The sequence below is a fragment of the Protopterus annectens genome, chromosome 3.part1 (genome assembly GCF_019279795.1).
Source record: "Protopterus annectens isolate FY-2018-M chromosome 3.part1, PAN1.0, whole genome shotgun sequence".
In the NCBI taxonomy this organism is placed as follows: Eukaryota; Metazoa; Chordata; order Ceratodontiformes; family Protopteridae; genus Protopterus; species Protopterus annectens.
The window spans coordinates 1,420,200,346-1,420,272,434 of NC_056732.1; positions in this window are offsets into that span (position 1 = coordinate 1,420,200,346).

Genomic DNA, 72,089 nt, shown 5'->3' on the forward strand with positions numbered 1-72,089 from the left:
GATGAGAATTGTGCTGTATAATGCAGTTTGATTGTTAACATCACATGCAAAGGCTTGTGTTTCAGTGCCATTTTGAATTTAACAGCTACAGACCTTTCACCCTTGTAATAATCCTTTTTTTTCTGTTTGCAATTTTGATAATACCTCCAAAATCCCCATATCCATAGGCACATGCATTTGGCAGAAATAAAACCAGCATATCTGTTATGAGATGTATGTTTCATCTTCCTCATCTGTTAAGGGTTACATTACAATGATCCATGAAATAAAACAGAGGACTTTATTAAATCATCCTATTTACAGGCTACTGGCTTACTGAGGACAGAGGAATAGTGCAGGAAGAATTAGTCTGACCTGTAATACAGGTAGTCAGGTGCACTACAGCATCTGCATATAGGAGAGGTTGAAACCTCTGGCCAATCTTGATGAGTACATGCATATTAAAAGTGACGCCTGCATCTATCACTATTTAATCACTTTATAAAACATAATCCACAATCATTTTATTGACATAGCAGATGTGGAGACCAGAGCAGACTTTTTTATGAATATAGAAAATGCAGGCTGGCTAGTATTCAGGATGAGAAAAAGTACATAAAATAGTTGTATGTCAACTGTTCAGATATGTGCACTGTTTTGAGTTTGGTACAAGACTGTGGCCTTAAAATAAATGCTATAATTGTAGTATTGTGTCAACTGAAAACATGAGTATCAATGGTTGTGATGCATAAATGATAATCCTCTCAAAACAGATAGTTATGTGGGACCTGAGCACTTTTATCAACAGCGAGCTCTTCTTTGATGACCATGTACCAAAGGTGGTAAAATCTTTGTACCTAGTTCAAGTGATTGCCAAAAGCATAACTTTGAGGTCCAAAAACATTATCATTCCTTTCTACTCATCTCTTATCATACCAGTAGCAGAATTTAATGTTATCTTTGGCATACACATGAATACACATGACAACATGGAAGACCCAAATGATTCCTCACCAAAATATCCAGGGTTTAAGTTCACTGACATCCACTGAATGCCCTAAAGTTCTATCCCTCCCTGCAGTCTTATACAGACTCCTACATGGTAACCTCAGATAGCATTGAAATCCTCCAATGACCATGTCCCGTTTAACCTCCTTCATGTTCACAGAACCTGTAGCACAACAAGCATCAGTACAAGATATCTAAACCACCACCACAGTATAAATAAAACCTGCTGGCAAAACATATACCACTCACAAAGGATTTCCCTTTCGCTTCATGTCAAGCAGAGTACATCCCTAAGCCCATCAGACTCAATCTTGATGACTAGATAGGGAACTGAAAATAGACCCTTGCTGTGGCCTCACAAATCCTTATAGAAAGGGGCAGCTAGCAAAGAGAACCACAGGGCTAGGCTACAAGCAATCTTCACAACAGCCAAGGAACAACTTATGAACCAAATTCATCATGCAGCAACAATTTACTGTTGCAATGGTACTTTATAAGCTGACTGCTCAAAATATTATGATGGGGATCTCTCTGATTATGTTTAAATTAACTTACTGATATACCATCATGGGACTAAGTGACCATGATTATCCATCAATAACGCATGCATCAGCCAGAGAAAACTTATTTTTTGTTCTAGTACTGACTGCTTCCACTGAGATGCAATGTTACTTCAGTGGTCATGCAACTTGAATGAGATGCAGCATTGTAAACTTTCTGCCCGCAGAGTGCAGCATTTAATGGTGTACTACTGAAAAAATGGCATACTTATTATAAGAAACAGCACCTCCTAATATGTCTAATGGAGGGAGAAATCTTATCTAGAACTTTGAAACTGTATTGCAAGCATATTAAAACTAAACAAAAAAATGAATAAAGTTATCCTGATGGTTAAACAGTGCTACTGCAGTATCAGTGGGAAGCCACAAGTCTTGTAAGCTTTTAAGTATTAATAACTTTCAATAACTGTTATGGTTTTACAGCTCAATTGCCTGAAGTCAGACACACAAGTGATGAAAAAAAAGGTTCTTTCAAATAACACTTGCAAGTCCAGCTAGTCCCTTCCTTAGTGTGCAGAGAACATAGCTGTGTCTAGAATTATCAACCTGTAGGCCCTCTTTGCCTACCTGCTACAGTTGCAGAAAACCTAATAACATCTTGTCTGCTAGTACCACCACGCATGGTGGTGGGTCACAAGTTAATGATTCATAACAGTTTTGAAACATAAAGGCATCATCTCTGAAAAATGCAAAACTACAGAAAATGTCTGCTTCTTTTAACATGGAATAAGCTGCACACTGTGTCCAAACTTAGCGAACATGATTGCACATCAGTAACTCATATAGTCAGAAAACATATTATGACATAGGACTAATGCATTGATAGAGCCGACAGCTATCACAGAATCCTAGGTACGTGTCAAGGGAGTCTCATGCTAAATCCAGCTTTGTCCTGACATGCAGCTGATCACCAGGTACAATGACCACTCCAAAGTCTTTATCCTCTTCTCTACAAAAAAAAAATGCATGTAGTGTTAACCAAGTGCAGAGCCTACAGTTATAACATATTGAGGAAAGTTTCTACTATAAGTCATCAAGGCTGAATCCCCTGATGGTCAGAATCTCCAAACTCTAATCCATAACAGAAGAGGGAAATTACTCCCATATAAGATCATCACTGCTGGCACATCTAGCTAACAATGGCATTCTGTGGAGGCACTTTGATCCTCAGTGACTTGAGTCTCAGAAAATTAACTTGTGAAGAAATCAAATTTCATCCATCAGTAAGGTTACTTTGAAGAATACTAGCAGCATTCCATATACTACAGCTAATGAGAAAAACAAACACCTCGTCAATAATTTCAACACTATTTACAGCCAAACAGTTAACCACAACATCTCTTGACAGACAAGGCAACACAAGCCATAAACCACTAACAGACAGGCAGGCAAGTACATTCCAAAAACACCTCTCCCTGCCACATGCTTGCTTGAGGATGTAGTCTTCATGGATCACATTGCTAATACACTTGGACTAGCAATAAATGACATAGTCAGTTTTAACTTTTTCTCCACCTCACCACTATATCATATAGCTCACTATTTAATACTGCAAAGAAATAGCAGCAGTTCTTATGCATATGTAAACATTACCAATTTCTACATTATGCTTATATAAGTATTTCAGAACATTTGACAGGGTGGTGCAGTTTTTGAATTCCATAAAATATTTAAAGCACATCTATATGACTGGAAGTAATATGGTAATGGGGAAAAAGAGGACAGTGGACTTTAATATCCCAGCCTTATATCTTGTCTTTAATTTTGTGATGGATGTACTTGTCTGATGCAGAAAGGTGTGCAAACATTTTTAGGTAACTGCAAGTTGTGTGAGGAAAATGTAATGCTCCTAATCACCTCTTTAATTGTTTTTCATACAGACATCACAGACACATGTTTAATAGTGGTACCTGCTAATGCATTTCATGGATAGGAGGCCAATGCATGCTTAATACATGCTTAAGGCACTATGTCCATACACCACTGAGTCCCTGACCAGTCCTCCTCTCAACCTTGTATGTTTAACACAGCTCAATTTTAGGAACTGCGCTAATGTTGGACAATGAACAAACAATAATGCATGCAGTGGGTGTGTGTTAGTGTCTGTCATGTTCATGAATAATCCATAATGTACATATCAACCCAGTATGTTTTATTTGTTTATTCATTCTACTTTAACCCTTTTTTAGTTTACTATTGGGAGCTTGTTTCTCCTAGTCTCCTCTGTAAATGGACTTTGTCTAGTTGTTCCAACCTGATTAATAAAAATGTAAAATAAATATTTATATAAATACATAGATTGATTAATTTACATCCCCTAAACCATTACCTTATAAATGAGTATCCTTGGGATTCATTAACAATCATGTAGGCTTTGCACAAAGCCTTCATGATTACAGAGTGTTAGTGCAATGAGCAGCAGTGCTCAGTGAATATGCATGCCGCTCATCATGCGTACACATTTCCAACCACCATTTTGTGGCCAGCAGCACTGTTGGTGGCTGTGAAACAGTGCAGGAAAGCATGAGCACACAATGTAAACAAAATGGCTTTCCTGCAGGCAAACCTATGATGTGAGCCTATATGGACAGCTTGTATTAAGTAAGGGTAAGTTGATTACAAGAACTAAGATACAGGGGAAGTGAAATTGGGACAATGTACACAGAATACAATGTTAATAGTGCAGACATAAGTACGAGTGGATGGTAAATGAAGAAACTGTAATCAGTTTATGCATTCAAATGCAGTTATGTCACAAAGAAACATTTTAAACAGAAATAAACTGTTCATATTGATGTAATATAAATAATCCTGATCCCAATTCTTTGCCCATGTACTTAACTAAAATGGAAATGGTAACAATGGATGTGAGAGGAATACAATGGAACATTGCAAGAAGGGCAGTAAATGTGATATTAATATTTATAACATGCCGAGATAACAGTTAGCAAGGACAGTGCATACATTAAGGAATATCCACATACACAGCAGTTATTGAATATGACATGTACATACAGGAATTGTATGTGTGCTAACTGGCTGTAGTGCTGTATTCTCCACTTCATCATTTATAAAAAAGAAGAAATGAGCCATACAGCTGTTGTGTCATGCACATCAGAAAGGGACATGTTTTACACCTGGCAGTTATAGACAGGAGGATATATTACCTTAACACATGTATTAGACAAGCATGTGTTTTATATTCAAGTACATCATAAACAGTAATATAATAGAACTCAAAATACAAAAGTGATAAATGACAACACAGATATGATAACACTGCAGTAGTTCAAGGTCTCTGTTCACAAATGGAGCACATCTACTACATGATTATATTGGGCATGCTCGCAAGAAATTACAGCTAACACTGCCATAACAGCATGTAAGCAACAGCTATAGACAAGAAAGTGTCCTAACAGGCCCAATCACACTTCATGATGATTTTACATAATGATCTCCTGTAAGAAATGTTACCTAAGTCATTATGTCATATAATGCTGTATAGTGTGAGGACCCCAATCAGAGTAATACATAAATGTTTGGAGGAAGACATGCAATACAGTGAATTCTTATATGGAATTCAATGAAATATGCAACATTTGATTCTTGGTAGACTGAAACACATGCCAGAACAGATATCAGAAAGATGTGTATCAACCTGAGATGCCACAGAAATAGTCATACTGTGTGTGTCATAATGTGCATACTTGATCAGCTTAAAACACTTCCCTGTTGTAATTGGCATGGATGTCCTACCATGAGGGTGATGCCTTAATACTGCCACAAACACTTTCCTTGCCTAAGCCACTCGTGTCTGACACAGTTATCTGACAGACAGATGTCTACTAGATTAAAACCTCTGTCTATCATGCTACATACACTGGACAGAGCTATGTATTGACTGCCTCTGCCACACAACATAGGGATGGATCTTATCACAAATTCATGAAATCAATATATGATGTAATAAAAGACATTTGAACAGAATATGTACAGTCTTGTCTTGTCAGAATCATGGCAAGGAAGTAACAATGTTAATGTTCACCCAACTGTGAGGAATGCACCATCAGTGTTTCTTGGCCAAGGAAGGTCTTTGTGTTGTTTTGTACAACACCATTATTCCAGAAATGAACCACACTCTATCTGTGTGGATATGCTATACAAGTCAGTACTTAATGCATGTGCCACAGGAGCACAAACACCACAATGTTCTCAGAAGAACTGTTTCACTGGCAGGAAATTACAAAATGACTTTATATTTTTTTCTCCAAAGTAAAAAAAAAAATAGAATAATATATTCATGCAGTGCTGTTTGTGCAATGTCAGTATATTTAATGAATGAATGGTGCCCTTTGCTGGAAATGAGCAGCAAGCTTGGTAAGTCTACTATATGAATTGCATGCACCAAAGTGGAAGTCTTAACAATGCTATGAGATTCCACATATGTGTAGTTATTACATTATATGACTGTGTTGCAAACAATTACTATGAAATAAAGTGGATGGGGAGGTTTCTTGCACTGTAACTGTACACATTATAACAGCTGTGGATGTCATTCATGCATACAAGCATTAGGATACACAAATCTTTCAGTGAGGCACTGTGGGTTGTGAACAGATAACTATGTGACTACAAAAGCTGAATGACATTGTAAACAATGATTGTGCCACAGTGCTACAATTGTGAGATATTTGAGTGTTCAAAGCCATGACATCATGTTATTGATGTAAGTGATACGTGTGTCTGTAGTTTTTTTAATGGACTGTTGCTATATATCCCTTTCTCACACAACATTGCCTACTGCTAGGAATACACAAACACCTGTGATGTTTATTGTAGTTGTCATTGTGACGGGAGAATGGCAATCAAGCACAATGTGTGGATAATCACAGATTCAAACACATGTCTTACTAAGGCAACAGCATACAGAACATTGTCTAATGTCCTCCTGCCACAGGAAAAGCCTTAACAGTTCTTAAGTGAAAACAGTTGTCATCTCATGTCATCATCACTATCCAATAAAGTATTTCTGTCTGCAAAATAAGCATAAATTATTGTAATAGGAATCCCCAGCTATACATGTACACATCTGATAGGTGGGGTAACAACACTGTAACCTACCTGCACATTCACAGTCTGCTGACACAAGTGAGTCTAAGGAGTAACGGCTGGATCTGAACACACTACCTAAAATCAGGAGATACAGAACCCTGCCTGATTCACAAGTAACACATGAGATGTTGTTTTACAATTGTTACAGTGCACATTTGATGGATGACATCATTATTTTTTTATTACGTTGATGTTCTTCTAAAAAGATATGAAGGTCATTTAAGTGCTCAGCAACACAGCATAGATTTATGCATTAGAAGCGTTCTATACACAATTTGATAAAGAAACATGAACAGTAGTCACCCATTGCTCCACCCTCTGAACTTATACTGTACTCTCTCTAGAAAGCAAAGTATCAACAGCCAAGAACATAGGACAACTCACACTACAACTGTGATGTAGTTAATTTTGTATAGCATGATGTAACCATTGTGTTTCAAAAACAAATTTATAGGTAGCCCACTGGCAGTGGAAATATGTCTCTTAACTGTAAGTTTACATTAGGGGTGTGGTCATGGGCACAATTGCACATCTCAGTACAAACAGAAACATTAGTTAGCCAAGTTTAGGTGTTACTGTGAGGGACATGTACCTGTTTTACAGCATGGGTGTCAATGACAATCGCAACTGTAAAATAGTGGCTTGTCAAGCAAGTATTCATGCCAATTCATTCAAGGATGTTTGCATGCAAATAATAAGCATTTCTTATGTCACAGTTTGTCGCCTTGCTTTAAGCTTGCACAGTGTGCATTGATAATAAAAACAGACACTTCCTGAATATGACAGTGCACTTTGAATAACTCTGATGCATTATGTATAAAACGGTTGCACACCATTGTAACACAGCTGCAAGTGTAACCATTAGAGTACAGACATGCAGTCACAGACTGGATTAATTCAGTCGACCTTACTCTCAAGTCCAGATACCTTGGTTTCAAAATTCAATAAAGACATACATATTTTGCACAACCTTCACAAAGAATTATTCATTGCAAATAATGTTTTGACTCTCTCCTTGAAGTGCAGTGCTGGCATTATTTGTACTGCTGATGGCAAAGTATTAGCACATGCGTAACCATATCTTGAGGTGTTGAACTTACAATGGGAATTATCAGTATTCCATGTTGCTCTGTGCTAACCTACACACAAATAAGCAGTACAAACATACAACCATGTCTGAATGTGATGAAAAACAGAACAGGCATGTGTTTTGGTAATGTTTTAGGTGTCATAACTTACACATTTGACATGTCACTGTCATGACAGTGCAGTTTTTCATTCCTTATATTTATTTATTTAGTTGTTTACACATTTGTCATGACAGCTGTAGTTTTTCAATCCTTATGTATATGATACAGGTGTATTCTGAAACACATGAGGGACCAAGCATTTTATTGCTGATGGAAACATGGCTGAAGTAAGTCAGTTGGAATAAAGGAAGTTTACTTGCTGACAAAGGAGGGTTGGGAAAAGCTGGAAAGTTGGTGATAGAAATACACATGTAGATGTACTAAGACATGAGTTTATGGTTCACTTTTCAATATGGAGGACCAGTGTAGCACCCCCGCTGTGTAGTCCTCCCTGGTGAAATCTGACAAAAAAGCGATCTAATTCGAAGTAAATATCACATACCCTCCCCGAGCAACTAAACTAAAAAACTTCTCCAAAGCAGACTATAACATCTTACAGGATGGTATAAATAGCTTTGCTGCACCTCTTCCCTCAGATGGAATTGATAACTATTCTGAGCTGTACACCAATGCTTTATACAAACACCTGTATAACTGCATTGACTCAGCCATATGTGATAGGACCAAAACAAGCTCCTCAAGGAAGAGCAAACGTGCCTGGTGGGCAACTGCCATTAACTGGAAACATTCCCTCCTCAGCTTAAACAAGCAAATAAGACTTTTTGTGAAGTCCTCCAAAGCAAACTATACATCCAAATTAGCTTCCTCAACAAAGAACAACCACAAGGCATTCTATAGTTACATCCGTAACCTAAAAGGAAAGGCCCAGATTTTTGCAGAACTGGAAGTGAAGGATACCACATGCACTGAGCCTGTGGAAATAACCAACCTGCTGGCTGACAGGTTCTGTGAAAACTTCACTCCCCTGTCCCCACCACACTTTCCCCATGACATCCCTACCACCTGTCCTCTACCTTATATCTCTAAAGAGCAGGTTATAAATGTCCTCTCTAAGGGCAAAACACAGCATCTATGGGCCTGATAACATCCCAGGCTGCATCCTACTTGGGTTCCAACATGAATTAGCAATACAAGCGGGTACTCTTTTTAATCATAATGTAAGCACTGGCATTGCACTAGCTGAATGGAAAACAGTCACTGTTATTCCTTTGCACAAAGGTGGTGCTTCCAATGACCCCGAGAACTATAGACCTATTAGCTGGGATAGCCTTATCTGCAAGGCCATGGAGTGAATCCTCATGGACCTTATCAACAAAGATATAGGTAATCTCCACACACTTAACCCTACTCAGCTGGGATTTGTCAAAGGGAGATCATGCCTGTTAAACCTGGTGGACTTCTTCGAGACAGTCACCAAGGCCCTGGATGAGTAAAATCTGTACATACAGCCTACCTGGAATTAGCCAAGGCACTTGCCACTATCCTCCACTCAGGCATCATTGACAAATGCACCAAACTAGGCATTGATCCTTATATCATTAGTTGTGTAGCTAACTGACTTACTGATAGAACTCATATAGTCAAAATAAGGGAATCCACTTCCAGTAGTAGACCTGTAACCAGTGGAGTTCCACAAGGGATCAGTCCTGGGACCTCTACTGTTTGGAATTTATTTCTCCAAAGTACAAGTGAAATGTAAAGGTCTGTGACTGACAAAGTTTTCTGATGACTGCAAACTGGGAGCAGTCATAGACTCACCAAATAATGTCAACATCCTACAAGAGGGTCTTACACAAAAACATGATTGGTGCCAAAGTCGTGGCCTTAAACTCAATGAAAAAAAATCATTATTATTCCTTTCAGTAAAATTGATGTTTCTGCTAACTACCACATCAATAGCAACATCTTAACTATGCACTCAGTGGTGAGAGACCTTGGCACACAGGTTGATATTAACCTTACCTTTGACCACCAAGTCTCCACAGCTGTATGAAGGGCATTCTATATTACTTATCTCATAAGTAAGGTCATTGTTTCCAGAAAAAAAAAAGTTATAACCTCTCTGTACTCTTCCCTCATCAGGCCAATAATTGAGTACAAAGCCCCTTTTGGTATGTACCTTGCTAAGCATTTGCAGCAATTGGAGAAACCACAAAGGTTCTTCACAAAGAAAATTCAAGGTCTTCACCATCTGTCCTATGGGGATCATCTGAAATCACTGTCACTTTATTCTATTTCATACAGATTACTCAGCGGTGATCTCTGCCTTGCATATAAGGCAATCTCTGACCCTGTTTTATTGGAAATGCTTCATGTCTGAAAGTTAGATGATAAATGGTCACTCGCTTTAAAGACCTTAACCTAGTATGTGACATTAATAAAATCTGCTGTAGGGACAGATTTGTCCTACAGAGGTTACCAGTCCCACTTCATGTCAAACAGAGCACCTCATTGGCCCTCTTCAAATGCAATCTGGACGACTAAATGGGTGACTCAAAATTCATCCCCAAGGTTCCATCTGTGTTCCTCTTGGATAGGGCAATAGGTGCTGATCATGGAAATATGGGTAATAACTTAGCTAGGCTTGTAAGGGCCCTAGGACCATTAGCCTAGCAACTTCCTATGATCCTATTTCTGAACATATTTGTGTTTGTGTTGTGTTACTATTTGCTTTATCATCATAATTATTCAGGCAAGATCTGTACAAGACAGTGTTCACAATATGGAGCAATATATTAGTACATCAGTTGGATAATGGTGTGTTAAGAAAATGTGTAGTTAACAATTACACCCACAGGGATCATAACAAACATTTACAAACACTTTGATATATATCTGGATTTTTCCAAGAAAAATGTATATAGTTGAGAATTATCTGGCCACAGCACACAGGAACTCCCACTACACAAAGTTCAAATATGACAACAGATTGCAGAAAAGGAAAATGGATGAATTACTCTTCATTACCCTCATGACAACTCTATGCTGGACAGTCAACTCTTCCACTTGTTTAACATAAGATTAGCCTGAGTATACAAAGCTAAGGACAATAGCACAAAGGGTACCACAGAAATGTGTCTAAAGGTAAAAACTCACAGGATTTTGGCATAAGCTGTGTACTTCCATTTAGCTTGAGTTGCAGGATTGTGCACAGTGCCAGACATTCTACAAATACAGAGTAAAAAGAATGATGACACAGAAGGAAGAAGATAAATAGACAGGGAGAGGGAGGCAGGGATCAAGTAGACTCTGAAAAAAGCAGGATAATGGTGGCTCAACACAATGTGCAGGCAGCAGCCACAAATAAATTAATGTAATAAAACAGTCAATACCACTGTGCCTAAATTAAAACCTGTGAAAGCATGGAAAAAAATCAATCTATAAATCTGAAAATTGTCTCAAAACACTACAAAAACTCCTACTTCACAAGCTTTAAATCACACAATTGAATGGACGATGAAAAGTTACTGAACCAGAAGGGGTAAAGAGAGAGAGAGAGAGCAAGATCAACACGGAAGTAGCAACATTATTGTTTTTGATACATTTAGGACCATCTTTATGGCGTGTTACTCTTAGGCTTTCCTCATTATTAATCTGTGATGATCTCTAAATAAAGTGCTTGCTATAGTGACCAAGAACAGGTAGGACAGTAAAACGATTAAGACAAACAGGATAAGGTTGGCTTAGTAAGTCTCCCTATTGAGGATGGGATATTTTTGCAAATGCTTTCTTGTTGTACTATTCAAATGTATGCTAATGAAATGGTGTAAATTGAGATAAATACAGGTGTTTACAGTTAAACATGATTGGAAAATAAAATCTCATGAAATAATAATTTGACATACAGCTATAATCAAACCCCTGACACTGTGCAAGAACATCAGTCTGTAGAGAGGAAAATTATCTTAGCACACCGCATAGTAACTTCTGGTTCATTACATCCAACAGCTTAAGAAATGTTAGAGTAACTGTTTCAAAGTATTGCCTTTACTTTGTATTCCCATAAGGCAGCAGATTTAAGCACATCTGTGTGTGGGTAACTGGACTACTGCGGCTAATATTAAATTCTTCAACTTTTGCTATAGGAAGTTAAATGGCATTCATCATCACTCAGCACTGATGTATAATACCAACCTTCACTCAAGTGCTGAGGACAAAATGTGAAGACTTTTTGATGGGCCATTTCGGCCATATGTCTTGTGGGTGACTCTACTTTTACAATATTAAAAATGTGAAAAATGGGTTGCTAGGACAATGGTGAAAATGGGGGTGGCAAGCAGACAGTAGGACACTGATGAAAGAATACAGTTATTTGCAGGAGAGTGGTGGGAAAGCACCATGGTTATCTACTTCTTTACAATAGAAATGAAGAACTGTAAAAAGAACTTCATGATTTTGGGTCACCACCCCAGGAATGGGTGACAACAACAGTATAATGCTGTATACCGAATTGGACCAATTCAAATGTGCCAAGATTACATGTAGGCAAAGTGGAGAGCAATGTATGGAGCAAACCTTCTTATTGTGGGACAGGCATCCATTTTTTTCTTTTTCTTTTGAGTGAAAGGAATTTTGGGGAAGATGTTTAGGAGTGAGAGGGTCAGGTAGATAGGGTAGTTTAGGTAGCAGGCATAGACATACAGAACATAAAAGAGAGGCAGAGATGGAGATGGACAAGAAAGGTTGAGGAATGCCATGATTTGGGATAGGTAGGGGGCCTTGGAGGTGCATACACATCCAGTTTGAGAACAGTGAGAATCTAGTCCTCACCCTCAGAACTGTCATCACTGTCTCCCATGTCAATTGTCTTGGTCAGTGATGGACGTGTCATCATTTGTGCAATATGACGCAGGACCTTTTCAACCCTGCTGACTTGGGCACTGAGGCCCCTCTCCATAATACCTTCAACCAACTCTATCAGCTCCTGATGGGGTGAAAAAACCTCCACCTCCACTACTACTGCTCTCCTAGGGTAAGACTGCACCAACAGTTGGGGTAGAGCTACCTGACATAGGTGGAGCAGGTAGGGATGAAGTTGTAGAGTCAATGCTGCCAGGTTGTGACCAAGATGTAAAGAGTGTCTGTGCTATCTGTGGTGGTGTGTCACAGCCACTTATGGAGGTATGGTGAGCCAAACCCCAATGGTCAGTCTACAACCTTGTGCTGATGGTTCTTTTATTTTCAGTATTGCATTAATGTAGACAGATAGATAGACAGATAGATAGACAGACAGATAGATAGATGATAGATAGATAGATAGATAGATAGATAGATAGATAGATAGATAGATAGATAGATATTAATATATAAATATCTGTGTGTGTGAAGAGAGAGAGATATGATGAGGAAGATACAAAAGAGAGAATTAGATTAATGGCAAGTCAGATTACTTAATTATTTCAATACATATACCAGTATGAGAAATACATAAGTACACCTTGGCCATATCCAGTTATGAATGTAAGGCATGTGTCATAAAATCAGTCAATCACAATAGGATGATATGAATAATAGAATCATGTATTTCAATGTGCCATACCAGATATCAGCTTTCAAAGTTAATACATGTGTTTGCCAAATTTAATACTTAGTGCCATGTAGTATTACAGTTAATATCTTCTAAATGATATTCTGAAAAAAATATAATGTGTGTTTCTGGGTATTGAACCCACACACGATTAAGCTAACATACTAATGCAATCATCAAAAGCTATTGGAGCAGGCATTTATGCTTGTTATCAGAGTTAAGTTAACTTTTCTCAAATAAGATATGCAATGATGGACTAAAAGCATTTCTCTACCTTGCATTCATATGTGATACATATTTACCCTGTGCTTCTCTGAGGTGAGTTAGTTTATCCAGAAGAACCTCTTGTTTTTATGCTATCTCTGCTACAGCTGTGCAGTAGAGGAAAGTAAAACACATAGATACATGATAGTATGATAAAGAACTACATTAGATGGCTAAATAATGTCACAGCATAGACAGATAATGTGTCAGTATTCTTACACAACTGAGAGGTATTTGCAGTCCTCAATTCATCCTCTCATTGACTCAGGAGGTCATGCTTGTGCCTGCGCATGTCACTATAGCTACTATGACATTGTTCCCAATGCATGGCAGGCCAGTTGCACTGGATTCAACCTTGGCCAAGTTATTCCAAGCCTCAGCCTTATACTGAAAACCAGTATAATCCCTCTGCAGTAGCCTCTGGCTGTAGCACTTCACAAGGAGTGCCACAAATATCCTGGACTCCTCAACACCCCAACTTTGTGCTCTAAATGGAGCACTATCCCTACCATTGCCAGCCATGACTGCCACACTCAAGCTAGAAATATTGGTCTGAAGTGGCACCCAAACCCAGTTCATATTTCATGTGTAACAGCTTGTGAGCATAAATGCACAACATTGTTAGCTGCATTTGCACAATTGAAAGCATAGCAATGGTTTGCCAGACACATTGTCACTGAGTACATCAAAAAACACAAAGAGTATGCAATCTGTCAGTGGGATTTGGCCATGTGTGGTGCTCGAACTATTCACACATGTTTTAATGTTAAACACTAAAATGCTGTATGGTGCTTGTTTTAATTGTGATTGTTTGGAGGAAAAAACGGTATGACTTGTGACATACCAGACTGTTGGGACTTATACACCAGTAAGATTGAATGGTATCTCCTGGGAGCAGAACCCATAAAAATGGATAAAATGTTAAACTTTTCTTATTAACTGTCACTGTCGGAGGACAGCTTACTTTTCAATATGGTAGTAGAGATGTACTAATGTAACAAACACTGCAGATATACTACAAAGTGGCCTGTATATCTGTGACTTTTCTTATTCACTGGACTGCATTTCTATGTAAAAGTCGGTATTTCTGTTTGCAAATGCATTTCAGATCCATGCAGTGGCATACCCTGAGTAATATATGGTGGGTTAGGTTACATGCATACTTCACAAGACATACTGCCATAAACACATGCGTATCATATGTGATAACTTACAGGAATTATAACAAAAATACTGTGAACATCATACCTATGCATGTACATTATACATTAAATATCATCATTGTTATATCAAACATAATTTACACACAATTTATTGAGCTTCTATAGCAGTAATGATACATTTGTTGCAATAAGCATAGCTATCATACTCATGCGAATTTACTGTGACATGTCTAATAAAAATGTTGTTACAAATGGAAGTCTGATCATCATCATTCTCTTTCGGCTTTTCCCGTTAGGGGTCGAAGTCTGATCCCCTCAGTAAAAGTATCTGTTAACAGGATTTGTCAGCTGTCCTGTTTCTTTAAGATCTCTTCACATGCACCTTGTGCCACAGAGATAGTTACCTGATAGGTGTATATTTTTCCCTGAGTACTATCCAGAGTGCAGACAGTTGCACACTGATGCCAGGCTTCTTTGCGCTACAGAAGGTGTCAAAATTAAAATTTTCACTTTTTTCTTAGAAAGTGAAACATTTGTTTGCTGTCACCTGGAGCACAATTTCACACAGTGGAGAATAGGCAGGCAAGGCTGACACCAAAGATGTGATTTTGTGCAAGTAAGAAACTCATGTATCTTCCAGAGTAAACAGTGTTCAGGGCCAGTGACAAGAGATCTATAATACTCAACAGTACTGTTTAGTTTGCATGTGTATGAAGTGGTATAGACAACTACATTTTTTCAATGTGTGTGGGTGTGTGTGTGTGTGTGTGTGTGTGTGTGTGTGTGTGTGTGTGTGTGTGTGTGTGTGTGTGTGTGTGTGTGTGTGTGTCTGAATGAACACATCAAGAACTTTGCTAGCACTACATCCTGCCATCTTGGGCAGATGTGAGACATGCATGTTAGACTTCTCAGTTCAGTGTCACTGCCCCCAACCATGAGAACTGCATCTGCCATGAGTTGCATGGGTCTATATTAGATACTCTAATGTTTGAAAGTTCGACTACCATATGGTCAACACCATATGATCGAACTTGCAAAGTTGGAATATTAAATAAAAAAAAAGAAACTACACAAAACACCAACCTAACCCCCCCCACACTCCCCCGCTCTTTAAATATACCAACTGAAGATCCCACTACAGTGCAGAAAAGGGAAATCTTCCCATTCTGTGATGTACAGAGATCTTCATTACAATGGTCGAACATTGAAAAATCTGATCATATGGTTTCAACCATATGAGATTCGGAATTTTGAATGTTTGAACAATCAATATAAACCCGAGTTGCACTGCTACTTCCATGTTCCTGGATAGAAGTTAGAGAGCGACCTTAATGTGAGTACTATCTGCTGGCTGACCTGTCCTCATGACTGTGTCCAGAACCATGACACCATAAGCTATCATGTCTGGGTGTGGACACTGCAATCAATGGATGTAGTGTCACCGTGGGAGTAGGATCTTGCACGACCATGTCAGCTAACACCAGAAGGTGTAGTGGCTGTCTAGCCACATGGATGCCCACCTTCCCCCAATGATGTTCCATCTTAGAAAGTTCCCTCTTCAGTGTGCCATTCATCCTGTCTAAAGAGTTTCCCAAATGGTTCAGGAAGTCACTCATGTCAGAATGCAGAATATTTAGTTGTTGCACTCTCTCTACTGAGGCAAGAGTAGAGTATGTCTGTGCCTCCATGACAGCATTATACATACATCTGGAAGCACCTAATGACATACTAGTTTCAAGAGGAAAATAGACAGCAGGCCTACTGTGAGCAACCCCTATCAACACTCCTGTATGGCACCATGCACTCACAATGGTTACTGTGAGAAGCAACTAGCTATGCATCTGGAGTAACCAAACTAACCTGATAAACTGTGTCACCCTCAAATTGCCCTATATCAGATGTCTCTTTGCCCTGGGTATGTGTCAGCATACTGACTGTGCTTGAAACATGGGCAGAGGATGGGGAAGTCACAACCTCAGTGTCAGACTGACCATTTGCACCTCCAGACTGTGCATCTTCATCACCGCTATCATCATCAGAGACTACTGATACTTGAACATAAGGTGGTAGGAGTTCCACAATGCCACTATCAGGATCACCCATGATAATAAGCAATAAACACAGCAAACAGAAAAAACTGAGAATGAAATTGATCATATAGTATCCTTATAATGAAGGTATGTTAAAATTCTTATCAAATGCTAAAGATACACAAACTTTGCTCACATATAACATAATCTGTCTTATACACAGTATTTACAATACATAAATGTAGGCATACAATGTGCAGGTGGGCTGGCAATTGGCAGTCCATAAGTGCCTGTATGTGAGAAATGGAAAGGAAAGAAGTTTGCTAAGTAACACAATGCAAATAAGACAAGAAAAAATGAGCAGTCCCTTCAGAAGTACAGATTAAAAATGTTCTCATAAAAAAATTATTGAATATTTGGCCACCCCAATACTCAAAGCAAACTCCATTACTTCTGTATAACCATAGTCTGACTTACAGTTATTGCTGTCTCACTCTGTGTGTGTGTGTGTGTGTGTGTGTGTGTGTGTGTGTGTGTGTGTGTGTGTGTGTGTCTATGTGTGTGTATATATATATATATATATATGTATATATATGTATATATATATATATATATGTATATATATATATATATATATATATATATATATATATATATATATATATATATATATATATATATATATATATATAGAGAGAGAGAGAGAGAGAGAGAGAGAGGGAGAGAGAGAGAGAGAGAGAGAGAAAGAGAGAGAGAGAGAGAGAGAGAGAGATCATACATCTTAGATATATGCATATAAAGATACAGTAATGAAACTTGCATTTTGCATACATAGAAGTTCTGCTTGCGACATCATCCCAGTCTGTCATATACGTCTGCACCAACATCAATGATTCTGGTGAAATCCTCTGCTGAGCTATCTGGATCTCTGACAATGTACAGGAACCCCTCAGTTTCATTTAGTGGTGGTTAAGTAGCAGGACCACCACCCATAGCTACCTGTTCCCAGATAATTGCAGCTTCCCTATGGCAGCCAGAGGTTATCATGTCACTTCCCCAGTGTTATATCTGGGAGGAGGTTCTCCAATGCTCACCGACAACATTGATATCATTGACCACCTGCTGCTATATCATCTCTCAGGCAGATTGGTCACCTCTAACTCTCTCCAAAAGAAAAGCTCCATGGTAATATAAGGCCTGTATAGTGGCTTCATTTTCTGCATCACTGCATCCCTACATGGTGGCTTATGGAGTACAGATTTCTTCTTGGGTGCCATATCCCTCCATGAGATGAAACAGAAAACAGACACAAAAATAAATATATAACAAACCAACGTGATGACTGTGAGATTAGTTCTTTGTAACTGCATGCATCCAACATGCACACAAAGAATTTTAATTTGTTAAGTGTTCAGTATTACATTAGGACCCCACCAGCTCCCCCCTAATAAAATAAGTGTATTTAAAACTCAGTTATCAGCACAGATCTTATAATATGCCTGTAATGGAGATGACACAGAATTAACTGTGTAATAAATTGCAGCATGAACAATAACAATTATAAATATAGCATTAGAAAAGTAACACCAAGCTAATATATTTGCCATATCCACTGCTGTGGAGTTCAGTAAAATAGAAATACACAAACAGAACACTTTTTTTCCTGCTAACACAGAAAAAAATGCAAGACCTTCCTGCACACGTACAATACAGTTATCTGCAATAAGTGTGAAAACATGAATACAAACTAAAATAATTTGCCATGTAGCATTCAGTAGCATAATTCTAGAAATTCAGACATGCCTAAGGCAAAAGGAAGGGATAAAAGAAATAAATGTAAGATTCAAAACTGTTTTTCAGTGGTCACCACACTTCAACATTTAATGTTGAACTAAAAGCATTAGTTAAGAAATAGCAACATACCTTGACAATACAGCACTGTAGAAAATATGTAACTCTCCCAAAGTCTTCTTTAACTTGCAGTATTGAACTATGTTTTACAAAGCAGTCTCTCCAGTATGATGCAAGGGCAGTAGCCAACCAGTTACCTTTATATAATGCAGAGTCAGCCCTGTGAGCAAAGTGAGAATATAAATGAGGTGTGAAAGCATTAAAAATCCTGAATACCAAAAGCTGCACTACATCTAGGGAATGTGAACATGGTGTAAGGACCGGCATGATTACATGCATACTGCCTTGCAATGCAAAGTTGAACATTGAGAAGTGTTCCATGTTAATGGTTTTCAGGTGTCTCTGATTAGTCTGACTGCAAGAACAATCAGCTTTCACAGTCTCCCTTGTTTGATATATGTCTACTGAGGGTGTGTCAGGGAGAAGAGACTTACCAAAAAGACTGAAAGTATATTGAGTGATTTAAGAGATCAACAGTCCTAACATTCAAATGCTGGCTTTAATGACCACAGTTACAGGCCATTATTAAGAAATGTTGCTCATATTAAAGGGAGTACTTTAAACATAGGTCAAGATAACATATTGCAGTAAAACAGAGATAGACTTGCAATTGTGAAAGCATAGATAATGAAATGAGGCAATAGTCATGCAGAAAGAAAGGGATACACATGCAGTGTTTACTGTCTTTGTTTAATATCATGTGACTAAATGGCTATGTGAATTGTTTGCAATATCCCAATCACCTAGACATTCACTGTCAAATGTAAAAGGACAACTTTCATAACTTGTTCTTGTTGTACTTTCAATGTGGCTTTAGTCAAACTCACATTATCATTACATCTAAACTCCTTTTCACCTTGCTAATATATGTCATTGTCTTTTGCATCTTTGGTAAATACTGAGACATGATTGCTTTCAATGTCCTTGTTTTATGGTTTAAATCCATACAGGTCCCTGTTGCAACATAACACATTTGGTTAAACATGTACATGTAATACATTTGACCTACAGTATTTTGTTTTAAATTTTTTCTTGTTTTGTTTGTGTGCCATTTGGCATTGCACATAGTTGACTGCCAACATGCAACAGTATTGAAATGCATTTCACTGCACAAGGTGAAAATTGACAAATTTTATTAGGACTGCCATCAATAGTACAATGAAAAATTGTACTTTATTCAGCAGTTTGAACAGTACTGAGTGAATAATTTAAAGTTGCTACACTCCAATATATGTGGCATAATGTTAAGGATATTCTGCTTAGAAAAATAGTACAGGTGATGCAGAGATCAAAACCTGTTCCCAGGTCTTTTGACTGAGGGGGTTTCATAATATATCTTGATGATAATTTTGTTGTATGAACGTGTTGATGTGGGAAGCTCACATAAGATCAAGATTGACTAAAACTGACATACAGTAAGTGATTTAAAATTATGTAGACACAAATTGTGTGTGATATGTGAACAATGAAATCATTTCTGCTGTTTCATGTGCCCTTCTCAATTACCAAGGCATTAGCTAAAGCCCTGATGTTGTGAGACATACATGACTGTACTGTTGTGGCAATGAAATGTGAGACGGGATAATGTATCACTGTAATGCATTACTAGCTGGGTTTATTGCAACATATACATTGCAATTCATTTCATGTGTCTTCAAGTTGTTATTCCCCAAAAGCTTTTTGAATGCTTGAGCTAAATATTTACTTCTGCATTTGCACTCCATTTGGTAGAACATAAGTCACTTTCATGACTTAAGAAAAAAGTGAAAAATTTAGTTAAGGCTGTTATAGGTAGGACAAACCAGCCTACCTGGCCATCTCCCTAGCTGATGGCTTGCTCATAGCTCGCCCTCTGTTGTGTGTGTGCTATTCCTCTCCTGTTGCTGCTACCTGCCCTGCAGACTACCCTACCATTGAAGCTTCTACAAGTATTATTAGAGTGCAGTACCATCGAGAAACACTTTACAGCACCTCCCCTAAGGATTGCTGCATCTTGCCCTCTGTTGTGTGCATGCTATTCCTCTCCTGTTGCTGCTACCTGCCTTGCAGACCATCCTACCATTGAAGCTTCTACAAGTATTATTAGAGCGCAGTACCATCGCAAAACACTTTACAGTACCTCCCCTAAGGATTTCTGCATCTTGCTCTCTGTTGTGTGTGCTATTCCTCTCCTTTTGCTGCTACCTGCTCTGCAGACCACCCTACCATTGAAGTTTCTACAAGTATTATTAGAGTGCAGTACCATCACGAAACACTTTACAGCACCTCCCCTAAGGATTGCTGTATCTCGCCCTCTGTTGTGTGTGTGCTATTCCTCTCCTGTTGCTGCTACCTGCCCTGTGGATAACCCTACCACTGAAGCTTCTGTAAGTATTATTAGAGCGCAGTACCATCGCGAAACACTTTACAGCACCTCCCGTAAGGATTGCTGCATGTATGAATTCTCTTGCTGCTATTTTTTTCTCTAAGTTGAACCATTTTTTGGTGACATAATTGTCCCAGGATAGGGCTCTGCCTCGTGTCTGCCAGCAGCTTGCCACCAACTAGAATTCCATATTTACTCCCGCTTGCCTTCACTCCCTTGCCCGATTTTCTTTTACCTCAAGAAATACATTGAAGTAATTGCTAACTATGGCCACTATGTGGCAGTACTAAACTTACAAATTTTTTTCCCTTAATGAAAATCCTTAGCACACAGAAACAGTTTCAATGCACTTTCTTTTAAGTATTCCATGCAGTGTTAGATTTGCCTTCCAGTGTATTTCACCCTATCTCTGCATCTCACACCTACTAAAACAAACCTTTATGCCTAACATAATATCTGACTTAGTTTTTGTTTCATGCAAATAGTATAACTAGAAATTTATATTTAAACCTCCCTGCCTTTCCCAACCTTGTCCCATCAACTCCTGGTAGCTTTTAGGATCCCCCAAAAGTGAAGTCCTTTCCTGAACTGTTTAAATACACTTGAGATTACAAAGTTCTACTTCTAATATATCCTACAATTTCTCTTCTCTCTGGGATAGCTTACCAGACCCTGGCCTTAATCCCATATGAGCTGACTGATAATTTTTTTCTGGTTTTCCTTCTCCTTTGCTCTACCTGCTCCGTTCGCCCTGTGGGCTCACTCTGCTCCCCTACCCTACCCCCAATTCCCACCCACCCCAGGGGTCCTAACCTTATAGCACAATAACCCAACCTCCTTCTACATCCACCAATAGCCCTCTACATATTATTAAATAATTAACGGTTCCGCTCACACTTTAATACTACAATCCCTTCCTCTGATAACTGCTCCACCCCTTTAACCCCCCCATTTCCTCTCACAACTATCACCTACTTCTAGGACCATACTTTCCCTTGCTATGCATAAACCAGGCATTCTTAAATATCATCACCTACTTTCATCTTTCATATTCCTAAACACTCTTCTTGTTTCATACAATGTCACTCTCTATGAAAACAGAAACTTAACTGAATCTCAGCTAATAGTAAAGCAAACTACTCCTCACTCAGTATACACCCCACAAACACATAGCAATATAACATCTTCATCTTCCTACCTCATACCTCATTTCCATAGAACTACACATATCAAGTTTTTTCCAAAACAAATTCTTCCAAACTTTCCAAATACTTATACAGTCATCATCAGCTTCTACTCCTATATAGCGACATTCACCCTAACCAAGGCCCAAACAACTACCCCCCTAGTATACCTCCACTAGACCAAGCTAATTCTGTAAATCCTACCACCACACCCAGCTATCTCCATATAGCCCACCTAAATATTTGCAGCCTAAACAAATAAATTACCCAACTTCATGCCCTACTAGATCTACATTCCTTTGATATATTATGCCTAACTGAAACCTGGCTTAAATCAGGAACTAAGGATAATAATATAATCCCACCTGGGTATAACATCCTCAGACTTGACCATCCAATCAAAAAGGGTGGTGGTGTAGCAATATTCTACAAAACTGAATTACTGGTTACCCAACTAGATACCAAACCACCCTCACCAAGTAATACTGAAATCTTAATCACCAAGCTAAAGCTTAATACAAACAAATCCATTTACATAATCTGCTGTTATATCCCCCCATGCAATAATATTAATACCCTTGAAAATATACTGAGCTGGCTCTCCACTTCCTTCCCTCAGGAAACTATTCTCCTAAGAGACTTTAATATTGATTGGAATTGCTGCATTTCTCCCAAACCAACCTCTCACATAAACCTTTATGGCTTCAATCAAACCATTACCTCCCCTACTAGAATAAATAAATCCAGCTTCAAACAGAGCGCCCTTGACTGGATTCTAGTCAATAGTAACCCCCTGGCTTATACCACTGGCATACTACCTGATGATATCAACGACAACTTACCCACTTATATTACCAGACAAAAAAACCCTGTCCCCAACCATACAATTTTCAGAACAACCAGGAATAAAACATATTTACACAAAACAAACTTCTAAATAGAGCTCAAAGCTTGCAATTGGTCTCCCTTAAAATCCTTACTCCTTGAGGAGGCAGTTTCCTACTTCAACAATAAATTCCTTCAAATTCTTAACCATCACTTACTTTTTAATTAAACTCTTCTTGAATGTTTTTACTAAAGTATAATCTCTCCAATCTTGTACTGTAAAGAAATTTGAGTTAATGTGCTTACTTATTAATATTTTTTAATTACTAGAATTTAGAATAAACCTTATTTCTGATGTATTTTACTAACTAATTACTTTCTTTATGTAAAAGACTTTGTATTAACTTCAACGTGGAGCTTTTCTCCCCGGGCCTCTGCTGAAAATGGAAATGTATCCAGTTGGACTAGCCCGGTAAACAAATGTAAAATAAAATAAATAAAATAAATAAATCATGCCCCCACTCAGTCAATTAAAACCAGAGCAAAGCCTGCTCCATGGCTAACCAAAGAGACCAAGCAAAAAATGAAACAGAGAAATAGAACATGGACTAAATTGCATATCACTTAAAACATGTTTGACCACCAAACCTTTAAACAGTTTAGAAATGAAACAAAGAAATTAATACTCCTAGACAAGAAAAATTATTACTTGAAATTCCAACACACTCAACACGAAAACCCTCAGAAAGTCTGGTCAGGTATCAACAAATTACTACATCCAGGTAATTCTAAAACACCCACTCCTTCAAACCTCACTCAGTGTACACCCAACCAAATTGCTGACACTTTCAACAAATTTTTCTCTGACACTGTCACATCCCTAGCCAAGACCTTGTCACCTGGTGCCACCCAGCAACCTTACTCCCTGACCAATAAACCCACCACTTTCAAATTGCAACCAGTTTCAACGTATCTCATCCACACCCTACTTATGAAACTTAAACACCCTCAGCTGACCTCCTCCCTGCTGAGTATCTGCAAATTGCAGCTGGAGTACTTGCCCATCCTGTCTCCATTTTAATAAATCGAACCATAACTGAAGGCTTTATCCCATCCCTCTGGAAAGTCTCTTATATCATTCCTCTTCATAAGGGGGGTAACTCTAATGAACTCTCTAACTTCCGTCCCATAGCCCTACTTTCTCCATTAGCTAAAATCATGGAAAGATGCATCCATCGGCAATTGCTCGACCATCTTCTCCAAAACAATCTTCTAGCAGACTGCCAACACGGTTTTAGACCTTATCACAGCACAACTACTGCTTTCTTATCATTCACAGACCATATTAATAAAAATTGTAATAACAACTTGCTGTCCTCAACTCTCTTTTTAGACCTCTCCAAGGCCTTTGATATGGTTAACTATAAACTCTTACTAAACATCCTTAAATCTCTGACATTAGACTCCCAGGCAATTCAGTGGTTTAATTACTACTTAGAAAATAGACAGCAAGCAGTTCTTTGGGATAATCACATATCCTCTCAGCTTCCCATTAAAATTGGAGTCCCACAAGGTTCCATTCTTAGACCAATCCTCTTCTCTATTTACATTAATGATCTAAATATGTCCCTTCCACAAACCACCTGCATTCAATATGCTGATGGCTCAACACTGATATGTTCAGCACCATCCCCAGTTGAGCTTCAGACTAATACCCAAAAAGCATTTACAGCAGCTGAAAACTGGTTCTATCAACATTGTCTCCTACTTAACCCCCAAAAAATCTAAATTATTACTATTCACACCTACAAAGGAATCCTCTACTTTTGCCTTCAATATAACATCTAACAATGGCACAATAATATCCCCTGACCCTACCACCAAACTTCTAGGTGTCACAATAGATCATAATCTTAACTTTGATTCTCATATTAACTTAAACATCAAGTCAGTCAATAGAAAACTTGGATCTCTATATAGGTTTAAACCCTTCCTCACTGCTTCAGCTAGAACTACCATCGCACAAATGCACCTACCCTTTTCTATGCCTCACCTATTTTTACAAACTTATCTAAATCTAATTTCAATAAACTAGCAACTTCATACAACAACTTTGCCAGATTTGCCACAGGAGCCCCTTTTCGTACCCTCCATTGCATAAATCTTAAACAACTTGGTTGGCTGGAATTACAAAATCAACTGCTGCTATAGCAACTTAGCATCACCCACAAAATCTTCTATCACCCGATGAATACTACCATACTCTGCACTCTTATTAGCCCTTATAAAAACCTCTCTTCCCTGTGCTCAGCCACCAAGCTCCTAGCAGCCTCCAATAAATCCCACAACAAAGCTGGGGACTGTTTGTTCTCCAACTCGATTGGTCCTATTTGGAACAAGTTTCCAAGCGAACTTATAGCACTTGCCTCTACACCCATTTTCAAGAAGCATCTAAAAACCTTCCTTAATTCCCAATAGCTCTGCCCTTGCACTAACCCTGACTGAAACTTTTATTGCCTCCTGTCTCACACCTGTTCTTTTGACTTTAACTCCTACTATTTCCGCTGTTCTACAGTGACAAAAATAAACAAATAAATAAATAAATAAATAAAAATAATAATTATCAGTGTTAGTCCCCCTATGTATTTTATTTAACAAATTCTGTCTTGTGTATATCAGTGTTACATATGTTTTCTCTCTCATTTTATCAATATCTTTGGTTAGCAATTTTTCCACCTGATGTATTTTTGTTGGCTGTTCTACTAGCATTGTTTTTTGTACTACTTTTTTTCTTCAATTTTTTATGATTCTGTTTGTGGAGCTTTTCTCCCTGGGCCTCTATTGAAAATGGACATGTATCCAGCTAGACTAGCCCGTTCAACAAATGTAAAATAAAATAAATAAATAAATAAATAAATAAATAAATAAATATTGCATGGACATCAGCACTATGGATAGTACTCAGGGATGAAAATATACATTATAGTTACCATTCTCTGTGGCACAAGCTGTAAATGCAGTGAACTTAGAGGTAAAGGACATGTGATGCATTGTTCAAAATCCACCTAAATGATGCTTTTACAGAGAGCTGTCTGAATACATACTAAATAACATATTGTGATATTCTGTTTTTTTAACTGTTGTCACTCCAGCTAACAGCATGTGATCATTAGTCTGTCCAATTTCACATTATTTATCATTAACTATAAGTGTGATAATGTGTTACAGAAATTACATCTCTGATGCTACAAAGAGATGTAAGAAGAAAGGATTTTTCACTCAAATGCACTTCTTTCTCTGGTCATTGCTACATATACCCATGCATTGGATTTAATTTACTTTCTGTATTTTTCTATCATATATTAATTTTCTAATGTCTTTGTAATTTGCTTTCCACTCAGCAGCATGCAAACACGGTTCACTACCTCACAAAAAAACTGTAAAACTTAATTTGGGATGTCTTAGGTACAGCAAATATGCCCAGCATCATTGTGCACTCCTCCACAACATGGATAGTACTTACTTTATAAAATGCACCTGGCAGATCCTATATTCTATGATACAATGTGTAATTGAAGAGAACTAAGAGAAATGAGGCCATGAGGCATTGTTCAAATCCTGTGTACAGATCACATTGCAATTATTCACAATATGCCTTTTTTCCTTCTTTGTAAGGTTTTGCTCAGGTCTTGGCAGCAAGCAGACAGGGTTCACTACTTATGGAAAAAGTGAAAAATTTTGCTTAGGCTGCCTTAGATAGAGCAAAGGCGCCTAACAATGTTCCACTTTCCTCACCACTCTGGACAATACTGAGAGTGGAAAATCCATCTTTTATATGACTATCTCTGTGGCACAAAGTATAAGTGCAAAGAGCTTAAATAAGGAACATAGCTGATTAAGGGTTCAAATCCAGTGGCGAGATGCTTTTTACAATGGGCGTAAGAATCCCATTTCGCACAGCATTGTGAATAGGATTTTAACGCTAAATAAAACTGATAATGTTAAACCTGTTAGTTAAAAAGCCATTTATCAGTACAGTACTTTAATCTGCACAGGTATAAGCACTTTTGTCCCAAAAGTGCTTAGATAGGAACTTCATCAGATACAAAGTTAAAACAAGAAAAGGAACATTAAGTAGACCACAAAACAGTGACATCACTTCCTCTATCACATTTTAAAAGACACTACATTCTAAAACCAAGTTCTTGTAAGAATTCTGAAAATGAAAGATACTGCAAGCAGAAATAACATCAGTCCAAAAGAAAACATGACAAAAGGACATTAATCTACACACCAACTTATCATAGCACCAAACATGCCACAAAACACTCTAGCATGTGTGAATACAATATTATTTTTTTAAAAAATGAAAAAACTATAAGAAACCTCTGCCGAAATAATCATGTTGCTGAACTACAAATCCATATAATACTGTATATAAATATACAAAATGTATATATACAAAAAAAAAAAAATATATATATATATATATATATATATATATATATATATATATATATATATATATATATATATATATGTGTGTGTGTGTGTGTGTGTGTATATATATATATATATATATATATATATATATATATATATATATATATATATATATATATTTAAATACATATAAAATGCATATAAGATAGTACATAAGAATTCGTACAATACTTAAAAGTGTGTTAAACTGATATACAATAAATTCATAAAATAAAGTAAAAAACTAGCTATCTCTTTAGCGCTTTTAATTTCAACAAGCTACTAATATATGCTCTATCATTTAGGCCTGGCCAATGTAAGGCATCAAAGCCGTAATTGCCTGACTAATTCAACCTTTTCTAATAAGTAAGGCTATGCTGCTTCCCTCCCCATAGGTTTCTGAACCTCCAAAACGATAAATTTAAAACAATGTCCATTATTCCCCTTAATAAGTTTAGCTAATGCATTAACATCACACTCATCCCTTATACTTCTAGTGTGCACAGGACACTGTTTTTAAGGTTGCGTTCTGTCTTCCCAACATAGAAACAGGAGCAGATAGAGCAGATTGCACAGTAAATAACTCATTCAGTAAGACAACAACATCTCCCTGGTATCTTAACTCTGATGTTGTTAATAACATATTCACTCATTTCAAAAATATAAAGGCAAAATTTACAAGCTCCACATCATTTATACATATAACCACTCACAAGTGGGATGTCCGAGTGTTCAAATAAGTTCTTCAAATTAGAACTCTTTGTAAAAATGAAGACTGGTTTTTCACCCAAGGTATTAATAAATTCTTTTTCACCCCTTAACAGTTTTTAGTTTTTAAACAAAATCTCCTTAACCAGCGGAGCATCAGATGAAAAAGTTGTAGAGAAACTACATTGGTAATAAGTCTTACACTGGTAATAAGAACAGAGAGGGTTAGATGCAGAACCTGCAGAATGTTTACCCTCAGTATGCCCTGAGGTCCTAGGTTTGAAATTAAGTGAATTGTTAAAACAATGCTCTGTGGTCTCAACCAATAAGGGAGATTCAGGATAAGCTTCAATGGTCATTTGTCTTCCCAAAATGGGTGAAAATGCCCATCACACCTTTTGTTTATAACCTTATTCATAATGTTATTAATCAACCTGAAGGGGTACCCTCACCTAGAAAAAAATCTCCTTACGTTTTGAATATTCAACAACAAAAGCTTCCCATAAATTTATTAATACCTTGGGCGAAAAATCTGTCTGCATTTTTAGAAAGGGTTCTAATTTGAAGAACTTATTTGAACACTCTGACATCCCACCGATGAGTGGTTATATGTCTAAATGTGGAGATTGTAAATTTTGCCCTTATATTTTTGAAGTGAGTGAATATGTTATTAACAATATCAAAATTAAGATAGCAGGGAGATGTAACTGAATGAGTTATTTACTGTGCAATCTGCTCTATCTGCTCCTGTTTCTATGTCGGGAAGACAGAACGCAAGCTTAAAAACAGTGTCACTGAGCACATTAGAAGTATAAGGGATGAGTGTGATGTTAATGCATTAGCTAAACATATTAAGGGGAATAATGGACATTGTTTTAAATTTATCATTTTGGAGGGAGGTTCAGAAACGTATGGAGAGGGGAGAAGCATGGCCTTACTTATTAGAAAAGGCTGAATTACTCTGGCAATTACGGCTCAATGCCTTACATTGGCCTGGCCTAAATGATAATGCATCTATTAGTAGCTTGTTGAAATTAAAAGCACTAAAGAGATAGCTAGGTTTTTTTTTTTAACTTTATTTTATGAATTTATTGTAATCAGTTTAACACACAAGTATTGTACGCATTCTTATGTACTATCTTATATGCATTTTATATGTATTTAAATGTATATATATATATATATATATATATATATATATATATATATATTTATAAATATTTTTTTTAATATACATTTTGTATATTTATATACAGTATTATCTGGATTTTTAGTTCAATGACATTATTATTTCGGAAGAGATTTTTACAGTTTTTTCATTTAAAAAAATTATATTGTATTCACACATGCTAGAGTGTTTTGTGGCATGTTTGATGCTATGATATGATGGTGTGTAGATTAATGTTCTTTTGTCATGTTTTCTTATGGACTTATGTTATTTCTGCTTGCAGTATCTTTCATTTTTAGAATTCTTACAAGATGTTGGTTTTAGAATGTAATGTATTTTTAAATGTGATAGAGGAAGTGATGTCAGTGTTTCCTGGTCTACTTAATATTTCTTTTCATGTTTTAACTTTGTATCTGATAAAGTTCCTGTTTAAGCACTTTTGGGATGAAAGCGCTTATACCTGTGCATATTAAAGTCTTATATAATGAATCTTTTCTATTTATTATAGATCATTGTTTCACATATAACCTCAAGCCAATGTGAGCCCAGTTTCCTAGACATGACAAAGTTTATATGCAATATAAAATTCACTTGCATATGTATAATGGGCACAGTACTCTTGTTGTAATAATCATGATTCATCACAGCCCGATTGTGTGTTTAGGATACTTATGCCTTGTGAAGTATATATGCAACATAAACCAACTTGTATTAATAAGCACATTCAGATACATCTGTCTGAATCATATTTACTAACAGATATAATAACTTTTAAACATAATTGCATTTCAAGAAATAATTACAACCATACACATATGGGCCTGTCTGAAGTGCATCTCCATTCATTCAGAAATTACTATATGTCTAATTTTCATGGTAGAAAGGTAGTTCCAGTCTGGTAATGCCAGTTAATAAAGTCTCAGTTTTTGCATTCTTTATCAAATGAGTTGGATTTTCAGCTATTATAATATTTTAACATTATGTAACTCCAGCATGACAATATGCCATAATTAATCATCTTTCATCTTCCAAACTGCAACTCTTAAAAGCCATGCCATTAAGCATTCCATTGTTGAACACTGGAACGTGTATTAATGGTTTGAGCATCACAAATGACACAGCTCAATGCCACATTTCATGCTTTTACTGCTATGTATTGTAAGTAGTGCTGATGTGCCTGCCAAGGAGTCAGTTTGCTTTCAATTGTACAAATGCAATTGGCAAGATTGTGCATCTTTGGGCAATACCAATAATGTGAGATCTGAATTGGGATCCAATTCAGACATATTTTGTTAGCTTGACTTTTGTAGACATTGCTAGTGAGGGAGGGAGTGGTGCTAAATTTATAGCACAAAGGTAGTGAGGAATTTAGGATTTTGTGGTACTCCCTGTGAAGTACTACAGCTGTCAGCTGCTGCAAGGTGATTATACTGGGTCTTAGTATAAGGCTGAGGCTTGAAATAGCCTAGCTAAGGCTGTCTTCATTACAACAGGCATGCCCTTCAATGGGGAACAATGTTGTCACCACAATAATGACATAAAGAAGCACAAATAAAGCCACTTAAGCCAATGAGAAGCTGAGGCAGTACTGGGAGTACCTCCCAGTTGTGTAAGTATACTGACCCATAAACTGTGATATGGCATTAATTGTCTAGCCAGCCAATGCAGTTACTCATGCTTTCATATATATTTCTTCTGCTTTTGTACTGTACATCTATAAAGGAAATAGCTGTAAACCATGAGGCACATCAGGACTGATTAGCTCACCTCAGAGGCACAGAGTAATTATAATTCATGTAAAAATTCAAGCCATAATGTTATTTTCATTCCTTCAAGGACTAGCATCTTGAACAGACATCCCTTACCTTTCATCTCAAAAATGCATGCCTTCTCCAATAACTGTTGCTGCTTGCAATAGGCAATTAGAACATCAGCTTTGCTGTGTGTGCATTTAGTACCCAGAAACAGCAAGTCGTTTTTCTTAATAGATAAGTATTTATAAAATATTAACAGCAGTATGTCAGGAAGAAATGCATTATGGCAATTGTAATTATTAAATTAGAATGCATAGTTCTTGTCTATCATAGGGGAATCAAGGCTGTTGTGCCTTATTTCATAGCAGTGAGATTTGTTTATTGTATGATGCATAGCTGTCTTTCCATTATGGATGTGGCAAAGGTGTGCAGTAATCTACCAAAATTGTTTATGTACTGCCAAACCATTTTTATTTATGAAATACAGTGATGTGACATGCCATGTATCTAATAATCTTTTTTTGTCTCCCCAGCCTCTCTCACTTTGTTGTGTAGGTGGTATAATTTATTAACAATCTGTAGCATGTATAACTTACTGCTGAAATATTAATGATCACCAGCACAGAGAGGTACACTGACCACTGTGGCTCAGCCCACCACACCTCCACAGATGGGAACACAAACAACCAATACTTCAGGGTCATAAACTGTCAATGTTGCTTTGACAGCCCCTGTTGTCCCTGCTCCAAGTGAATCAGTAGCTCTGCCATAGCTGTTGATGCATTGGTACCCTCAGGCAGCAGTAGTAGTCTAGGTGGTGATTTTGTCATCTGGCAGAAGCAGGCAGGGCTGGTGAAAGATATAATGGAGAGGGGCCTCAGTGCACATATCAACAGGGGTGCAAAAGTCCTTCATCACATTGCAAAGACAATGATTGATCTATCTGGCACAGACCCAGGGAGCTGCTGCAGGAGACACTGACAACACTTCCGAGGATGAGGACTAGATTCTCATTGTTCTCAAGATGGATATGTCCCCTACCTATTCCCAATCATGCTGTCCCCTGACCTTTTGTCTCCATCCTCATCCATCCCTGTCTTAAAAAAAGAACTGAGTGCCTGTCACACACTCCCAAAAAAAAAAAACTCTCCCCCCATACATAGCTGTCCACATTGCCTACATGTCATCTTCACACAATTGCTTTGGTCCAATTGGTCATGCAACTTTTATTCTATTAATGTCTTCCAGCAGTGGTGTGGTGACTCTGTAAAGTCAGAAAACTGTCTGTGCAACTGTACATTTATGTTGTGAAGAGATATCTATGATACTCTCCCATGAACTTCCTGCAAATTCCTGTATTCTTTCCCTGATATTCCATCCTCTGCTTGCCAACCCTATTTTCCCCACTGTGATATCCACCCTTTTTTCAAATGTTTAATCTGGTTAAAAATTGATTTACACACAACACACATGACCAGAAATTGCCCATGGAAAAAACTTCACTTTATGTCCTCGATATTTGTGAGGGGTTTGACACAGTGCAGTAATGTTGAGTGACAGTAAACCCCATTTAACTTCTTTTTGCAAAAGTTCGCTGTCCCATCATAAGTCTATGCTCAATGTATATATATATATCCAGTGCATCTTTATTCACAACCTTCTTTTCCTTGTAATCTGGTAGCAGCTCATGGACTGCATCAGCAAAAATGGTCATGTAACACCGTGTATTTTCACAAATAGAGTCCACAAGGTCAGGATCCTCTTGAGCCACATCATCCAGATCAATGTGAAGTGCCACCATCTCTCTGTGGGCAATGTGCACCAGCTGACTTCCATATTTGAAGTGTTTATTTCCTAAATCATCCTTAAACTCTTGAAGAAACTTCTTGCATTTTTCTTTTTCAGCAACGTAATATTTAGAAGGCATAGTTCAACAAATGTTCTTTTTTTAGACTCACTGAGAAGCAGATGAGAAAATTATTAAAAACAAAAAAGATCTAGTATAAAACCACCAATAATTGCTGTTTAACTCAACTCAAACTGGAGCGAACTAACACCTAACAACTAAGTTGAGATTTCAGTTTAATCTACAGTGGTCTGGTTGCATTCATGCAAACATGCTTAAATACATTGCACTATGGAAATACAAAGTAAAGGAAGATCAGAGGCAGTACTGTGGAACAGGTAATGTAACATTTCTTAGGCTGCTGGAAGTATTAAAGTAGGAGTTCCTATCTGGTATGCTGTAATAATTACCCTGGTCATAGCATGTTGCTCTTGCATAGCATCATGGGTTTGATTACAGTTGTATGTAAATTTATTTTATTTATTTATTTAGAGTTTGTTAGCCGGGAAAGTCCACTGAACCTAGATGAGCCCTTTTTCAATGGAGGCCCTGGGAGAAAAGCTCCATATACATACATTATTAAAAAATACAGAGAATTAATACAGGATTCAAATAAAGTTATAACAAATGTAAATTGATAGGAGTCAAAAAGTTATATGTACATGCATTATAACAAAGACAGAAGTAGTACAGGACTTGTATAGAGTAAATACAAAAACAAAATTGACAGAAATTAAAGCAAAGTTTGCACAACTTAGATTTCATCTAAGCATTTGATGCATTGGTTACAGCAGCAGTGGATTGATTTGGAATACATTAGTGGTAGAGCAGAACAAGATAAGATGATAAGCATACTGTTGTGCATGGAATGTTAATGCTAGTGTAAGGGAGGGTATAGAGAGGGTAAATAGTAGTGTGAGACATGAGGAAAGAGGAGGCATGGTAAGTATTAAGTGGTAAACAGTTGTAAGAAGGAGAATAGATGAGAAAATATGGGAGGGAGGAGAATAAGTAAAGAGGGGTAGCGGAGGGAGTTAGGAGGGATGAGATCAGGAGCATTACCAAGTAGAAGAGAGATAGGAATGGAGAAATATTTTAAAAGAAGTGAGGTTTTGGGTAGTGTGGACATGGGCAGGGAGGGAGTTCCATTTGCGTGCTAGGGAAAAAGATAATAGAAATTGACCAGCAGTACATGAGGGCTTGTAAACTTTGAGGAGATTATGATTATTGGACCTGAGAGATCAATTGGGGAGATGTAGAATGAGGATGGAGGAGAGGGAGGGGCAGAGAGATGGCTTAAAAATGAATTTATGAGTAGTGCAGAGCTGAATGCAAGAGAGATAATTGGGGAGTTCCAGCCAGTTTAAGGAATGTAAGGTGTTGCAGTAATGGGAGGAGGATTTGGAGTTAGCAGTAAACTTGGCAATCTTATTTTACCAGGATGCTACTTTGGTCTTGAGAGTGGCTTGTAGGTTGGTAAGAAGATATGCGTCATACATGAGAGAAGGAAGGAGGTAGGTGGTAGAGAGGGTAAGTATGGTTGAAGAAGTAAGTTAATGATTATGGTGGTAAAGCATTCCAAGCTTATGGTGAGTTTTCTTGATGTTGGTTTGAAGGTGAGTGTCAAACTTTAGCTGTTCATCGATAATGATGCCTAGGAGCTTAGTATAGGGGACAATTTGGATAGGAGTCCTGTTTTGGCTAACTATAGAGAAGGAATTGTTGTCAAAGTTGGTATTTTTAGATGGGGTAAAGATCGTGAGTTTTGTTTTAGATGCATTTAGAGCCAGGTGATTGTTAAGCATCCATGTCTTAGTGCGGTTGAAGGCAAGCTGAGTATTATGCATGAGTTTGGGGAGAGATTCATTGGAGCAGATGATAGTGGAGTTGTCTGCACATTGGATTAGCTTGGCATTTGGGATACTAAGATGGCGGTCATTAATGAAGATGTTAAATAGTAGAGGTCCCTGGATAAAACCTTGGGGGACACCTGTCTGAGTGTCAATGTAGAGAGAGGTACAGTTATTCCACTTGACAGCCTACTGATAATTTGTGAGGTAGCTGGGAAAATCAATTGATTGAAGAGGAGGGAAGATTTAGTTTAAAGAGCTTGGACAAGAGTAGGCTATGGGAGATGGTATCGAAGGCCTTGGATAGGTCAATGAGGAGGCTAGATACAATATTGCCAGAGTCACGTGCCTGAGTGATGATGGCAAGGAAGGATAGAAGGGCTGCGGTGGTACTGTGTCCAAGTCTAAATCCATGTTGTGTTGGAGTTAGAAGATTATCTAAGAGGTAGGATAAAAGTTGGGGGTGAATGCATTTCTGAAGGATTTTGGAGATAGTGGAGAGAATGGCTATGGGGTGGAAGGTGGAGATGTCAGAGTTGTTACCTCCTTTGTGTAAGGGAATGATAGAGGCCTTTTTCCAAAGGAGAGGTACACTGGACTCTTGAATGGAGCAGTTAATTAGGATGCAGATAAGGAGAGCTATGCCGTCAGCAGCTGATTTGAGGAAAGCAGTTGGTAAGTTATCAGGGGCATTAAAGAATGGTTTTAAGTGTTCTAGAAGTTTTTTTATAGTGTTTACAGGAATGGGTTTAAGGGTGAATGGAGGGGGTGGTTGGCAGTGGTGGCAGAGGAAAAGGAGGGAGAGGAGTTGTTGGTGGGAAATATGGCTGGAGCTGAAGAGTTGTTAGGAAAAGATGTGGTGAGCTTGGCAATAGAGTCTATGAAGAAGGAATTAAATTTAGAGGCTATAATATGATCTAGGGCATTTGGGTCAGGCCATGGGTTATCTTTTCTTCCGAGGTTAAGAAGGGTAGATATGCTACTCCAGAATTTCTTGGGGTTGGATTGATTATTGTTTTGGAGCTTAGAATAGTAGGATTTGCAGTCAGAAGCAATTTGTTTTTTGACTGCATTGCAAAGTTGTTTTGTATTTTTGGTAGAGCTTCCATGTTTTATCATGGGTATGCATGAGGGTTATTGTTTCTTTGGAAAGCCAGGGGGCAGTTTTAAAGTTCACTCTTTTAGTTCTAGGAGGAGCAAAGTTGTTTAGCAGGTTGGTGAAAGCAGTATTAAACAAAGTGACAGCGTCAAGAGGGAGAGTTTTCAAAGGGTTCCAGTTCATTTGTTTTGAAGCAGTCAGAGAAGAATTGAGGGTCAAAGTTGGTGAGAGTATGGGTTACAATATAATTATGTTTTAAGTGGAGGGGGGAAGGTGAGCAGCATGTGAAGGCAGGGAGGTGATCACTTAGGGAGTTGGGCCAGTTGCCACTATCAGAGATAATATTGAGGTGAGAAACAAGTATCCAGTCCAGGATACTGCCTGAAAAGTTATCTTTGTTGAGTCTGGTAGGAAAATTAATTAACTGAGAGAAATTGTAAAGGTTAATATTCTGGGTGGAATTGAAAGAGTTAATAGAGGTCCAGCTGATATTTATGTACCCTAGGATAATTGTTTCATTACTTATATTTGAAGAGAACCAAGATAGGATATCTTCAAGGATGGGGATGTTGTTTCCATGTGGAATGTATAGGGCTGCTATAGCTATGTTTTTATGGTTATTTATTTTTAGTTGGGCTAGTGCTATTTTGACTGTGGAGAATTGAGGTATGGGGTTGATATATGGTGCTACAGTTAGAGAAGAGGAGAAAAGTAAGGCTACTCTACCTCCTTTCTTATGTGCTGTGTCATTTCTTATGATTCTATAGTTGTGGGGTGGTTTTGGAGTCTTTGAGATGTGGTTTGAGCCATGTTTCAGAGATAGGAAGAATATCAGGATGGTTATGTGAAAGCCAAGTGTGGAAGGTGGGCAATTTGTTGCAAAGGCTTTGGCCGTTAATAGTAGAGAACAGGAGAGATTTGTAAGGAGCGGGGTGTGTGGAAATTGAGTTGATAGTTTGGGAGGCAGGGGGTCTGGCATTAGGGTGTATGTCTCTGGAAAGGAGGATACAGATTAGTTCAAGAAGAGTGGAAAACTGTTTTTATAGTCATCAGAGTCGAAGTAGGTGTGAAAAGAGAATGTGAGATAAGAGTTATGAGGGATGAGTACTATATAAGAGGTGATCAAGAGCCTTTGGTTAAAGAGGAGAGAATCATTGGTATGGAAGAGATGAGGGGAGTAGCAGGGTTTGGATTTGGGGTAAGTGAAGGTAATGTGGTAAGGTGGGGAATGGGTGGGGTCAGGAAGGCAGGTGCGGTGGAGTAGAAGGTAGAGGGAAAGGGGAAGAAGTGTTATGTGTATTGCCTTTAGCAGTGTGTATTGCATAGTTACTTTAGTGTAAAGTGGAACAGAGAAGGGAATGTAGAATGGGCAGTGATTACTGTACTGGTGGATGATGTCAGAGAAATGCAAATGTTGAAGTAGGGGCTGTGCTATGGACAGAGGAAATGGGACAGTGGTGATGGAGTGTAGGACGGAAACAGTTCATTGAGTGCAGGGTGGAGACTGATTTGGTAGGCTGTGTTGCAAGTGGGAGTGGTTCTTCTGGTATAAAGGTAGTAGTAATGGGGGCAGGTAGGATTTGGGAGCAGGGTAGGGCAGCGGAGTGAGCCCGAAGGGTAAATAGAGTGGGCAGAACTGAGAAGGAGAGCTGAGCATGACGAGAACCAAGAAAAACAATCAGTTAAGAGCAGCCACTGCTAAGTACAAACAGCAGCTGGTAAATTCAGATGAGTCAGAAAGAAATACAGAGTGGGTTAGGGTTTGAGAGTATGTTTCAGATAGTGAGGATAAGGAATGGTGAGCTAACTGAGGAATATGAGCTTACGGATAGTAGCAGGAAGCCGGGCAATAGCATATAGTAGAATTGTTAGGCATTAAGAGTGGGGTGGGCTTCCATCTAGTGGGATTACAATGTATAGTTTTATTGCAACAGGTATGACTAATAAGGAGGGAGAAAGGCTACGGAGGGGGAGAGTGCGGTTAGAGACAGCTAGAGACTGCTAGTGTGTGCACCACATAAGCTAAATAGCACAAGGAAATGGAAGGGATGCTTGGTTTAAAAAAATAATTAACATATACTCAAAAATTCTCAAAAGAGAGAAGGTAGTTATCTGGTGCATGTCCTTTTAGTAGAAAGGCTGGTCTGGTCACTGTAAGGTGGATAAGGGGAGCACCCACGTTTAGTATCCACAAGCAAGCTGTAAGGAGAGAAAAACTGAGTTAGAGGAACAGTAGAAATAAAAAATGTTAAACAGCTGAGTGGGCAAGAGAAATAAGACAGGCCTAGGGAGACTAGGGACATACAGAGGGAAATGTACTACTAGAGATGGAGAAGCTTCTACAAGGAAAACGTAGTGCAGAGGATAGCTAGAACCTTGTAACACACTAAGACAATAACAACAATTACAAGACATTTGTATACAATTCACTGTACAAATAGTGAGGATATGTAATACAAGATATGCAATGAGCACCTGATTAGGCAGGGGTGTCTCAAAATCTTACATCCAACAACTATGTTGCATCATAGTATAATTCATGAATACAGCAGGAAAAGTTACAGGCAGTATCACTCATTGAAAAATAGTTTGTGCACTGTTACCATGAGCTAAAACATATGGGCTTAAAAACTATGCCTGTTTGAGACTAAAGTTATACCATATGCTGCAGATGGTAGTTGGAACAGCGCAGCTGAGATATAGGAGTATCTGCAGCATTGTAATGGATAGTTAATATATGGCCGGGTAGCTCAAGGGAGGGTGACCGGCTAAGTAATACAAAGTGTAGTTTCTATGTGAGAAAGAAAGCCAAAAGAGTTATTTAACAGGAGGCCACACTATCTGCATTTTCTGCAATTAGGATATAGCATGGGCAGAATAAAACACTACTAGCAACTATCGTCCGAGGAACTAGGAAAAAAAGAGGATAGTGCAGTTAGCCGTGCAGAAGGCGCATTGTAACATTTATTATGGAGAGACAGGGAAACAGTTTGGTCTCAAAAAAGGGCAGAATTATTGCTGCACTCTGCCAGATTGAGTGGGTATATAGCAGAGGATCATGCAGAGCCTGTTACAATCTTAACTGTTGGCAGAAATATTACAAATATGGACACTTTTCAGGATGAACCACCTCATATAATAGATCACACTCTAAGGGTTCATTTCCTTGCTAAAATAGGGCAGGAGGACATGCTATGAGTGTTTGCCTTAGTCAGAGCACATGGGAACAGTGTAAGGTACACTCTATGTTGCTAAGCAACAAAGCAAACTTGTGCAGTCAAAAAATCAGCAAGTAAACAAAACTACACTATCACAGAAGGTTGTGAGTGTTCAATTGCAAATAGGCACAGAACCCACAAATTGCAATGTGCCACATAGTCAACTACATTACACATGTGAAAAAAATATGATCAACCAAAGCAATATGGATTAACATGTTCTTGTTCTCCAAAACGTACCAGCAGGCATACAAGCAGTCAGTGACAGTACTTCTGAAGGGCAGAAGCAGGAATTAAAAATGGCACCGCAGAAATCACTCTAAGTTATAGAGTTAGGGAAAGTAAGTAAGGAGGAGGGTGAGTGGCTGAGGTGAGAATGGAGGAGGGAGCAGTGTCCAAGATATGCAGAACTGGGAAGGAGAGCTGAGCAAAATGAGAGCCAAGAAAAACAATCACTGAAGAGCAGCCTCTGCTAAGTACAAACAGCAGCTGGTAACTCCAGGTGAGTCAGAAAGAAATGCAGAGTGAGGTTGTGGTCTGAAAATATGTTTCAGATTATGAGGATAAGGAATGGTGAGCTAAATGAGGAATATCAACTTACGGATAGCAGCAGTTAGCCGGGCAATAGCATGCAGTAGAATATTTCAGCATTGAGTGGGGTGGACTGCCTTCTAGTTGTGTAACAATGTATAGTTTTATGGCAACAGGTACAATTAATGAGGGAGGAGGAAGGCTACAGAGGGAGAGAGCAGGGGTTGGAGACTGCTAGAGACTGCTTGTGTGCACACCACATAAGTTAAACAGCACAAGGAAATGCAAAGGTTACTTGGTTGAAAAAAATAATTAACATACAGTCAAAAATTCTCAAAAGAGAGAAGGTAGATATCTGGTGCACATCCTTATAGTAGGAAGGCTGGTCTGGTCACTGTAAGGTGGAGTAGGGGAGTGCCCGTATTTAGTATGCACGAGCAAGCAGCAAACACATAAGCAGTGAGTTGCAGTGCATCCTAAAGGCAGAGGCAGAAATTTAACTGCAAATATTTGTATTTTTCTCCATACAAAACATTTGTTTAACCTAACATTTGAATAGCGCACTAGGACATCATTTTCAAAAACATTGCAGTCCCAACAGGGAGATTAATTAAGTAACCTTATCATGTTTAGTTATTCATGTTTATTGTACTCTCTTACCTTTTATTTGTACCTGTAGTAAGAAGTTTATTGCACAGAGCATGTCAGAATAATGATGATTTAAGAAGTAAGACTAAAACACCATGCAGATGTTCTTACATGTCTTACAAAACATCTTTTTGGAATTCCTTCTGCATCTGTCTGTATTTCTCTCTCAGTTCACTATTTCTGCTTCACCTAGTTTTCATTGTGTTATTTTAATGCTGTGAAGTAGTAATTCCTTTGTGGATTGATGAGCTAATGCTCACATGTGTAGAAAGAATTTTGAATAATTTCACGGGTTTAATCCAGCCATTATATAAGCACTACTGAGTGTTTTTGGTACACTGCGTTATGTGTACCTGTCAGCTGTGTATTGTACTGAACCACCAATAACCTTCTTCTGTAATAATCTACTTTGCCCCTGTTTCCATGTCACTCTGTTGCTGTATATTTTACCTTCTGTATCATTAATCTCCATTGCTGCATTTGCACAATGTCTGCTACCAGGCAGCAAATGTAACTAAAACTAAATGTAAAGACACAGTATATGACAATATCTTGGGATTATATTGCTTTCATCTGCATTACTCTGTCACACTTCACACCACTGTATTAAGCTAAGCTGTGCTTATTGAGTTTAATATACTTTGGAACAAGATGAAGAGCTGGATGTATATATTACAGTGCTCAATAGGGTAGTGAAGATTAATAAATACATTTACATTAGCTGAAATCTGCTGTCAAATAGTAACTATCACAATTATGACTTTCTACATGGTGTGCTTAGATAATACTCAGGTATAAATGTTTTTCTTGACATCCTGTAAATGTTTAAATACATATGGATGAAAAATATATTTCAGGATGTGTTGTCTACTCTTGTGGATGCAAATGTTGGCTACAGCTTTACTTAACACATCATTGTCTTGCTACTATATTAATGTGGATCATACCTATTGTGAAACCTGCTTTGTACAAATGTTTGTCTGGAACTTAGCACAGAGCAAAATACAGTATTACAAATTGCCATTGTAAGTCCAACACTTCAATATATCATTACGCATGCACTAACACTTTGCCATAAACTGCTCAATTCAGCCCTCAAAGAGTATGATAAAAACAAAGAGAAAATCATATAATTATATTTTATGTTGCACAATGTTTGTATGTCTTTATTACTTTTGCTAACAGCTGATCTTGATTTCAGAATGATGTTTACTCAATTCATTAGATTAAAGTATATGTCTGCTCTACAGTATTTACACTTGTCCTTCATTACCAGCTTGGTTAATCTATTCTCACAAAATGCGCCATTGTCATTCTACAGTGCACTGTCCTATGTATGACTTGCACATCTATCTTGCCAATATCCACAGTGCAAGTTTGAGACAATGCAAGTGTGCAACCATCCCAACATGATGTCCCAAGAATGTTTGATTGATAATCCACTGGCGTACAACAGTTAATGTGTATGCTATCCCATTATGAGTAAAATGCCAATGTCCCTCAAAGTAACACAGTGCACAGTAAAGACAGTATCCACTTTTCAGCAGAGAAGTATGTCATCACATGTAACAATAAGAGTCATGTCACATTGTCCTGAGCACACATATGTATTTGTTGCTCAACCTGAAAAGCTCAGTACCATCTCTTCCAAACACTGGATTTTACAAATATTCAAATGTCCAGTTTCACATTCATAATATCAGTCTTCACCTGAGGTGCTTGCAACCAATACAGTGCTCTTTAGATTGTGTAACTAGATAGGTAGGAGATTTGATGCCCCACATGTATGACGTGTGTGTGTGTGTGTGTGTGTGTGTGTGTGTGTGTGTGTGTGTGTGTGTGTGTGTGTGTGTGTGTGTGTGTGAGACACTTGGTGCTGTATCCACTTCTGAGAATACATATACTTTTTCTCATGCCGCCCTTATCCCATTTTACAGAAACATTCTCTATGACACACACTGATGGGGTCATCCTGACAAAAGTATACTCTCTACACTTAAGAATCAGACTTCTCTTGCGGTGCTTCTGACTAATATTTATTTATTTATTTAATATTTGTTTACCTAATACCATGCTTTCTAGATTGTGTAGTCTAGATATGTTGGAGGATCCAGACCCACTATAGAAGACTTGTTTGTATACATCTCTGTGTGTGAGACAGTGTGTAACACTTCGTGTTGGATCAGCTTCTCCAGAGAAACATACATTTAACTGTTTTCACAACTCCATTATTCTAATTTTGTATAGAAATATCCTCTATGAAACACTCTGACGAGGTCATCCTGACAAAACTGTCCTCTCTGGCTTAAGAGTCAGACTGCTCTTGTGGAACTTGCAACTAATATAGTGATCTCTAGTTTGTGCAACTAGATAGGTAGGAGGTTCAATATCAAACATAGAAGACGCGCGCGTGTGTGTGTGTGTGTGTGTGTGTGTGTGTGTGTGTGTGTGTGTGTGTGTGTGTGTGTGTGTGTGTGTGTGTGTGTGTGTGATACTTGTAGGTGTCCCTACATCCACTGAAAGTATGCATTTAAATGTAAACACATCTCAATTATACCAATTTTTATTGAGTCATCCTCTATGAGACACACTGATGAGGCTATCCTGGCAAAAATGCACTCTCTTCTCTTATGAATAAGACTTCTCCTGTGCCACTTGCAACTAATACAGTGCTCTGTAGATTGAGTAACTAGATATGTAGGAGGTTCAATGCCCAACATGGAAGACGTGTGTGTGTGTGTGTGTGTGTGTGTGTGTGTGTGTGTGTGTGTGTGTGTGTGTGTGTGTGTGTGTGTGTGTGGTGTGTGTGTTTAATGCTTGTTGCTGTACCCTTGTCCACTGATGAGAATGCCTTTTAAATGTGCACACAGCTCCCTTATTCCAATTTTTATGGAAATATCCTCTGTGAGACACACTGTTGATGTCATCCTGCCAAAAGTGCAGTCTCTACCCTTAAGAGTCAGACGTCTTCTGTGGTGCTTGCAACTAATATAGTGCTCTGTATATTGTGTAAGCAGATAGGTAGGAAGTTCAATGGCCAACATGGAAGACTTGTATGTGTTTGTGTGTGTGAGGATGTTTACAATTAGGTGACCATATGCTCAGTCTACCTGTACTCTGGATAAATGTTTTAAACTAATAGATAACTCCATCATCCCTAAGCCCACCTTTCACAACTTCTTTGCAACACAAGGATGTAGCTATGCATACTATTTATACTCTTTTATAGAGTCAAATTTTCCAGACACCACTTAAAGAAAAATAAATGCTTTTTAAGGCAACACTCTGTAAAAATGTCTAAATTAATACTTCCAATAAGAGTGTCATGTGTTGAAAAAATATCAATTTACTGTTTTTAGATGGAAAGTAGTAATGCAAACATTTATGTGTGGTGGAGGAGAATGTTTTCATTTTTCAAATGGCAGGTGTTTTGTGAGCTCATTTATGAATTGTTAGCAATGTACTACTTAAAGTAAGTTCACTGTTTGTACCTTAATAATGTTCTTTTTGTTGTGGAGCTTTTCTCCCCGGGTCTCCACTGAAAACATTTTTTTTTCAACCCAGTCGGACACTATCCAGTTAACAAATGTAAATAAATAAATAAAATAAATAATATGAAAAGAGCACCCAATTACAACATTATATATTTTTTCAAAGATTCATTCAAAGTAAACTTTATTGTCATTTAAGACTACACATGTGTAAACCTAAATGAAATTATGAGTATCAGCTCACCATGTGAGTACAGAAGAAGCATAGGATAGAACAAATACAACAGTAAGACATATCAAGTAAAGGAATTAGAGACTAATGGCTATGCCCCAAGAACATAAGAAAAACAACTACCCTCCCCATGTAGTCATATAAATACTGCAATAGCAGCATGGCAGGTAAGACTGGTTATTACACATAAACTAAAATTGTCACTCTGTATGTATTATTATATAGAACAAGTAACAGGCAATTGCATTTAAATGTAAATATATAACTAAGTAAATAAATAAAATATTGCACATTCCAAACAGAAAACTGTTATTAAGTTAATTTGTGGTGGAGTCACTAGGGCTGGTATCCAATTTAATAAGACTCATTACTATTGTCTGCCTACACCAATTTCAACACACTTATGTGGTCATTCTTTCACAAGTGAACTGTCATTATTTAAATGTCAGACTTCTCCTTTGGTGCTGTGTAACTAAAGAGATAGTACGTTCAAATACAGCAGTGCATAAAGTTTAAAAGTGTGACTGTCAATAAATTCATGATTGTTTTACACACATTCCTAGTGCAAATTTTACAACTACTGATGGCTGCAAAACTAAAGTTACCAGATACAGCTACTTGGCAGTACATTGCTGATGCCATCCTGTCACAGATGATGTATGCCTCAGTTTTACTTATTGTTCTCCTGTGGCACTGGCTGCTTATAATGTGCTGTATAGATGGCGTAAGTGTATAGGGAGGTAGTTTGATTCCATCACTGCTTCAATAGTGTGAGACTGATTATTGTCAGATACCATTGGCAACCTCCCAACCACCTTTATGTATACTTTGAAATATGAGATTGAATTACAGTGGCACTCTGTGACTCTAGAAAATCCTACCATCACCAGGGGAAAATAACTTTTTGGTGACACAGTGATTACATACCGCTAACATCCCTGCAGTATTTTGCAATTGGAATATGAATTCTCCTGTATTGTGCAACTTTGATAGTGTGCTTTGTACATTGTGTATGTATGTATGATGTTTAAGGCCAGCTGTGAGTGTGTCTTTCTCCCTCATGTTATGTATACTATTCTTCAAAGATGTATATGATATGTATCTGTACAGTGTTTTGTGCACTTCAAGCACTTTTTTTGCATAAGTATCTAACTAATAAGCAGTTGTGATATCATCCATTTAACTGTGCACTGTTTCAGTTGTACCTCAACATGGTTGTGTGGTGTTTGTGATCCAGGCACTAATGTTTAGCTTGTGATAAGTATTTATTTCAAATCCATCCATTAATGCTCAGATTACATTGCATCAGTGTTATTGTGTCTGTACGTGTCACCAAAAGTGTTGTTAAGCACATTTACTTAGTACATGCATAGATGTTAATCTCTCTTACTAAATGTTATGACAGTTTGTCACATAACAATGCTTTTACTAAGAGTAATGACAAATTCTGGTTGCATTTTCCCTACATAGCACAAATGGGAAAAGTTATCCTCTGGCATGATGGAATGAGAGAACATGCTGTCTGCTGTTGAATTACTACAGTGATCACAGGCACCCAGATGCCTTGCAACAATAACATGATGTAAAGTATTCACATAATGACTTATCTCACAACTGAAGTGACATGTTTACCATGGTGCATTCATCCTGTAAAATATCATGTATTGTCTGTTGTCAAATGCTCATTTGTTCAACATCCACATTCAGTTCCTGCTAGCATTGTTAGGTCTTATACTAAAATACATGAATGGCATCCACCCATAGTTATAATGTGTCCAAATAAAGTATGAGTCCTCCACCATCCTTTTCATTTCAGAGGTTGCTTGCCACACATACATATGAGGTAATAAGTCAGTATAAGTGGGTTTTCATAGCAGTGTTAACACTTCCACTTTGGCACTGGGGGTTCATCCATGTCATTTGTCAGTAGAGTTACATGTCTTGTTGTACAATTGCTGATAGGAGCAACATTATATATGTATGTCACTAACCCCCCCACCTAAACATGCTGTTCAACCTCAGCCTCTCCACAGGCTATATGCCCATAGAATGGCGCACAGCAACGGATATTCCACTCCACAAAGGAGGGGCCACAACTGACCCTGGTAACTATCGCCCTATAAGCCTGACTAGCCTGGTCTGCAAGGCTATGGAGCGCATCATCATGGAACTCATTAACAAAGATATTGGGAACCTCCACACACTTGACCCAACCCAGTTTGGCTTTATTAAGGGCAGATCATGCCTATTAAACCTGGTTGACTTCTTCGAGACAGTCACCAAGGCCATAGATGAGGGAAAGGTGGTTCACACAGCCTACCTTGATCTTGCCAAGGCATTCAACACCATTTCTCACTCAGATATTATAGAAAAACTCACCAGCCTGAACATAAACCCCTACGTCACAAGATGGGCTGCCAACTGGCTTACAGACAGAACTCACAAGGTAAGAATAGCGGGCTCTAGGTCCGACTCTAAACCAGTCACAAGTGGTGTCCCACAAGGCTCAGTTCTGGGACCCCTACTGTTCGGCATATATTTCTCAGAAGTACAGGCAAACACAGGAGGACAATGGCTAACCAAGTTCGCTGATGACTGCAAACTGGGAGCCATAATTGACTCTCTGGCTGACATGGACATCCTTCAAAAAGGCCTTACTGAGACAGACACCTGGTGTCAAAGTTATGGCCTCAAGCTAAATGCCAAAAAATGCATAGTTATCCCATATGGGAAAAACAAAACACCCACGAATTACCACATAGGCTGCAGCCCCCTTAATACAGAAGAGGTAATAAGAGATCTGGGGACCCAGGTAGATAGCAATCTCTCCTTTGACAATCATATTGACAGAGTAGTTAGGAAATCCTTCTATGTGGCCCATCTAATTACTAAGGGGTCGCATCTATAAATAAAGAGGTTATAGTGGCCCTCTACTCATCACTCATCAGACCCATCATAGAGTACAATGCCCCATTTGGAATGTACCTCACAAGACACTTCCAACAGCTGGAAAGACCACAAAAGCACCTCACCAAGAGGATTACTGGCCTCAAACATATGTCCTATGCAGCCCGACTGTAAAAACTCCAGCTGCACTCAGTGGCATATCGCTTACTCAGAGGTGATCCCTGCCTGACTTACAAAGCCATGTCCAACTCAGAATTGATGGACATGCTCCACCTAAAGAAATCCAAGTCACTGCGAGCCACACGATCTAGTAAGCTAAACCTCACCACAGCAATAAATAGAACATGCTGGAGGGATAGATTCCTGTCACCGAGACTCCCCATGCTTTGGAACAAAATTCCTAACTACATTAGGCAGAGCCCCTCACTAACACTCTTCAAGAAAAGCCTTGACAAGTGGATGGGTAACAGAAAATACACCCCTGGGATCACTTAATTGGCTCTGCTTGACAGAGGCTCAGTTAATTAATCAATGGGGGGAAAAAGCTGACACTCTGGCTAGGCTTAAAAATGCCCTCGGGCAGATAGCCTAGTACTTACCTAAAAACCTATTACATAAACACTATTGATCTAGTTATTCAAATTCATTTTTTATGTTGGACAATTATATATCAATGAAATATCATAACAGGTTGTGATTGTATGGCAGTGAAATTTTTATTTGGGGCATGTCATGCTGTGAGTCCTACTGTGGTACATGAATTGAGTATTGGGTTGTATAACATATCTACAGAGATAGGCTATGGTTCAGGTCTGTCACAGTGAGTGTTCTACATGACTGAAACAGCTTCTTTGAAAAAGATGCAGTCATATTGTAATGCTCACTGTTGTGTGGAGATTAACATGTGTAGCTCCTTCCAAACATTGCGAATAAATCTGATAGTTCATATTATATTCATACCTCATATTTCAAGGCACACATTCAACTCAGTTATATGTAACAGCCTCCACTGATTATCTGATGTGGTACATGCAGTCAAGACAGAGGTCTGAAGAGAGCCTTGTATAACAGACAGTGGTTTGAATCTGGTAACATCTGTCTGTCAGACAACAATGGCTTATGCACAGGCGATACTAATATGGCATCCTCACAGGGCATTTTCCTACCAGGTAGATCATCCATACACCTTATATACATACATACATACATACATACAAATATTTCAAGCATGGGCATAAATGCCCTTCTAGCCTGCCAAAATACCAAAACACTTGTTCCCATAATAAGTGTCCAGGCTGTTCTTAAAAATATCTAAACTAGTGCTTACTTTAATATAATTTGGTCGTCTGTTCCATGCATCAGCTACTTTGTCAGAGAACAAATTAGTACACTTCTCATTCCTACAGAATCTTCTACACAGATTGTCTGATGATTTTCTAGTACTTTTTGATAACCCCAAACATTCCCAGAGGTAGCTGTCCCTAAATGCCCTATATACCTGAATAAGATCTCCTCTTGGATATCTGTAAGAGACGCTGTACAAGTTCAGATACTTAGTCTTTCATAATAACTTAGATTTTCACATCCATGAATGCCTGTGGTGTATTTCTGGTGTGGTCTTTCTAGTTTGCTCATGCTTGTCTTCTTATAGGGTTTCCATATTGTTATTCCATGCTCAAGTTTGGGTCTAATGTAATGAATGAACAATGATTTTTTTTATTTTTAACTTCCTAGACTTTATAAATCTTTGTATGCAACCTATAGTTCTACAGCTATCATTAACCAATTGGTTGATATGATTAGAAAAACTCATAGCTGAATCTACCTATATACCCAGGTCCTTAAATGAGTCTACAGTTTCAATCACTGTATGCTGTTTTAAATATTCACCTTTCAGTGCATGTCTCCCAAATCTCATATGCTTAGTTTTTGACATATTTATCAGCATATTATTCTCATGTGCTCAAATGGTCATTTTAGTCAAGTTATTTTGCAGGCATGCCTTATCTGTAACACTTGTAATCTAATTTCAGGTCATCTGCGTATAGACTTTAGAACACCTCAGATGAAAAAGTTAAGTCTGAAAGATACAAACTAAACAAGTACAGCACTAGGACTGATCCCTGTGGGTCACCCTGACTGCAACCAAGGATTTCACCTGTCAAGTTGCTGTATGATATTTGTCATGTCCTATTTGTAAACCATGCAGCTATCCATCTTATCACGAGTACATCAATACCTAGTTGTACTAATTTATTGATCAGTGTTTTGTGTATGACCCTGTCAAATGCTGAAGTTAAGTCTATGTAAATTACATCACAGCATAATTTTTCATTCATAGCTGTTATTATATTGTTATAGAACATCATGTTACAGGTGGTAATAGATCTATTTTCAACATATGCATGCTGATATATGGTTTCTAGTCCCAACTTATCCAGTTATGACAATAACTTATCCAATATTACCTTCTCCATTAATTTTCCACAACATGAAAGTAAACTTAAGGGTCTATTTGATTCTAGGTTTGTCCTACTCCCCTTTCCCTTAAAGACAGGTTTAAAAAGCACATCTCCCCATATTTATATGACCTAATGAATAATAGATATAATGGTAGTGTAAGTTCTTGCTGAAATGTTCTCAAGTCATTGTTACTAATTCCGTCTCCTCCCTGCACTTTGTTTGGATCCAGTTTGCGCAGTTCTTTTTTCATATAATCTAATTTGATTCCAGTATCTGGGGTTACTTGGATTTCACTAGGACAACTTATCACCCCTTTTGTGGAGCCATACTGCTTTCATAAGATTTTGTAAATATAAGTATAATCTGTTGTGTCTGAAAATAAATTTTAGAATCTGCACACAGTTTATCAATTTGTCCGTCTTTACTCCTTCCACATCTTATGCATCTATAAAAAGGTGTCCTATTATGCTCAATATCTTTATATAAATTTTCTTCAGATTTTTCTAGATCTTGCCTCATACTATGCTTAATCTGTTTGTCCAGTTTGTTTATTTCAATTTTCAGAGTTGTAGTTCGACATCTCTTCCATTTCTTATATTTTTTGTCTCTAACCTTAATCAGATATCTTGTTTTTATGGAAATATATCCCTCTGATGTTTCATGCCTAGATCCTGATGTTAAATATTTTTTTGTATGATAGGAAAGTGCTGTCACCCATTCAAAGGCATTCTTCATAACATGACATGACCAATATGTGTATTTATGTGGTGAACATGATTGTTATGCATCTCTCTGATATCTGTTCTGGCATGTGGTTGAAAATGACATGATGCAAATGTCTCTTATGTCATTCATTACTCATGTGCATTACCTATTCACAAGATAATTTTGCTCTGTATTACATCTTCCTCTGGACATGTCTTTAATACTGCAGTTGATTTCATCATACTATACAGCTTAATGGCTGATGGGTGATTCTATAAACATGTCTTACTATTTGGCATGCTGCAAGACCATCAGCAGCTGTAATTTGTTCTTTGTTACAATAGTTTTTACTATGTTACTGCTGTTGAATTGCTGTTATGTTACTCTTCCATGTAATTCCATATGAGCATGCTTAGTATTACTATGACGGACACGTTTGCAAATAAACAATGACAAAGATGGACTCCTGATGTGTCATCAACTCTGTCTTGTCATTTGTCATTTATGTATGTGGTTTATTATGAGATTAGCTTAAAGCATTTAGCATTCACAGAATTATACAACACTTGCTTGTTTATTACATGCTTGTGGGTGATTAACCCCTTTCCTGTTGGTACCATTATCATTTCTTTGTAAAACGTCCTTTTCCTGCAAGGTGCTTTTGTTCTTGTCTATACATGCTGAGGTAGAGAATACAGTGGTGGTGTCAGTTTGTATACAAAAATTCTGGTGTATACATCTCATATGCAATGACGGCATTCTATACATTCATCCCATAAAGTTTCTTTTGTCCTTGCTATTATCTCAAGTAAGCATTTAATTCATGTAGATCACATTTTCCATCCTGTTTGTTTTCATGTATATGACATTTTCATTCCTGTTTGTTTTCATGTATATGACATTTTCACTCCTGTTTGTTTTCATGTATATCACATTTTCTTTCCTGTTTGTTTTCACGTATATCATATTTTCACTCCTGTTTGTTTTCATGTATATCACATTTTCACTCCTGTTTGTTGCACCACAGCTTTATGTCCCTATCACAGCCATTATTAATATGTCCATTTTTATTTATGTACATAACTGCAGGATTGTCATTAGCATTAATTATCATTATATCAATACTGATGGATATGTGCCAGAAATGCTTTTTATACACTTTCATCATATTTGCCTACTGGATGTGTGTACACTTTAGAATAGAAAGCATCCTCACCTGCAACCTCAGATTGTGGTTAGGAAGCTGCACAGTTACAGAAAGGAAGTCACTTAGGGGTTGGGAGGGTGGCCTAATGGTTAAGGTATTTGCCTTACAAACACAAGGTGCAGAGTTTGATTCTCACAAGGGATAATTGGATAGGCTTAAAATGTCTCACAAGAGCAGTTAGCTTAGTACAAACCTATGAGCTTTCAAAGAGTGGTGAGGGTTGCAGAGAGGGTAACAGCTTCCAGTCTTCCATCAATACAACATCTTTATTCTGCAAGAAATGTCCAAAGGGCCAACAAAATAATACAGGACAACACACATCCTGTGCATGGACTGTTTAAGCATCTGACATTGGGCAGAAGATATCGTAGCATCCGCTTCAGGACTGCAAGATTCAGTAACAGCTTCTACCCTACAGTGATTAGATTTCTGAACTCGGATACTTGTCGCAGGGGTCTGGACACATAATAAGTCAGTTTCTATTTATTTGTGCAAATATAATTACATACATTCCAAGTAAGTGAAATATTTATTTACTCTATCCATAGTCAATATTATTTAACTCACTTAAGTGCAATATTGGACAAATAACTTGGCATTTCAATCTGTAGTGTGTTTTGTATTACTTTAAATAGGGTAGTTAATTTAACTCAAGGGAGGGTATTCTTTTCGTATATGAGTGTTGGCAAATGTCTCGGCTCTTTCTTGTGTGTATTGGGAGTAGTATTGTATTTTTAGTTATGTTTATTCCTTTACTTGTATGTGTTGTTTCACTTTTCCTTTGTAATCTCAAGAATTGAGCTGATGCATGAAATGTCATTTAGGCTACACGTGTGTAGCTCTAAATGACAATAAAATTTACTTTGACTTTAAACATTTCCCTTCTTCAGCATTAATTCTACATTAATTGATACGAACCAGGAACAGTCCACAAATAAAAGGTATTAAGCTCCACACCAGCTCCTAGGAATATACAGCGTCTTCACAGAATACCAATGCAGGCAGTACTTAAAGCATAAAATTCCTTTATTCACACTTAAAACTTGTTAAGCGCTTTCATCACCAAGTGACTTCATCAGAACAATTACAATAGTAAAATACACATCCCTATATACTCAATAAATGTCACATGGTCCTAATTATACACATTTAACCACCTAAATTAGATAATTATTTATATTGATTAAAAACAGCTCCTTAATAGTACTGACTGCAAACACACTGCTAAGAACACCCTTAGCCATCAATACATACACATTTTATATTTATCAAATGCATTAATATATCTAAAATGTACTAAACATTTGACCTATTCTATACTTGAACATAAAAATACATATACATACAATGTATAAGTGTAAAATGCACCAAATTTGCAATACATATACATATATACAATTTACTAACCTAAATTTAAAAAAACTTTTTCTATACCCATCTATCTAACCACTTCTTTACCACCAACTTTCGTGCCTTGCTGCATTAAACACTGCACTCCACACTTCCCAGATGTTACTATCAGCAGTTATCCAAAATGGGTTTAATAGATATGTGGTCATTAATTCCCGGGTATACTGAAGCATTTAGTTTCCTCCTTGTCACTCACAGCCTTTTTCAGATCACCCCCTCTCACTTTTTCCTCAACCACTTCCAAAATTCCAAATTTGAATGATGAGCAGCCCGCACTATTTTTTAAGTGCCTCCAAAGGGCATTATTTTCATCATTCTTCCTTATACTGTAATAGTGGTCATAAATTCTATTCCTTAAACATGGGAGCAACAAGCCAGGTACACTAGGTTCTTGGTCCTACAATTTCCTTTGGCAAAAGTGATTTTAACTTTATTATAATTCTGTAGTATGATGTCTTTTCCTTCAAATATATAATGACATTGCTGGCAAGTCCCACATTTCTTGGTTCCCCCCTTATTTACTTCCTTATTTACCTTTACCTTTCTCTCCAATAACCATTTCGGGTTGGAACCATTTTTATGTACAAAATTAGGTCCGGTCCCCACTATCCTAAATATTTCACTATCAGCCTTTAACACTGTCCAATTTCTTTGTATAATGTCCTTTATGTCCCTACAATGAATTGAATACTGAAGGACACAAGCCTTCTTGAACCTGTTGTCCGTCCCTCCTACATTTGGGTCCCTGTTACCTGCATTTAAATTTCCGGACCCTAATCCTAGAAGTGGCTTGTACTTTCTTCCCCATTCCTTCCTCACATACTCACTGGCATCATTTACCATGTGCTTAGGATACCCCCCTTCCAAAAATATTTTTACTCTCTCAAGTTCTTCCTTCAAATCATTTCCATTGGAGGTCATCCGCGCTACCCTGATACATTGCCCCTTTATGATGTTCCTTTTTTGAACCCAAGGGTGGTTGCTCGAAAAATGCAAATAATTATTACTAAAGGTTTCCTTCCTGTATATGTTAAATTCCCCGTTTACCATTGTAATCCTCACATCTAAATATGGAATAGTAGTCCTGTTCTTATTAAATGTAAACTTAAAGTTCTTACTACAGGTATTAAGATATACACAAAACTGTTCTAACTCATCACTGCTACCCTTCCACAATACAAAGATGTGTAGCAGCTCGTGAGCTTGTACCATTCTGACTCAAAGATGTATTGTTTTTCCCAATCGTATACTACGAGGTTTGCATATATGGGGGCACAAGCGGCCCCCATTGCCACTCCCTTAGTCTGTTGATGGTACTCCCCCTCATAGTAAATATAATTGTGGGCTAAAACTGTCTCCATATACTCAAGTGCCAGTATACTTCTATCTCCAGTCACTACTCCTAAGCTTTGTATACTCTCATGGAACCTCTGTAAACCTTCCTCCTTAGGTATATTAGAAGAGGTCAATAACATCTATAGTAACTAACCAGTTCACCCCTTTGGCCAATCCCGGGTCTAGCCTCCCTAGAAAATCCCAAGAATCACTTACCAAATGGGGTATTTTCTTTAGTGATGGTTTAAGCCATTTGTCAATAACCTTCCCAAAGGAAGGTTTGCTCTGGCTGCCAGAAATAATAGGCCTAAAGGGGGGATCTTGAATGTCCTTGTGGACTTTTGGAATACCGACAATAGTTCCTATTATTGGATTCTCAACTTTCAAAAACTTATACTGATCCATATCTATTCTTTCCTCTGTCAGTAAATCTTCCAACATCATGTCCACTTTATGATATCCTATATGTACCTCATTTCTAGAGGATATCACATATTTACCAGATTTCAGTAACAGGTCCATTATCTTATTTTTGTAATCATTAGCTGGGAAAAGTACAGCCCGTCCCCCCTTGTCCGGTTTCATAATCCATATGTTCTTGTCCTCCTGTAATTCTTTCAAAGTGGCATGCTCTTCCTTAGTTAGATTAAATCTCTTCATAGTGTGACTCCTTTTACTATAATTGTATATATCATGTATTACTAGTTTCTCAAACGTGTCCAATAACTTGTCAAGGGGTGGTGTATATGTACTTATAGTTTTAAACTCTTTATGTACCTGCTCCAACCCATCATATTTCACACTTAAATTCAGTTTTCTCACAAACTTTTTTACATCCACAATACTATCCACTGTATTAAACGATACATGGGGTATATATTTCATCCCCTTGGAAAGAAGAGTGAAATGTTCCTTCCTTAGTTTAACATCTGTATAATTGTAGATGTAAAAGTTCTCAAATGAACTGACAATTTCATTCACCTTAACTATTTTGGGGCACTATTGATAGGGACTACCTGTGATACCATCTTCACCTTCTCCCTTCCTCTCCCATCCATCCTTCCTTGATTGTACATCCTTGATCCCCTCCATTTCCATTCCTTCTTCTAAAAATCCCTATAATTAGGTTGATTAGGTTGGTTATAAAAGTCATTGTTTTCATAATTCTTGTACCTATTTTGATTTTGGGACCGATAGGTGTTTCTGTTACTCAAGTGCCTTCCATAGACCCCCTTCCCCTTAACCATGTTATGTTTTTCAAATCCATCATTGTATACATTACTTGATACTACTTTTTTCTCCCATCTATACTCCTCTCCTTCTTGTACTGTTCCAAATCCCTGTTAAACTTGTTCAAATTCAATAGTTAAACTGTGATTCGTAGTACATCTCACATTCATCGTATACCAAGTCATTCACTATCGTATTATTTAGTTCATCCAACTCATTCAGCAATATACATATCGTTGGTCATTACAATCAATTATAAACTTCATAAATGACAGTCGAACCATCAAATAACTTAGAGCATTCTTTTTTCTATTTTCATCTAGTATTACACCATGGGTAAAAATCTAAGGCCCATGGGTACTATTCAATACAATTCTTTAAGTATTTATTGTCCAATTGTAGGCTTAACCTTCAGCTTCTTTCCAAAAAGAAAAATAATGTCCTTCAAGCTCTGCTCGCCAAGCAAGTCATCATTTTTGTTATTAATAATACATCCTCCGGTGTCCCCAAACTCAAATTGACTATCCAAAAATGTATTAAAATTAAACCGCCTTCCCATTCCATTTGTGTTTGGGGTAGCATTTTTTTATTTTCTCTCTCTCCCCCGAAAATCGCGTAAGTTTTTTTAGAACTGTCCGCGGGGGGGCCTTGCACCGGATGAACAGAAGTCCCACTCCGATCCGTTTCTCCTGGTTGTAACAGGGATACGATGTTCACCAATTTCCTCTGACCTCGACCGGTTATTTGCTGAGTTACCCGTCTCGTTTCCAGCATGGCTTGCACCATCCGTCTCCTCACAGCCCTCGCGCCTGTTCCTCCCGCACGTCACCGGAATGGCGTTCACAGCCCTAGGGTTAGGTTGAGACATCATCTAGATCAGTCGCGTAAGCTCCCCCTTCATTATTGCCATTTCCGATTGCATTCCCCTTATTTCCTCACGTCTAGGGGAAAAAATTGATGGCAATTCGTCAAGCGAGTCGATCCTCGCTCCACAACTAAATTAATTGATACGAACCAGGAACAGTCCACAAATAAAAGGTATTAAGCTCCACACCAGCTCCTAGAAATATACAGCGTCTTCACAGTATACCAATGCTGGCAGTACTTAAAGCATAAAAATCCTTTATTCACACTTAAAACTTGTTAAGCGCTTTCATCACCAAGTGACTTCATCAGAACAATTACAATAGTAAAATGCACATCCCTATATACTCAATAAATGTCACATGATCCTAATTACACACATATAACCAACTAAATTGGATAATTATTTATATTGATTAAAAACTGCTCCTTAATAGTACTGACTGCAACCACACTGCTAAGAACACCCTTAGCCATCAATACATACACATTTTATATTTATCAAATACATTAATATATTTAAAATGTACTAAACATTTCACCTATTCTATACTTAAACATAAAAATACATATACATATAATGTATAAGTATAAAATGCACCTAATTTACAATACATATATACAATTCGCTATCCTAAATTTAAAAAAACAGAGAGGAACAGGCGCGAGGGCTGTGAGGAGACGGATGGTGCAAGCCATGCTGGAAACGAGATGGGTAACTCAGCAAATAACCGGTCGAGGTCAGAGGAAATTGGTGAACATCGTATCCCTGTTACAACCAGGAGAAACGGATCGGAGGGGGACTTCTGTTCGTCCGGACAGTTCCTAAAAAAGAAAGGTACTGTGAAAATGCTACCCTCCAACAATGGACAGGGGGGAAGGCGGTTTAATTTTAATACATTTTTGGATAGTCAATTTGAGTTTGGGGACACCGGAGGATGTATTATTAATAACAAAAATGATGACTTGCTTGGCGAGCAGAGCTTGAAGGACATTATTTTTCTTTTTGGAAAGAAGCTGAAGGTTCTAAAAAGCCTACAATTGGACAATAAATACTTAAAGAATTGTATTGACAAAGGTATAGTACCCATGGGCCTTAGATTTTTTAAGGTACCCATGGGTGTAATACTAGATGAAAATAGAAAAAAAGAATGCTCTAAGTTATTTGATGGGTTCGGACTGTCATTTATGAAGTTTATAATTGAATGTAATGACCAACGTATATGTATATTGCTGAATGAGTTGGATGAACTAAATAATACGATAGTGAATGACTTGGTATACGATGAATGTGAGATGTACTACGAATCACAGTTTAACTGGGTTGCAGGCGTTATTGAAAAACAATTTGAACGCAAATGCAACAAGTTTAACAGGGATTTGGAACAGTACAAGAAGGGAGAGGAGTATAGATGGGAGAAAAAAGTAGTATCAAGTAATGTATACAATGATGGATTTGAAAAACATAACATGGTTAAGGGGAAGGGGGTCTATGGAAGGCACTTGAGTAACAGAAACACCTATCGGTCCCAAAATCAAAATAGGTACAAGAATTATGAAAACAATGACTTTTATAACCAACCTAATCAACCTAATTATAGGGATTTTTTAGAAGAAGGAATGGAAATGGAGGGGGATCGAAGGATGTACAATCAAGGAAGGGATGGATACATGGAGAGGAAAGGGAGAAGGTGAAGATAGTATCACAGGTAGTCCCTATCAATAGTGCCCCAAAAATAGTTAAGGTGAATGAAATTGTCAGTTCATTTGAGAACTTTTACATCTACAATTATACAGATGTTAAACTAAGGAAGGAACATTTCACTCTTCTTTCCAAGGGGATGAAATATATACCCCATGTATCGTTTAATACAGTGGATAGTATTGTGGATGTAAAAAAGTTTGTGAGAAAACTGAATTTAAGTGTGAAATATGATGGGTTGGAGCAGGTACATAAAGAGTTTAAAACTATAAGTACATATACACCACCCCTTGACAAGTTATTGGACACGTTTGAGAAACTAGTAATACATGATATATACAATTATAGTAAAAGGAGTCACACTATGAAGAGATTTAATCTAACTAAGGAAGAGCATGCCACTTTGAAAGAATTACAGGAGGACAAGAACATACGGATTATGAAACCGGACAAGGGGGGAGGGGCTGTACTTTTCCCAGCTAATGATTACAAAAATAAGATAATGGACCTGTTACTGAAATCTGGTAAATATGTGATATCCTCTAGAAATGAGGTACATATAGGATATCATAAAGTGGACATGATGTTGGAAGATTTACTGATAGAGGAAAGAATATATATGGATCAGTATAAGTTTTTGAAAGTTGAGAATCCAATAATAGGAACTATTGTCGGTATTCCAAAAGTCCACAAGGACATTCAAGATCCCCCCTTTAGGCCTATTATTTCTGGCAGCCAGAGCAAAACCTTCCCCTTTGGGAAGGTTATTGACAAATGGCTTAAACCATCACTAAAGAAAATACCCCATTTGGTAAGTGATTCTTGGGATTTTCTAGGGAGGCTAGACCCGGGATTGGCCAAAGGGGTGAACTGGTTAGTTACTATAGATGTTATTGACCTCTTCTCTAATATACCTAAGGAGGAAGGTATACAGAGGTTCCATGAGAGTATACAAAGCTTAGGAGTAGTGACTGGAGATAGAAGTATACTGGCACTTGAGTATATGGAGACAGTTTTAGCCCACAATTATATTTACTATGAGGGGGAGTACCATCAACAGACTAAGGGAGTGGCAATGGGGGCCGCTTGTGCCCCCATATATGCAAACCTCGTAGTATACGATTGGGAAAAACAATACATCTTTGAGTCAGAATGGTACAAGCTCACGAGCTGCTACCTACGTTTTTTGGACGACATCTTTGTATTGTGGAAGGGTAGCAGTGATGAGTTAGAACAGTTTTGTGTATATCTTAATACCTGTAGTAAGAACTTTAAGTTTACATTTAATAAGAACAGGACTACTATTCCATATTTAGATGTGAGGATTACAATGGTAAACGGGGAATTTAAGTCGAACATATACAGGAAGGAAACCTTTAGTAATAATTATTTGCATTTTTCGAGCAACCACCCTTGGGTTCAAAAAAGGAACATCATAAAGGGGCAATGTATCAGGGTAGCACGGATGACCTCCAATGGAAATGATTTGAAGGAAGAACTTGAGAGAGTAAAAAAATATTTTTTGGAAAGGGGGTATCCTAAGCACATGGTAAATGATGCCAGTGAGTATGTGAGGAAGGAATGGGGAAGAAAGTACAAGCCACTTCTAGGATTAGGGTCCGGAAATTTAAATGCAGGTAACAGGGACCCAAATGTAGGAGGGACAGACAACAGGTTCAAGAAGGCTTGTGTCCTTCAGTATTCAATTCATTGTAGGGACATAAAGGACATTATACAAAGAAATTGGACAGTGTTAAAGGCTGATAGTGAAATATTTAGGATAGTGGGGACCGGACCTAATTTTGTACATAAAAATGGTTCCAACCTGAAATGGTTATTGGAGAGAAAGGTAAAGGTAAATAAGGAAGTAAATAAGGGGGGAACCAAGAAATGTGGGACTTGCCAGCAATGTCATTATATATTTGAAGGAAAAGACATCATACTACAGAATTATAATAAAGTTAAAATCACTTTTGCCAAAGGAAATTGTAGGACCAAGAACCTAGTGTACCTGGCTTGTTGCTCCCAGTGCCCCTGTTTTTATGTGGGAAAAACTATTCGATGTTTAAGGAATAGAATTTATGACCACTATTACAGTATAAGGAAGAATGATGAAAATAATGCCCTTTGGAGGCACTTAAAACTGCTCATCATTCAAATTTGGAATTTTGGAAGTGGTTGAGGAAAAAGTGAGAGGGGGTGATCTGAAAAAGGCTGTGAGTGACAAGGAGGTAAGGTGGCAAATAAAACTAAATGCTTCAGTATACCCGGGAATTAATGACCACATATCTATTAAACCCATTTTGGATAACTGCTGACAGTAACATCTGGGAAGTGTGGAGTGCTGTGTTTAATGTAGCAAGGCACGAAAGTTGGTGGTAAAGAAGTGGTTAGCTAGTTGGGTATAGAAAAAGTTTTTTTAAATTTAGGATAGCGAATTGTATATATGTATTGTAAATTAGGTGCATTTTATACTTATACATTATATGTATATGTATTTTTATGTTTAAGTATAGAATAGGTGAAATGTTTAGTACATTTTAAATATATTAATGTATTTGATAAATATAAAATGTGTATGTATTGATGGCTAAGGGTGTTCTTAGCAGTGTGGTTGCAGTCAGTACTATTAAGGAGCAGTTTTTAATCAATATAAATAATTATCCAATTTAGGTGGTTATATGTGTGTAATTAGGATCATGTGACATTTATTGAGTATATAGGGATGTGTATTTTACTATTGTAATTGTTCTGATGAAGTCACTTGGTGATGAAAGCGCTTAACAAGTTTTAAGTGTGAATAAAGGATTTTTATGCTTTAAGTACTGCCTGCATTGGTATACTGTGAAGACGCTGTATATTTCTAGGAGCTGGTGTGGAGCTTAATACCTTTTATTAATTCTACATTATAACACAATTTAGGGTACTATTCCCCCATTTCACTTCCCCTTATACTGGTCCTTAATATGTCTAGGCTACAGCGCATGCTTGTATCCGATCACTGCCTATATGCAAACCATTTTGCTTACATTCAGTGCTTGTGTTTACAAGCATCTTTCCATGGCTGCGAGCACTATTGCAAACACTACTGCTGGCCACAAAAAGTTGCTTACAAATGTGTAGGAGTGATGAGCACCTTGAATTTTGGATTAGTGCTGCTCTTCATCTTGCTAACATGTTTATATACTGTAGGTGCAGCTCAGTGCCCACATGACTGTTAATAATTCCCAGGGATAGTATCATTTGACATTACAAGTGCAACAAAACCAGGTTTTGAACTTTGCACTGTTTAATACTGGCAACAGGGAAGCTAATCTTTTCTCACATCATCCCTTTATCTGTGCTAAAAGACTGCTATGTGATTTGCAGTGCAGTTGATAATGTACTTCCTTAGAGTTGCAGACAGAATGTACTCAGAGGCAGAAACTGCGGTCATAAACAACAACTATAAATATTACGAATGTTGCTTTCCTAAATCAGTCAGTGTGTACTCACAAACTTTTGTGTAAGTCCCTTCTCCCAGACACACCCTAAGTAAGTGTGCCTGAAAGAGAACTGACTGTGAAAACTTGATTGTTACTATAGTTAGACTAATCATTCCCAAATTCAAGGCCTTAGCAGATAACACTTGGGAGGGTGGCCTAATGGTTGAGGTGTTTGCCTTATAAACACAAGGTGCAGGGTTTGAGTCTCACAAAGGATAATTGGCTAGGCTTAAAATGACTTGCAAGGGCAGTTAGCCTAGTACTAATCTATGAACCTATGAATACTTATCAATGCTCGTCCTTGCACTTATGTGACATGTGCATGCAATCATGCAGGGCACTTAGTGCCAGTTGTGGAATTCATGAATGCTAATGAGATCACACCTCATTTGCATATTCACAGTGCTGAAAGGGCTAAATATACATTATGTGAAGGTAATTATGTATGTAAGGAACTTTGATCTGGATATTAAAGGAAACATTTAACAGTGAAATCAGTACCTATTAATTAGAATTGATGCTATCTGTGGATTCTTACTATGTTGTTACCTTCACTTTTGAACTATACACAGTGACCATTAACTGAAAGAGTCAAACATATACTCTTGCCATCACTGTACTTTTCTTGAAGTATTCCACTTTACTGTATTATTTCTTTTAAACTATTTCCAAGCCACCATAGAACATGTCAGTGTAGCTTATGATTTGGCATTCTTCATATTAGTGTTAAGTCCTGAATTTTCACTGTGGTCATCAATTGCTGCACCACGTTTTGTGTCAGGCATGACATTCTTTGTTGCATAGCCCAGTACAGCATAATTTTTCAAGGTAAACATTACAATCCAAGACAGATTCCAGAGGGAAGCTCTTTGGAACCACAGCAGTAATATCAATTCATTCAGAATCTGTTTAATTGTTTTGAACTCACTTTACCCCTCCTGTTCAGCAGCCCTTATCCAAGAAATAGAAAGAAAAGTCTAGCAGCTAAAACCTACATGTAAAGTAATTAAATAACTAGCACACAAATTCCACACAGTAATATTTATAATGTGTTCCTCAGGCATTAAAGGATGCTATTTTTATTCCTGACCCTATGGTCACCCTACCTCAAACCTTCATAGGCTTTTGTCCCATTTCCACTTTCTGCTATCTAGGAAAAAAATTTGAAAACATTTCTACAGACAGTTACTCAAATATATTAACAGCATTGTTTGGAGAAGTGCCTTTGGCGCAGCTACAGCCTTAATTTGTACTAGTGCTGCAATCTACTGTAATGCAAACAATGGACTCATTACAGCAGGCATATTCATTGATATGACAATGACCTTCAAAACCGTAAATCTTAAACTGCTTCACACCAAACTTCAAAATATTCTTAATTGGTTTCAAACTGTCTGGAAAGCTCTACATTTCAAGTATAATCTAACAACCACCTCTCTGCCATTGGAACTTTAAAGACAAGTGTCCCCTCCCAAGGCTCAGTTTTGCGCTTCTTATTGTTTTCTTTATTTATTAATATGACCTCCCTGACAATGGTCATGAACTGGGTATAACTTTGTATGCAGATGACATACTTTTACTTCAAGCATATAATTGTCCAAACATCCTGTAATCTCAGATTCAGTACCTCTCCAAACTCTGACAGTGGGCTAAGCAAAGTAATTAAATACCAAAAAACAATGTAATGTTTGTCTTCTTCTTTTTTCGGCTTTTTCCTGGTTAGGGGTTACCATAGCAGATCACCTGTCTGCTCATGATTGGCAGTGGAGTTTTTTACGGTGTCGAGTTGCCAGCCCGGAGCCCAGTACACAAGACACACACATGCACGCACTCATGCCGAGGGCCAATTTGAAGTGTCCAATCCACCTGCAGCATGTCTTTGGGAGGAAACCGGAGCACCTGCAGGAAACCCGCGTGACCACAGGGAGGACATGCAGACTTCGCATAGAAGGCACCCCAGCTGAGGATTGAACCAGAGAACCTCTTGCTTTGCGGTGGCAATGCCAACCTCTGCACCACCATGGCCGCCCCAATGTCATGTTATGTATGTCTCAACCTCTAAAACTCTCCTCAATTTCCCAGTATTATCATTACCGATAAGAAAGGCAGTGTTATCCCATATGTCATCGACTACAAATTCCTAGGTGTAACCTTAAACCTGTATTTAAATAAGTACTTATACTGACTGCATTATTAAGTGGCACACCTCATCACAAAAGGGTTCTCATTCAGGAAAAAAGAGGTCATTGTTCCCCTCTACTCGACACTCATTAGACCCATTATAGAGTACAACACCCCTTTTGGAATGTACCTCACAAGACATCTGCAGCAGCTGGAAATGTCACATAAGTACCTCACAAAGAGGATTACTGGCCTCAAACAGATGCTGTACACTGACCATCTCAAAAAATCTCCAGCTTTACTCCATAGCATATCGCCTACTTCGAGGTGATCTCTGCCTAACATATAAAGCTATGTCAAACCCAGAGCTGTTGGACATGCTACACCTAAAGAAATCCCAATCCCTCCAAGCTACACGCTCTAGGGACCCAAACCTTGTCACCACAATAAACAGAACATGCTGGAGGGATAGATTCCTGTCCCAGAGACTTCCCATACTCTGGAACAAGCTACCCATCTATGTCAAGCAAAGTTCCTCATTAGCACTCTTGAAGAAAAATCTTGATGAGTGGATGGGAAATAGGAAATATACCACGGGGATCACTTCTGTGGCTCTGCTCAACAGTGGCACAGGAAAATAACTTTCTTGGGTGGCATAAGCCAGGGAACCTTGTTGGCTAGGCTTACTTAGGCCCTTGGGCCGATAGCCTAGTACCTACCTATGAACCTATGAACCTATGAACCTATGTATCATAGTGAGGGGGACTGTTTGGATCCAGAGAGCTTCATACTGCTACTTGCTTTGAAAACTTGTTGCTACTTTCACAACTGACTTGCTGCAAAGATAAGTTGCTGCTTTGTACAACTTGATATATTTTATCCTTTGATATGGATTGAATTTCACAGTACAAGTATTGCTTTACTATCTGCATTATTCTCAGTAGTTGTTGCCATAGGCATGTATACCACTTATTTCTTGACCCTGCATTATTTTTCTAAATAATGCTGACATTTTAATGGGAATGTCAATCTGCGAAGCTGATCACTTAGTACAAAAGACTATTAGATTACTTATTATCAAGGTCATGGGTTTTTGCATTATAGCAATGTCAGTTACTACAGAGTTACGGAAATGCCTGTCCTATTATGAATTTATCAAGTTCTTTCTTTCTTTAGTGTGTGCATTTGAGCATGTGTGTGTGTGTGTGTGTGTGTGTGTGTGTGTGTGTGTGTGTGTGTGTGTGTGTGTGTCTGTAGTAAGTTGTGTGTACTTACATGAAGCCTTCCTCTTTCATGAATTTTGTGTAAGATGGACACATATATTCACAGATATTTGTAGGGTCAACAATCAATTTTATTTTAGTTATGTATTTTTTCTTTCCTGTTTTGTTTCCTCTCTTACAAGGCAAGGGTGCCCAAGACATCTGCACCCCATAATCCACCATACACCGACACTGAGCATAATCTGATAATTCAGGCAATGCATCTTCATAGGTCATTCCTCCAAGAAAGAAAGGCAAGGGTGACAAGTCCTCCAGTGACCATATCTGGGAACAGGTGATCAATGATGTGGATGTAGTTGGACGTCATGGACATATATACTTCAAAATAAGACCTGGGGCATGGCATCGAGATGTGGGGCAGTTGCAATTGCCCATGAACATATCTCTACAGTGGGTGGTCCTGTTACCGAGCCACCAAAGACTGAAACAAAGGAGTTCCTGTCCATTGTCAGAGAGCCAAACAGCTCATCACAGGGCTCACACAGAATTCTTGATGCTGGGGCTGAGGTGGAAGACAATCTAGTTGTGGCTACTGCAGAACTTCCAGGTATGCAATATAATTAACTAAATGCCATTGTATACATACACACACACACACACACACACACACACACACACACACACACACACACACACACACACACACACACACACACACACACACACACACACACACACACACACACACACACACACACACACACACACACACACACACACACACACACACACACACACACACAAACAAGTGGGGGGTCCAGTGAATGGTGAACATTTGTATGAGATGTGCCTTATTCTGCAGCTCTAAAGGCAATTGTTTCCTGCTACTTGTGTCATTTGCTTTGTGATGCTTATCATCCATGTTTAATTTCCTTTTTTATATCTAGGCACATCTGATTCTGTTATTGCATATGGTAAGTACAACTTCTGTATTCTTATTAATTTACAACAGCTAAATCTATGTGTAACTGAAAGTTATTTGTTTTCATTCCATTAGCATCTCTTAATTTTTAATATAAGTTTCAGATAACGTATGTTTGATCATTGTTTACTCTATTTCTCTTTTTTTGTGTTGCTTACTTGTTATTATAGGTGATGAGGCACAGTCTTGGGTGCAGAGGGTCAGTCATTAGGCAACACAAGATGTATTGTGTAAGGCTGTCACGGAGGTACAGGCATGTTCCACCAGCAGGGCCCAAAAAAGATAGTGCAAGTACTAAACATTGTGTATTCTGATGTGCGGGAATACCTGAACCATGTGGATGACTCTTTGGACAGGATAAATGACATGCTGGATCATGCACTTGCTGTAATAGTATATCTGCTGGGGGAGGGATGGTAGCTATATGTCCAGAGAGCCACTATACTGTCCGATGTTAGCTGATGTGGACATGCACAATCCGCTCCAGCAGTGGCTCTTACTTCCACTGCTCTATCAGTGATTGCTGTGTCCACATCCAAACATGGTAGGACATGTAGTCATGGCCCAGGATGTACTTGTGATGAAAGGATGTCTAATAGACATTACTCACATTCAGGTAGCACCCCAAATTATTGTTGGGGCCATGGAACTTGCATTGCAACTCCTAGCAGAGGTAGTTCTTGCAGTCATGGGTGAAGATACTAAACTGACTAGTCTACCATGCAGGTCTCACTCCTGTCTGAGATGCCAGGATGTAGTGCTAGCACTATGGTGGATTGTGTTCATGCAGACAAACACATAGTCAGCAAATACTTGCCCATACCACACAGACTCAAGCACACACGCACGGACAGGGACACACACACGCACACACACACACACACACACACACACACACACACACACACACACACACACACACACACACACACACACACACACACACACACACACACACACTACTTATCTAAGCAGTACTGTTGACTGCTATACATATCTTGCTAGCAGCCCTGCAAGTTGGATGCTTAGGAAATAAATCGTTGTTTTACTTGCACTCACTCACTTCTTTGGTACTAGGCTTGCTGTGCTGTTCCCCCCTGCCCTGCGCAAGTGACGATGACTGTGCTCACCTTTGCACACTTCTTTGTGACTTCAGGTTGCATATATGTCTGATGCACAGAGATGATAGCTAATGCTTCTTACTCAGAACCTTCTTTAATGTAATGTATTGTAGAATAAATATTTTTAATCAAAGTTTATAATCAGTTGCACATGCTTCTGTAGTTGCTGACTCTCACAATATTTCTGTTACTGCTCTTATTAATGCAAACTAAGTGGATGTTTAAGTGTTGCTTACTGTTATACATGTGCAAATGATGCTAATATTGACCTGCTAACTGGTTTATATATAATGGCCAAGTGAAATGCCTGATGCAAATTATTGGACAAAATCCTTAAGTGTATACTGCAAATATCACTCATAAGCTATTACTGACATTACTGTACACCTGGGACATGCATCACCTTTGGGCCATATAAGAATTTGCATATGACAGTCATCAGTTGTATGACTGTATTGCTTTTTCTATAGACGTTCCAGACTTATCTTATTAAAACTGCAAATACAAGATGTCTCCTTGGGGAATTGCCTTTGCCTGATGCTAACAGAGTATAACCAGTACATGGTTAAGTAAAGGTTGTGCAAAGTCTGTGCAATCTACATTCTGTAAAACTTATAGGGAAGTGAGCTATTGCATATAATTCTTGCATGGCTCTTCTTCTCTCCTGGAGTGCATGGGAAACAGATATTCTCCCTTGCATGTTATAACATTGCATTTAGAAACTAATACAATATTCTCAAGGCTGAGGCCTGTGACATTCCTAACATATCCTCGGAAAAGCAACTGTAGCTAATATACTTAAACCTACAAATACCTTTGTTTCCACTGGAAGGGTTCCCCATGATTTCTTTGGTTGCATATTTCCTCTAGTGTTTCCCTATCCACCCAATATTGCTGTATAATTTCTGCATCATGCAGTCCATGGTAAGTCAAGCAGGATCTAAGCACCCTTCTTCTTCTTATCCAAGGTCTGCACTTTAAGTTATAGCCTGTTGCGCTTACAGTTTAATGATGGTAGCAGCAACTGCTAATATGAGTTTTTTTTTTCTTTTTCTTTTTTTTTGTGTTTTTTTTTTTTTTTAGACTTTTATTTAATTATCACCTGTAACACAGGCACATATTTTTCCTAACTGTAATCATGACTGTAATCCAACAAGTTTTGGATGATAGGACAAATGGCTACACTGAGCGTACATGATTGCATTATACCTTCCTGCATAGATCCACCATGCTGGATTGGTTAATTAGCATGTAAGTCAAGTACTTATGCTGTCATTAACATATTCTGCCTGTGCCATTGCTTTGCAGCTCTACACTAAGTGTAGAGCTGTTTAATGAATACCAAATAGAACACTATCATATGAAAGATACACTGCAACAAGTAAACAATAGCTGCACTTAATGTAGTAATTCATCAATTTGGCCCTTTGTTTCATCTTTGAAAAATAATACTTTTAACAATTAAATTTTTCTCTTCTTATTGGATTTAGTTCTGGGCCGGTGTTAGCATTTTGGAGGCCCCTGCAAATGTTATGATGGGGCCCCTTAGGCACTTCCATTCTAAGTATCACCCTGTCACTGCCACCCCTCCCTATTAACCTTTTAGTTCATACTGTAAACCTTAAGCAGTAATATGCACAGTCTGGCCTGTAGCTACAATCCATTTACTTTAAAACAGGTCTATGTACCACACTATTTGGCCGATCTCACAAAGGGACATTTATAGTTATTGGCATTTAGTTGCAACAATGACACATAACAACAACTGTATGTACAGGCTGGGCTTAGGTGAAATCGTGCCACAGGCACTGCCTCCTGTTTCAGTCCCTCACATTGACACACACACACACACACACACACACACACACACACACACACACACACACACACACACACACACACACACACACACACACACACACACAAACATTTGACAGTGCCCCAGGCACTGCCTCCTGTTTCAGCCCCTCGCCTTGACATACACACACACACACACACACAAACATTCTCCATTCTTCCCCCTGTGTCCTCCCATCTTGGGCTCCCCATACCATACACGTTACTTGTTTCTTCCTTTTCTTACATTTTACCTTACTCTTCAGCTTCTTCAGGGGCACTATGTCAGTGGTAAAGCATTTATTGGAATTATGAAGTATGTTATTTTTTATAAAACACTGTTACTATAACCAGCAATATATTTGAATTTTAAAGGAGATAAAAACAGGAGTTATTACCCACCTGGTTTATTAAGTACACAAGATTGCTGTACTAGTTTTTGCAATTTGATAGACCTGTTACAAAATACCAAGATAAGATAACTTGCTGTGGTTGGGGGGCCCCTAGGAACATGGGGCCCCCCAGTGACTGCAGGGTTCGCTGGTGCCTAAAGCCAGCCATGATTTAATTACTTGCATATAGTTAGTGTAACCAGTGTTCTTCCATTTTGTAACAGCAAGGTGGTAGTTAAAAATTAAACGTTTCTGACCTATTCTATTAATTTTAAACAAAGAAAAATAACATTTGAATGTGAAATTTACTCAACACGCTTCCAGGGAAATATACTTCAGTTGTAATCTTTATGCACTTTATTAAACAGCACTACCAATTTATTTTTGTGTGATGGCACAACATTAAAATATTGCTGTCTATTATCATTTTACATGATCTCTTGTGTTCTTGTTAATCATCTAGTAAGGAAACTTCATGCATATGTAACTTATGTTTTGTTTATATTTTGTTACAAAGGATTTATATAATAATGACATTGTATAACTGTTTTGTTCTTTTATTATTTTTTTATTTACCTAATTTACTTTACATTAAGAATATTGGACTACAATGGACCTTTTCAACCATGAGCAGTTACATTAGAAAACAATATATTATACACAAATGCAAGAGAACATCCAGTGAAGAAACCATATTATATTCAAAGAAATAGCATTATATAATCTTTTCAGACAGATTCATTTTTCTATGGAGATGTTGTCTAAGTGGTATAGTTACTGGTCATTTATAAGATGCTTACTTTGATATGAAAAAATATTGAGGCCAAGATGTTTATGGGTAATAGAAGGCACGTGAAAAGAACTGTCTGGATGCAGCATTGCCCTATAGTGAAGAGGGCAACCACACATCAGTTATGTCGCTTTGGAAATGAATGCAGATGGTGCTCTGGAAGCTACGTGACAGCAGCTTAAAGTGGTTTCAGGTTTACTGAAGCAATAAGAGAGTAAATTTAATATGTCTGTAGATGACAGTAGTTTGTAGTGGTTTTCTAAACAATAGGGGTTTGATTAGATATTACCACTGCAGCAGAGTGTCAGATATAAGTAATAAGTAGATGGAGTTAAGCAGCCACATGGTGTACACTGAGCAGAGATTGATGTCTTCTCAAGACAGACTGAGGAGGTGTTAATTTTTGGTTTAATTGTATTTTAGGGAAGTGAAGAAGGATTTGACTGCTTGGAATTTGTGAAAACTCAGATGTCAAAGTGGACTAGCTTCTCTAAGTGGTCACTGGACATTAACAAGGCTTATTTTATTTATTTATTTATTTATTTATGTATTGGCATTTGATTACCTGGAAAGTCCACTGGGCCAGGCAGCCCATTTTCAGTGCAGGCTCGGGGAGAAAAGCTCCAGGTTTTCATAAAAAACTGGACAAGTCAACATTTTAAAAGATTTACATAAAATAAGTTTCTTAAAAATTATACAAAAGCTAATAAAACAGATCCATAAGAATCAAAATGCAAGTGTATAGGTACAGTATTTACAACACAATTTATAATACAATGGAGAATTGATTTGAGCAGCATCAACAATGCTTTGGACGAAGCAAGGACATACATACACAAAGTGTGAACTGGCTAAAAGTTGGAGATGAACTGTACTACTAAATAAAAATGAAGAGGTGGGACGCAAGTTAGAGAGAACAGTGAGGATAAGGGGGTGGGGTTGTCTTAGCAGAGGAAGGAGGGTTTGGAAAAGGAGATAGCTTGTGAATGGAGAAAAGTGGACGGTAGGGTGTAATACTGAAAAGTATAATAAATATATAGTCAGGGGCTATAGAGGGACTAGACTGAATTCAGTGGTTGAAATTAGGTAATGGCAGAGGAAGAAATAGAGCAGTTACATATCCAGATAGTATACTGCTGTGGTGGTGCTGCGGTAGCATTGTCGCCTCAGAGTAAGACGTTGTCCTGTTCGATTCTCAGTTAAAGCGTCTTCTGTGTGGAGACATGCATGAATGGGTGTACCTTCATTGATGGTTGTGCATAAGGGCTGGCAACTTGGTATGTAAAATTCTACTGCCAATCATTAGCGGACTGGTGTTCCGCTGTGGCGACCCCTAACCGGGAAAAGCCAAAAGATACAACAACATATCCAGATGGAGAGAAAGTGGTTTTGAATAGCAGTTTTAAAGTTGTTGGAATTATGTTGAATGTGGATGGCTGTGGGCAAGGCTTATATATTCCTATCATCTATGGGACATGATATATGGCTCATAGAGTGATTTTGGTTGAGTTTGTCATCTGGTAGGAGACAGAGCAAGTTTATTTAAGTTTTGTTAGCCTGGAAAGAGGTTTACTGTGGTAGGAAGACTATTACTGGTAGATCAGGATTTTTCTGAGTTTATTACGCTGCCAAGGATTTATTTTTGGATGCCATTAAGGAACACTGATGATGCAAGTTAAGGTACAAGTTGCCGTTCCCAACACTGGAAGTTTTTTTGTTTGTTTTCTATATGGAATGCAGCTGTTTGTGATGGACATGTTTGAAGATCTACCATCTGCTCTGGACTATATGGCTGAGTAGTCAGTATCGTCAGATCCTGCAAAAGTCATTAATGATGTTTAAAAGTTGAACTGGGAGAGAACTGAGAGTCTGAATACATGAAAGGTAAGTTGGTGATGGTCTGTTCTCTGGCTGGTATGCAGTGGGAAGAAAGATTCCAGATGGCAATTTGAGATTCAGATTTTGATGTTTTTATTTTGAAAAGGGTTTACAGCTGTTAATAATAAGAATGTAATTTTAATGATGAAACTGGGAATTGTTGCAAACAATATGAGACTTTGGCATTGCTGGATTGTGCAGTACTGCAGGTGATGAGAGGTAATGTACTTACAGTAACAAGATCAGAAGTCACTTTATTTGAAATTCTGTTAAATTTGCATACTGACTGAATGGGACTCTTGGTTATGTTGGCTTGTCTACAAAAAGTACAG